The sequence below is a fragment of the Periplaneta americana genome, chromosome 11 (assembly GCF_040183065.1).
Source record: "Periplaneta americana isolate PAMFEO1 chromosome 11, P.americana_PAMFEO1_priV1, whole genome shotgun sequence".
NCBI lineage: Eukaryota > Metazoa > Arthropoda > Insecta > Blattodea > Blattidae > Periplaneta > Periplaneta americana.
The window spans coordinates 177,332,437-177,393,384 of NC_091127.1; the positions used below are offsets into that span (position 1 = coordinate 177,332,437).

General features: G+C 34.6%; 2 protein-coding genes across 7 annotated transcripts in view; both read left to right on the top strand.

The window, feature by feature from the left end:
* The window catches only part of LOC138709638 (facilitated trehalose transporter Tret1-2 homolog), a 614,214-nt gene extending 601,527 nt beyond the window's left edge, over nt 1-12,687 (top strand). For all 5 annotated transcript variants that reach the window (XM_069840549.1, XM_069840550.1, XM_069840551.1 and 2 more), the window contains one exon: nt 3,158-12,687. In XM_069840549.1, the coding sequence (XP_069696650.1) occupies nt 3,158-4,264 (1,107 nt within the window). In that variant the 3' untranslated portion in view covers nt 4,265-12,687. The remainder of the gene's footprint in view (nt 1-3,157) is intronic.
* An 18,235-nt stretch (nt 12,688-30,922) lies between these two features.
* LOC138709640 (facilitated trehalose transporter Tret1-like) lies at nt 30,923-60,748 on the top strand. Of its 2 annotated transcripts, none has more exons than XM_069840557.1 (4): nt 30,923-31,089; nt 43,810-43,928; nt 48,574-48,851; nt 57,076-60,746. In XM_069840557.1, the coding sequence occupies exons 2-4, from the start codon at nt 43,832-43,834 to the stop codon at nt 58,168-58,170; spliced, it is 1,470 nt and encodes a 489-aa protein (XP_069696658.1). In that variant the 5' UTR covers nt 30,923-31,089; nt 43,810-43,831; the 3' UTR covers nt 58,171-60,746. The 2 variants fall into 2 exon arrangements, with proteins under 2 accessions (XP_069696658.1, XP_069696656.1); XM_069840555.1 differs by lacking the exon at nt 30,923-31,089 and adding an exon at nt 38,403-38,483 and having other exon boundaries at nt 57,076-60,748.
* The last annotated feature ends 200 nt before the right edge of the window (nt 60,749-60,948 follow it).

The following is a 60,948-nucleotide window of genomic DNA, read 5'->3' on the forward strand; positions in this document are numbered from 1 at the left end:
ACAAATGGATAACTAAGCCCGATGGAATGACTAGCGGTGAATGGAAGGAGGCTATCAAGATGACTGCCAACGTAAGCGCTGTAAGAGCCATACCCGGTAGGTCTCAGGACAACCACGGCGATGCCTCAGTGAGATAGAAACCCTTGGACATGTCCTGGGAGCCTGCCCTTATGGCGAAACATTGCGTATACATAGGCACCATGCAATTAGAACTAAATTGGCCGATGCCCTTAGAAAACTAAAATACACCGTCTATGAAGAAGTCCACGGAACCGCCGACAATGGCAGTAACAGACGAATTGACATAATCGGCATTAGCGAATCCCTGTCTCAGGGTATGATAATCGACCCCACCATCAGGTTTGAAACGTATAAAGGACATCCCGAAGACGTACATGAGGAGAAACGAGCAATCTACGTTCCAACCATCCCGTATTATAAAGATAAATACCAACTTCACGATATCAGTGTTACGGGATTGATGTTTGGTGCAAGAGGAACGATACCCAACTTCTCTTCTCAATTCTGTAAGACCCTAGGACTGCACAAATCTTTTCTGAATGAACTGGCCCTCCTAATAGTTAGAGAGTCAGTCAAACTTTTACGGAACCACCTATATGGACTCTAATTCAGTGTATGGAAAAAATTGACGCACCATTATCATTTTTCTTTTCCCTTCTTAGCTTTCATTGATTCTTTACTTGAATTTTTTTTTTCTTCTGTAAACTGCCATTGTTTGTTTGTGTATTTGTTTGCCTTTTTTCTTACTCTTTTAGCTCTCATCTTCTATTTGTTCTTGTATTGTTTTATATGCTTTGTCTAATGGCAGCCTCTAATTTGAGGAAGCTTTGATAAATAAAACATTAGAAATTGTACGTATCTGATGATATTGCAAAAGCGACGAAAACGTTTATACAGATCATAACTGGTAATGGGAATTATGGGAAAACTGCTGAACGGATTTTAATGAATGACTCGTCATTTTGAAACTTGGCATCCAAGGATTTTCAGAAAAATAGTAACTTTCAGTGAAGCATTAGTTTTCCTACATAATTTTCCTATTTTCGAAAATCCATCTGTCGTCAGTTTTGAGAAATCAGAATAAAACAAAACACACACTACAATAAAGAATATTACACGAAGGCCATGACCTGCAGGATTGCATTTTTCATTAATAATTATATTACATATTATTAATGCTACATATATGATATGAAATTGAAACGTTTTCGGGTGTTATAAGTGGATGTAGAGAATATCTTAGGTTAGATCTTCATTTCTATAATTTACTGAGTGGCGGCTATAAGTATAGTATATATAATATATGTTACTCAGAACTATAAAGCATACGTAAGATAATAATGTTATTAAATATAAAATATTTTTATAGATATCAATCATGTGGTGTGGGTCTTTTTCATGTACTTAATGACGGTGTGGTTTAGATATTTATATGCTGATTCTCTTCAGTATTGGCTCGAGAGAGCGCAAAAAATAACAGTTCATAAGGAAAGACCAAAAGATATTAGTTACTGGTAAAATAAGAGGCCTACAAGATTTTGTAGTCTCCCGATCATTTCAGCAAGATCTCTTAGCAGGATAAAATGATTTTACCCTCTACATTTTAAAGTAGTTCACGAAACATGCAACAGCTATACCAAGATGCTATGTCTATTGTTCGAAAGCATGGCAAACCTGACATTTTTTTAAATTTCAACAACAATCCACAGTGACCTAAATTAGCTATTGCTTTACTCCCACATAATTAACTCACTGATCGTCCTGACATTGTTACTTGCGTTTTCGCGTTCAAACTGAAAAACTGAACATGTATAGGTTCAAGAAAATGTATTTGGGATAAAAAAAAAAAAAGCATTCAGAGGAACTATGTTTCATTATTATGGAAGCAAGTAACTTTCACAATATCTGGTATTCTTCATTGAAAATAAATCTGAAAAATGTTTATTTGAATGTCTAATGAACTTAGTTTGCAGCAGTTTCTGCACAAGCCACAAGTCTGTATTATATATATAATTTGAACTGGTAATGGAAATTACGGGAAAACGGCTGAACGGATTTTAATAAATGGCCCCTCATTTTGAAGCTTGGAACCCAAAGTTTTTCGGAAAGATAGTAGTTTTCAATGAAATGTCAATTTTCCTACATAATTTTCCTATTTTCCAAAATCCATCTGTCGTCAGTTTTGAGAACTAGCTAATTGCATTCAGGAGAAGCGAAGCGAGCATCAAGTCGGCCGCGTTGCATTTCAGAATAAAACAAAACACACACTACGGTAAACAATATTACACGAAGGCCATGATCTGCAAGAATGCTAATATATTTAGAGCTCAAATTAAATTGGTTATTAAAAACTTAACTTACTAAAAATAATTTACAGGTTCGATTCTGTGGTGTGTAATTTTCTGGGTACAGCTGTGTATTGGATATTAAAAACTACAAAACTTGAGGTGGTTTGATGACATTATTACTATTAGAAATGAAATACCGGTATTATTGTAGTTAATGCCGTGATGTGACTATTTTTCATTAATCATACATATTAATGCTATATTGATGATATGAAAGTGAAACGTTTTGGGGTTATATAAGTAGATGTAGAGAATATCTTAAATTAGGTCTTCATTTCTATATTTTACTGAGTGGCGGCGATATAGTATATATAGTATATGTTACTGAAAGCTATAAAACTTACGTAAGATAATAATATTATTAAAAGTCAAATATTTTTATAGTTATTAATCAAGTGGGGTTGGGTCTTTTTCATATATTTAATGGCGGTGTGGTGTAGATATTTATGTGCGTGGTTCTCTTCAGTATTGGCTCGAGAGAGAGTATCTTTCATCATTATGGAAGGAAATAACTTTCAGAATGTGTGATATTCTTCATTGAAAATAAATCTGAAAAATGTTTATTTGAACGTCTAATGAACTTAGTTTGCAGCATTTGCTGCACAAGCCCCTAGTATGTAATATAAAGGGATTTATTTCTTGAATATTGTATGATAAATCAGCGACTGAAATCAGAAATATTATCCAGAGACTTATCTGAAACACTTTCAAAATGAATTGTAAAATTTTGAAACTTGGTCTAGGAAAATATTAAAAGTTGTGACGTGTGCAATCTTGTTTGTGCACAGGTGCCTTGGCTGTACTGCGCTCGCTTCATCATGGGCATTGCTTGCGGAGCCGCCACTGTGGCCACGCCGCTCTACAACGAGGAAATAGCCGAGGTGCGAGTGAGGGGCACGCTGGGCGTCAACATGGACATGATGTTCAACGTCGGCATCCTGTACATCTACGTCGTGGGCGCCCTGGACTCCTACGTCTGGCTCTCCGTGTCCGCCTGCGTGGTCCCCGCCATCTTCGCCGTCACGTTCTTCTGGATGCCGGAATCTCCCGTCTTTCTGCTCTCCAAAGGTCAAACCGAGAAAGCCGAACAATCTCTTCGATGGCTCCGCGGTATCGGTAAAACGAAAAGCCCCGACATCGAACGCGAGTTAGGTCAGATGCAGAAATTCTTAAACGAATCTCTTTCGAAGAAGACGAAACCGGTCACAGAAAAGACAAAATGTCGAGTTTTCAAAGAATGCTTCGCGGACATTTCCATGAGCTCCCCGACAGCGAAGGCCGTCAGGATAATATTCGGTTTGATGACTTTCCAGCAGCTGACGGGGATCGACGCTGTGATCTACTACACCGTGGACATCTTCCGCGACGCGGGGAGCAGTCTGTCGCCGTTCGTCTGCACCGTGGTAGTGGGCATCCTGCAGCTGATATCCACCTACATACCCTCGCTGATAGTGGACAGAGCTGGTAGACGAATCCTGCTCATCCTCTCAGAACTAGGAATGGCTGTGAGCCTCCTCGTGCTGTCCCTTCACTTCGCGATGCAGAACAACCGCGCGGACGTCTCCTGGACGGGGTGGATTCCCTTAGCAGCTGTGAACATGTTCATAGTCGCCTTCTCCATCGGCTTCGGCCCGTTGCCCTGGCTAATAATGGCGGAACTGCTGTCCGCGGAGGCGAAAGTATGGGTCAGCTCCATGGCCGTGTGCCTCAACTGGAGTTTAACGTTCGCAGTCACCAAGCTGTTTCCAATTATCAACCGTGATCTCGGCCCCGCTATGACGTACGGCGGGTTCTGCTTCATCTGCATCCTGGGGACCGCATTTGTGATACTGTTCGTTCCGGAAACTCAGGGAAAGTCAAGGGAAGACATACAGCTCGAGCTGATAGCGAAATAAGTGTTTAATAGCGGACTACTTTATTTTGATAAATAATGTTATTGTTGATTACCTCTAGATGCTGTCGCCTAGAGGGTGTTATTATTTTTGTGCCTTCACTCCGTACTGAGTTGTAGCAATACTAAAATACCGAATAAGTATTCGTTAAGTGATATGTACGTGCTGTAGTCAATAATTTCGTGGACTACGATAACTGAAACACTGATTGCATAGTTGTAGCACTTATGCACTTCCACTTTCTGCCCCAGATGCGACGCACTTCTTCAATTTCTACAGGGACATCATTTTATTTTTACTTCAATTTTTATTGTACCTGAGTTTTTTAATGTATTTCACTCCCACCCAGTGACGTCGCCAGGATCAGGGCAAGGGGGATGCAGATGGGGTGCGAGATTTAAAAATGTGGTGCGAGTTGTAAAAATGTGGTACATAAAAAATCCAAAATGTTCTCTCGTGCACTTGCGCGCATACTATACATCTGTTAATTAATATTACTATGTATTATTATTATTATTATTATTATTATTATTATTGGTCAGCATATCCATAACGATATATTAAGGGATGTAGTTTTTTCACATCCAAGAAATTGTTTGTTTTTGTTCTTCAAAATAACTTATGCCTAGTATATTTTAATAAATTGCCCTTTGGGGTGCGGAAAGGGGTGCTCCGATTTTTTATGAGGTGCTTGCGCATCCTTTCGCACCCCCCCCCTATCGACGTCCCTGCTCCCACCCCCTCTACTAGTGAACTTCCAACTGTTCTCCTCACAGAACCAAGCGTATACAGTCAAAGTCGCCCTAAGATCGTAGTAAACACAAACAGTATTGAGTTAGTGAGTATAGTACGTTCCAGAAATATGTTCGCGTTTTTCAGTGACGAAAGAGCTTTCAGTACTGAATCATATTTTCGCACAGATACTGTCGTCCGTTTGCCTACGTCGCATCCCGATTTCCCTCACCCGCAACTATTTAAAATAACTTGAATAAAAGTAATTAATTATCACGTGATTTCCCTCCTTTGTACGATCCTGCGACATAACCACTTGTACGGACAGTAGATAGCATGTCTGAGTAATTTTATCTTTTCGGATCGGGCAGAAGTGAAGATTGAATTTACAGTACGTAAGGCACTCTTTTATGTAATAGATATAGAATTATTTCAACATGAGTTACTAGTACGAAGGACGAAACTGGTAATTGGAATTAGATGCAATAGTCTATAGTGCGATAATGTGCACAAAAGAACTGAAGCCTGTATCGAAATGAACGGCCACCATTTTCAAAAATGTGTTTCAATATCCATATTATGATTATTTTTAAATTTAACTTCATTCTCTATATTGTACGCTAATGTGCTGTAGATAGTACAATATACACTGCATAATGAATACGTTCGCATGGATGACTCAGTTCGTAAGTAAAAACACTTATTGTTAATACTGTACTGTATTTTGATTAAACAGAAACCTAATGAAAATTATCAAATTCAAAATTACGATATTTCCTAGTTTACGTAAATGGATGAACTACTTTTCTTCCCTCCTATACCTAGTAAAGTGATTTGTTTGTATTTTAGTGTATTTTACGCCAGAATCATCGAACTCCAATCGTGGAAGGGGGTAGCAAACGGTGTTTCCGGCTCTGAACCATTAATCCAAAGGTATAGCCAGGTTAATATTAAAAATGTTAGTAAAATTAAAATGATGTCCCTGTACAAACAGTGTATAGATTCGATCGAAGAGATTACATTGCTGCTTTTACAACTTTCTGGACAGAAGAGAATCAGTACCCACAAAACAGTTTTTCCACACGGCAAACAGGAAAATTAAGTCGAAGCACGTATGGATCATTGGAGCATTTTCAAAGCTTTCTAGCTTAATTTCAAACTCCGCAAGACATTTTGTATAAGCTAATGTTATGTTCACAGACTAATCGCTTGTCGACGATGAACAGCAAATAGGTGACACTGTTTGTGTATACCAATGGTGAGCATTCCTGCGGCATTGCCGCAGTGACGTCAGACCTCAGCGAAGCATCAAACTTACCCCCAACCTTCCCCTTCCCCCACTCCATGAAAATACTGCGCGTGTACGTGGCGGATTATACTGGATTGCTGTACTTCGGAGCTTCATTAGTGATACAATGTCTTTCGCAGAATCATATGAATCCAGAGGATATCACACTTACGAGAAAGGCGGTTCTTTAATTTCTTATGTTTAGGATTAGTTACAAATATTCAGGACGCGAACTTAAATATGTACATTCTTAAAATAGATCACCTGTTATAGGCCTACGAGTTAAAAGGAACACAGATTCAGTGATTTTCAAAGGATGGAGAAAGATTTCAATATTTTTGCCACTCCTTTTCATGTTTACATTGAAAATTTTATCCCAGAATTGCAGTTAGAGGTACTGGATTTGCAGAATAATGGCTTCTTGAAAGCAGAATGTGAAGGTCTACTGGGGACTAAAATTTTTTAAAAGATGTCCAGTACTACATATCCACTGCTTAGACAGTTTGCTTCAAAAATAATGAGTACCGTCATTTCCCATAACTATGGTCCTGGAACATAACTATTGTCCACGATACAATTGTTCAAATTTTGTACTCCATAACGTAGTACCTCGTTTATCTATATTCTTTCTGTACTGTAGGTTGAATTCAAATCACTGCAGCTATCTACGAACGGTCTATGTTACTTCTACAATGATCTTTGAATGGTTGTATCGTGGACCATAGTTATGGGAAATGACGGTATGTGTTCATCAACCTACCAATGCGAACAGCTGTTTTCTAAAATGAAATTTATAAAGTTCAGCCACAGATCCCGCTTAAGCGATGCTCATCTCCTTGCGCAACTGAAAATAGCATGCTCAGATAAATCCCAATTTCCAAGAAATTGCTTTGAAAAATGATTAATTAAATATCACGTGAATGGACTATTCTAATTACATACGGTAGGTAGGAGTGTAGTGGCGCAACTGTCTGTAAATCCGTCACTGCACTGTAGAGTGCAACCCCTCCCACAGTATGTAGTTGCCATTTAAATCCTGTTTTGTGGGTTGCGTTCATTTTGCCCACCACTGGTGTATACAATGCATTCTGGGATTCAATGCACGATAGCACTAGCCCTGAAGTCCACGAAATTGTTGACTGTACTACGTATATTACATAGTCTTCGCAGTTAATGTTACCAATAAAATTAGAATACTATTCTTCATCACAGTCGAGCGTATTCTGTTAAAGAGTTTGACTAGCGAGAACAATCTTCTTCCTAATCGTTTGTATATTGATATCGAAGTTGTCTTCATTTCTTAATGGATTAATAAAGTATTTGTAATCTTCGATATCTGAGACCGGCTAGTTGAGAGTAACCCATTCATTTCATGGCGTTAAATTATTTTTATTTTTATTTTCTTCTCTAGAAGTCGGCTAAAATACTTATCGAGAGAATTTTGGCAGACTGAGTTATTAATGCTCCGTTATATTTTTAATTTATGAATTCAGAATATTTGTATTTATACTGGTATTTTAAAAATTCAGTCATTTTTCTGATCAAAATTCGAAGAAAACTCGGTGTGGTAAGGTAAGAATCAAATAGGTAATTACTTTGATTCGTTTTGTAAATAAATAAAACAAACTTTTTTCTTAACTTTTATTTCATTTAAGCACAATAACGAAATGAAAACCAGTAATTACTTCTCTTCATGTTCCAGAACAGTACATTGTAATACCTGTAATAACTATTCTTACACAAATAATCGAAATAGTTTCAGAATCTACCGGTACACATTAATACCGAAAATTAGATCATGTTCAAGTGTTCACACTACTTGTCCGACTGAACTGAGCTCTTTAGATAATAGACAAGTCATAGTGTTGTCATTTAAACTGATCCAATTTGATATGTACGGAGTAGCCCAAAATGTATACACTGTTTGTTCAATAACTTTGAAAAAAAAATTGAGATAAAATTCTCATTTTTGGGGAAATTGTAGCTTAATGTATACTGTTTTCGCTGTAACAAATGTCCTAATGTAAACATAAGCACGTTGCTGTCATACCCGTGATTGGCTCCCAGTCGAAACACTCACACGACGCAGGAAAATATAGTTCCGCACTTGAAATCATAATGTTGTATTATTTGAAAATAAAAAATTGAATTCTAGTTGCTAAATACGATGAAACATATAACTTGACTCATATGTAAAACGCTATGTAAAAGAAAAGCTCTTTTATATTTTGTTACGTACTATGAACGCGGATGAATACCAACAGTAATACCGAGGTAGTCTGTTCTTGTAACCAGCTGGCGTCACTTGAGCTCGTAGTTATTCACGTAAGCACGTGGTACTGAAGTATGGCTTCTGCATTCTCAGTGTCTTTGGTTATTAAACATAAGAGTGGAAACCCTCTCAAAAGCGGAGAAAATCAAATAGTCTTAAATGTATATAATAACTTACGTGAGTTTTAATTCCAGTAATTATAGAGTAAATGTTTCCTAAGCAAATGAATGCATAGTAGTGAGGTTAGGCCTACTTGACGAGTAACGGGAAATGTTTAACATGAAACAGAATGTACAACAGTGGGCGGGAACACGTTCTGAGAATCTATGGCGCCAAACAGCGGCCAATGAAGCCTCACTTCAGTCACATGCTATTGTTTATATTAGGATTTTTTTTACAGCGAAAAGATTATAGGTGTTCGAAGTGGCCACCATCAGCATTCAAACACTGTCAATGCCGCCGAACTGCTCCACGAACTAAGTTATGTAACATGTCCAGTGTGATAGCTGCACGTGACGCTAAATTTCGATTTGTTCTCGTAAGGCATCTGGCGTTTCCCGATAAACAACACCCTCCCATAGATAGAAATTGGTGTTAGGTCTGGAGACCGTGCTGGCTACTCGGCAGCACCTCTTCGACCTATCCATTGTCCAGGTAGAGTTTCATCCAGATATGCCCTGACATCTCGATGGTAGTGGGCTGGGCTCCATCTTGTTGCAGATAAAATGTCTCTTCTCCATACAGCTCTCGGATGGCAGGTACAATTGTTGTCGAAGCATCTCGAAATACACTGCACCGGTGACTGTACCTTCAAAGAAGGAAGGCCCAATCACACCCGGAGGACAAACCACATCATACATTAAGAGTATATGTATACGTGAATGACCACAAATATTATCAGAAGATACAGTCTCTAAATTTCTAAAATTTTATAAGGAAATGAACTCACAATTGGACAAAAATTACAAGGTACCACAACAAGACTCATTAAAACTTAGATATTTGATAAAAGTATAAAAAAATATTACTAATAATATTTTTTATAATTCACTTTTTACTTTAAATTAAATTTTCCAAAATTTAAAAATTTTCACACATATTATTTTTTCATAACTCCACAACCATTAGAGATAGAATTCTCAAATTTTGTACAATAATTTTACATGCATTTATGCAAAAGATAGACTACAATAATGCCCATTTCTTTGAAAATAGAAAAATTAGGTCACAAAACATTATGTAAATTTTAACATACTTTATACAGTACAAATAAAAAATTAATTGTATTAAAATAAACAACTCTACATATCTGATAGTAGTCTGCTTTTCAGAAATAAGTGTTTATTACATGCAGGAAAAATATTAAAGATGTCAGAGAGACCATAACAGTGTTATGGTTACCAAATGATGTAACTGCAGATATTTTTGTTTTTGTTTTTTCATACTTTGTTAAAACGGGTTTGAAAAATATTATTAGTAAACTTTATAATATTTTTATCAGGTATTTAAATTCCAATAAGTCTTGTTGTGGTACCTTGTAATTTATTTTCTTATAAAATTTAAAAAATTTGGAGTATGCATTTTCTGATAATATTTGTGATTGTTCACGTACATATAGCCTTAAGTCCTGGTAAATTGAAGGCTTTGTCGTGATGGATGGCAGATGTTCCGGAATCCAGTACACGCAGTTTACAGTTGTTTTCAAACAACTCACAGTACTCAATTCGTCGATCTGGGTCGCCCTCATTCATTGCATGCAGCGCTCTTGGAATGTATGCCTTCCACTTTGCAGTCTTCAAAATTCGCTATACACTTGATCGACTGAGTCCGTTTTCACAGACTTTTGTGTATACATTTTTGGGCTACTCTGTATTTTATAAGTTACAAGAAATTCCACGGCAGGCTTGTTTGACTGTCAGATAGTGGCAGTTACACGTTTACTCGCTTATTAATAGGGACCGGATTTTTATGTAATCACATAATATGTTCCTTTCAACCTAACCGTATATAAATAACAAATATTTGTGAATCTTGTAATTATCATTAATATATTAAAATTTGATACTATTTATTTTGTACATCTTGATTACACAACTTTTAACACTGTATCACTTCGGAATATTTATTTTATTTAATTTCTTCCTGTAACCACTACAGGTTGCCATCGACAAAGAGTACCATGATACAATAGAGTAAATGCCTTGAGGCTTAGTGATTCATTGTCGTTAGAGTGAAAAATAACAATTTGAATTATATTAAAACACATGATATTAAACGAAGTAACGTCAAGGAGATGCGAATTAGTCATGGTCCATATGTATGATGCCTGAAAATAGCTATTGAGCCTTTGAGTGCTGCAATTGTTAGATCTCTTAAAAAATTTTTATGCCAAAATATTTACATAAGTCGACTAGGAACTGGGGTATGGTCCCTCGGGCTCCTACTAGTCCCGTGATGACGATGGATTCCAGATGGTATTTGTTCTTATAAAAGCTGATGGAAGGTTCATATATATTCCTTTTTTCTTCGTGTACTTCTTCTGGCTGGTGTTCGTGCGATTCGAATCTCACAGTAGGGTCTATGATGTAACCTTCAAGAGAGGGAGGTTTAAATGCAATTATGTCGATTCTTCGATTACTGCCCTCACTGGATATGCCGTGTACTTCTTCATATACTGAATAACCTTTGTTCCTTAAGGCAGTTGATATTATAGATCTTACTCTATGATGCCGCGTATTTCGTAGAAGTTCACCGTGTGGACAGGCCCCCAGGAAATGGGCAAGGGTTTCAACCTCCCTGTCGCAACGTCGACAGAGGTTACTGCCCGAAGACCTCCCAGGTACACTACATATTTACCCCACATTACATATTATGGTTTGGTATTACATAAATCTACATATTTTGGGGTTTTATTCATTTTTACGTCTTTAAAATAAAAAATAAAACTTCTGCTGGGGAAGTATACAATTTGAAATACACAGATTTAAAAAGCCTTTATAACTACCCGAGAAAGGATATATTTCGAGACGAAACATAACATCTTAGTTCCAGGAAGTAAAAGAGGCACTCACCCCTTACCGCCCACTGTAAATATGAGTGAACAAAAGAAGGGAATAATCTCATTTGCATAAGAGGACGACATAGTAGTAGGGTCTAAAGATCTTACAAAGTTAAAAGAAACAATAAACATCATGGTGAAATGGTGCAATAGAAACAAATTTGATATAAATGTGAACAAAACAGAAATGATGATAATCAGAAACGGCGGAAGAGCACCAGAAACAGTAGAAATCGGCATGAAGAACAGAAAATTAAAAATTGTACCAGACTACAAATATCTAGGCTTAACAATACAAACCAGCGCAGATATTGATATTAAATATTTTCATGATTTTACATATTTTGGTACATTCACCTTATTTTTCTTACATAAATATGTACATATTTCACACCTTGATATTACATAAAAAATCCGGTCCCTACTTATTACTTTCTCTTAAAAATATTAATTTCCAGCCATATTTTATATGCTTTTAGCTTCTTATTAGAATGGCCTTTTCCTTCATTATTTATCATCTTAAGCTTTTCTGTTACTGACCTACGTAATTGGTAAAGAAATGTCTTATTTTACAAAGAAATTGCGGAGCACTGATGTTCTGTCCTATATTATTGTTCCAAAAGTAAATGCCATTAACCATTCCATAAGGAAAAAACCGTTTCAATAGGCAAAGTATCATTTTTCATGCAGTATCTCTACTGAGTGTATTAATAACTTGCTATCATTTTGTGTTCCGCTTTGCAAATTCTAAATAACTCTGAAAAAGTTGTTACCGAAGTGCCGAAGGAAGTCACTGTCACTCCGGTACACTAGTCTCTAGCCTTGTTAGGAAGTCTGTAGCAATTTTAAGTTAGACTTTAATAATTCTTAAACTTACAGAATGGTATGAATGTTCCTTGAATCCATTTATCCTCATTTGTTTTTTCAGTGGTTAAATTGCAGATGCTGTCATGAACTTGTGTCTGTGAATATATGTGTGTGTGCATTTTGTTTGGTTAGCCTTACAAAATGTTTTCGAATTATGGAAGTCAGTATTGTTTATAACGGAAATAACGATTGAAATAAATGGCTCAAATGAGATGGTTTTGTAGTGTATTAGGAAATGAAATACGTCATTCTTATCAGATCCACTGGCGGATCGACAATTTAAGGTACAAACTCACTTATACAGTGAAACTTCCCAATAGCGGACACCACCGGGGAAAAATTTAATGTCCGTTATTGAGAACTGTCCGCTATTTAGAAAATCGTTACTATGTATAGAGTACATCTAAATTTTTCATACATATTCAACACTGTATTTTACAGTACAGTACAGTAGACAATGAGATTGTTTACAGTATCCATCCTGAGAGAAATCGTACCAGTAAATGTTTTGTAAATGAAATAAACATCAGTCACTGTACCACTTAACCTTACACAAAGAAATCTAGAATTGCATTCTCAGTGTATGATTTTAAAATAATATGCTTGTTTTTCAAAATTTCACTAACCTGAGTTTTTCCCACATTAAACTTTGTGGCCAGCTCACGAACACTTAATTTCTCCTTCTCAATATGTTCTACAATATCCACTTTCTCTTTTAGTGACAAACGTTTACGTTTTTGTGACATTTTTAATGTAACTGTACTTCCGAACACTCAACTTGACAAACCAAGAAAGTACGGACTGCTCACGTACAGTATCACAACTAACAACTGTGCTGCTTACCTTCAATGAAGTACAAGAACGTTCAAATGCACGATAATGATTGTTGCAAAGAATTCCATTAGAATTCCGTTTAATTTACAATTGTCGTTTTCTTTTTTTCTTTCACGCTGTCCGTTATTTGGAAGTTTTAATTGTTGTTGGAGATACATTTCAGTGTCCGCGTCCGTTATTGAGAATGTCCGCTATTTGGAAGAATTTTATCATAAGGGCCAATGTTATTTTGCAGGGGAATTTAAAAATGTCCGCTATTGGGAAGTGTCCGTTAAGGGAAGTTTCACTGTATATGATTTTAGTATTAGATATAACAAAGACATCTTCACTTTTTAGTTGCATTAAATTCAGAAGAAAGTTTAAAAAGTTCCCGATGGATAACTGTGTATGTTTGTGAATAAATTTGCGCTGATGTTAATTTACAAGACAAATCAAATCAGGGAATTGAATTTTATGCCGCATTTTAATGATTTTATATTTAATATTTAACGCTGTATGTTAAAGAAAGACTACATAAAACAAGGCTCCTTAAAGTAATTATGTTTGATATTTTCTGTGTTCTCTCTTACATGATCTTCAATTTCTGATTTTTCTTGTTAAATAATAGGACGTATTTTCACAGTTTTTTGTTCAATATTTTTTCATTCTTTCCCTTTTATGTTGCATATGGTAAATTTACATTCCTCTTTCGTCATTCTTTTATATTCCTACATTCTGTATGAATCATACTCTGTTAGCCACTATTGCTTTCATTGTAACGCGAAAGTGTGGTAGTTTGTATCGTAATGAATTTCAAATTGTTAATCTATGAAATAAAAACAATTGTGACGAATAAAAACAGGAAGAGATGCACATTCATAAGTTCAGATATAACCCAATGTATGTTTGACTCAAATTTTATTTTTTTTTTAATAACTTTCAGATATAATTAATATGCAGAATATTTTCTTAGCGTCACAGTTACAACCACGAATCAGCAGAACCCGGACATTGAACCGTGTCATCTCGTGTTTGATATTATACTTACTGTGCCAACTTACTAATCGTGATCAGTGGCGGCTCGTGGGTATTGAATTCAGGGGGGCTGCATACAAAAATAAACCATGCAACTTATCTTATTTAAAGATTAGTTCCATGCGCCTTGTCTTGTAGGTTGCAAACTTTTGAATCATCTTATTATTAAAATCAGATATGTCGTTTAATATAGTCTTTACAATGGAAAACATAGCTAATGCGGCCAGTCTCTCTTCTCTCATCGTATTTCTAAGATAGGATTTCACTCTTTTCAAACACGAAAAGCAACGTTCTGGTTCGGAAATTGTCATTTTTTTTATGGTGATAGCTATGCGTAGTAGTTTCACAACTTCTGAAAATGAGACCTGGAAGTTCTCAGATAGAAGAAACTGCAAGAGCTTGACTGCGTCATTGATATTTCTGAATTCTTGTCTCTGATACAACATAGTGAGTTACGTTTTTAGTTTGTCTTTATTGAACATTAGAAAAAGCTTCACACATACATTTAGGTCATTTTCAGGAAATGAGCTTTTGTAGTATTCAAATTTTTCTTGACACAGAAGAGAAGATAATATCAGATGATCTATGAACTGGAATCGGGTGTTAGCTTGTGTGAAAATGAGGTCACACACTTCCTTGGCTGCCGCAACCCTTGTCTGAAACCCTTCGACCTTATGACGCTTTTTATGGTTTTCATTTTCACAGATCTCGCTGCTCAACTGTGCACTGTTTCGTATTGTCTTTATGACATTAACAAAGCTTGATATGCAGAGTCGGCCTCGGTAACATAGTCGTTCGATCCCGGCCCAGGTCGATGGCATTTAAATGTGTTTAAATGAGAAAGGCTCATGTCAATAGATTACTGGCATTTAAAAGAATCCTGCGAGACAAAATTCCGGCACACCGGCGACGCTGATATAACCCCTGCGAGTGTAGTTAAATAAACCATAATTTAATTCTTTTATATGCAGATTTGGATCTCAGAAATATCTAACTGGCGATGTTGCAGTTGGTTGTATAATATATCTACATGATACATCAATAAATGAAAAACAAAAAAACTGAGCCAGAAATTGAATTCAGGATCTTCAAGAGCACGCACAAGGGCGCTTGTCTTATTTTTTGTGGTGTTGTTAGATGTTTCAGATTCCATTATGGTTTGAAAACATTCTAGCAATGGCTCCTTCTTCTCATGAGCAACATTTACTTTCTTATTTTAAAACTTCATCTTGCATCTTGTTGTCCCAGCTGATGGAATTGTCTTTGAAACACATTAATCTAATACAGACTGAGTGGAAATTAAGAGAAGAAAGCAGGGATACTTGATAAATCAGCAAAAAATATGCGAGCCTTTGTATTTTGTTCAACTGATGGGCACTTAATTTCATATTTCTCCTGAACTGTTTAGGTTCTGAACTGAATAGATTGTAAATATTGTACAGAATTAAACATTGTTGCACTTGTTTTACTCACAACATTAAAGAAAATGTATTTAAAACTGCGCGCTAATGACAAGCTGCTGCAAATTTTGCAGCGCCTGGTGACTCGTGATTCATGGCCAGGGGCAGCAGGGGGAGGGGTAAAACTAACGCGCAAAGCAACCGAGACGAGACTGGCAGCTCCAGGGGAGGAAGTGGCTTCACCCATAGTCCTTGTCTCTGGCTTCGCTCTGGCAGCACCAGAGGAGGAAGTGACTTCATTAATGATTGCGTGCATGTCAATGAGCGCGAAATTTTAAAAAACTCGAGCCGCTAAATAGAGACTGTATAATAAATGTATTTCACAACATAAAACGAGACAAGAGTCACAAATGTCTGGGGGTGCTGCAGCTCCGCAGCCCCTCTTCGAAAGCCGCCCCTGATCGTGATATTCTGCTTGTAGAAATGTGTAATATATTTTATATTTATCACATTTCTAGCTTTTAGCTTTTTTGTGTTTTGTATTTGTTTTAATTTTCTATAACTGTTGTCATATTTTATATGTTGCTTTTTATTTTCAATTAATTTCTTTAATTGAACTCATAATAAGTTTGCTCATACTTATAAGAGATGCGTTCTTCCCCAATCCCTCTCAAATTATCTCACATCTCGTTTAATAAATGCAAAACAGAGTTATTATTTTAAACCATAGTCACATGACCGTAAATATCATTGGCCACATTTATTATGTTTAAAATTGATGTACTGTACCTTGTTTATGTTAACTGATCCAAATCTGCGTTTTTTTTTTTTTCGATTTATTTTGTGTACTTTGTAGAGCAATTTGGAAGAGTAGGCTGTCCAGTGATAGAGCGAAAGTGTTACAGACTGAGAAGTGCCATCAAGGCGAAATGAAGACTGAGTGACATGAATATAAGTTGACTGTTGTCTTATGTTCTCTGATGAATGTATGAATGAATGATAAAATTTTTGTTAACATTTTTTTATGATTTTTCTTTAATTACACTCAATTTTTTCCAACTATTTATAAATGTAATATAACATAATATTGTTTTATTTGAGGTTCAGTCTAATTGACATATCACAAGTTTAAAATCAATGACATTTACATATGTAAATGATCATTGTGTATTATGAAAGTTGAAGCAAACGTTTTCGCCCTTCGGGCTTCATCAGCCAATTTGCATACAATATCTTGTACATTTTTTAAGTCTTTGTTGTGGAATGTGTACAAACTGATTAAGCACAACCTTTATTTAATAATAAAATGAAACAGCTATTTATGATTGACTTACGATGAATAACAATCTAAAATATAAAATAGAAGTATAAAATTTAATCTATAATAATAATAAATCTGTAGCCGAAATTTTTCTGGTAATTTTCGATTTTCCAAAAATAATTGGTCCTAACATATATAATTAACCACCCTGAAACCGAAAATCGCTTTTTTGAAATTTTTGTTTGTCTGTCTGTCTGTCTGTCTGTCTGCCTGTATGTTTGTTACCTTTTCACGTGATAATGGCTGAACGGATTTCGAAGAAAATTGGAATATAAATTAAGTTCGCTGTAACTTAGATTTTAGGCTATATGGCATTCAAAATACATTATTTAAAAAGAGGGTTATAAGGGGGCCTGATTAAATAAATCGAAATATCTCGCTTATTATTGATTTTTGTTAAAAATATTACTTAACAAAAGTTTCTTTAAAAATAATTTGCGATAAGTTTTATTCCGTGAGAAATTTTGATAGGACTGATATTTAATGAGATAAATGAGTTTTAAAATTTAAATAACTGCCGTCTAAGGCCGTGTAATGAATTAAAAAACAAATGACTTCGTCTATAAGGGGTCTTGGACAGCAACAATCGAAAGGTATGAAAGATAGCCTACAGAGAATGTTTCTGTGTTTGTATGAAGTAATATCGGAAGCTAAATTAACCGATTTGTATAATTAATTATTTCACCATTGGAAAGTGTAGTTTCTCTAGATGGACATAATGCTAAAATGTTATTACAGTAACTTTTGATATAATATAATATAATATAATATAATATAATATAATATAATATAATGTAAGTTATTTAAGTTATTTGAAGAGTTCAGAACCATAGTCGACCAAGCGCCATTTACTGAATACGTAGAAAACAAGGGTTCAAATTAAGTTATTACCATAATTCAATGGAAACTTATAACAAGTAAAATAAAATATATACATTAAATCTAAATGATGTCAATGTTCATTAAACTATGGTTGCATGTAATAACAATTAAGAAACATGTTAAAGGAATTGTCATTGCACCAAATGAGTATCTCTGGACCAAAATGATCGCATTTTAATTATTTGGATGCAATTTAAATTAAGTAACATATTAAACGATTTATCCTTCTATCAAACACGAATGTTCCCTGGATCAAACGTCCTATTTTAATTATGTAATTATTTTATATTTATTTCCAACGAGTGCAGCAGAGCGCACGGGTACGGCTAGTATTTGTAATAAAATTGCAAACATGATAAAAACCATTTTATTCCTCTTTAAACTTCATAATAGCTTCCATTAGTCGGATGTTTTACTGTGAGCCTTGGTCTCAATGATTATCACTCGATTTTATGGTGAAATAATACACAATGATCATTTACATATGTAAATGTCATTGATTTTAAACTTGTGATATGTCAATTAGACTGAACCTCAAATAAAAAATATTATATTATATTATATTATATTATATTATATTATATTATATTATATTATATTATATTATATTATATTATATTATATTATATTATATTATATTATATTATATTATATTATATTATTTTATATATGTGCTCATTGCCACGGCCAGGCGATGGTGTTGACGGAGAATTGGTGGAATAATGGAAGTACTACAATAAAACCGGGGTTGTAATCTGGCCCCTCGACATGGAGTCATTTAATTCATTCACTACTTTGACGTTTGTTAGCACGTGCTCTGACTTCCCGCTTTTTATCTTTAGAGTTCAGAATAGCTCATGTATATCACTAACATAAAATTAATATGAACAACAACAATGACAGCTCTTTCACTCAAACCCAGCATTCTCCTATTTTCTGCCCTTCTCTTAGTCTCCCCATATGATCCATATATCTTTCTTAATGTCGTCTATCATCTCGTATCTTCTTCTGCCCCGAACTCTTCTCCCGTTTACCATTCCTTCCAGTGCATCCTTCATCAGGCAGTTTCTTCTCTGACAGTGATCCAGCCAATTCCTTTTCACTCCCTGATCAGTTTCGTATTCTGTGTGCCCTTTTCACAGGCCCCATTCTTCTCCATATCCACATTTCAAATGCTTCTAATCGTTTCCCTTCTCTTCATCGTAATGTCCATGTTTCTGCTCCACACAATGTCAGCATCCACACAAAGCACTTCACTAGTGTCTTCCTTAGTTCTTTTTCCAGAGGTCCGCAGAAGATGCTCCTTTTTCTATTAAAAGCTTCCTTGGCCATTACTATCCTCCTTTTGACTTCCTGGCAGCAGCTCATGTTACTGCTTATAGTACAACCCAAGTATTTGAAGCTGCCCACTTGCTCTACTGCCTCATTTAGAATTCGTAAGTTTACCTTCTTTATTTTTTTTCCGATAACTATTGTCTTCGATTTGTTTACATTTATCTTCATGCTTACTGCTCACAGCTGTCATTTAGCTCCAGTAGCACATTAATTAATTAATTAACTAATTTATTTATGTATTTGTTTATTTATTTATTTACTTATTTATTTATTTACTTATTTATTTATTTGCTTGTTTATTTATTTACTTGTTTATTTATTTATTTATTTACTTATTTATTTATTTACTTATTTATTTATTTACTTATTTATTTAATTGTTTATTTATTTACTTGTTTATTCATTTACTTGTTTATTTATTTACTTATTTATTTATTTACTTGTTTACTTATTTACTTGTTTATTTATTTACTTGTTTATTTATTTACTTATTTGTTTATTTATTTGTTTATTTATTTACTTGTTTATTTATTTACTTATTTATTTATTTACTTATTTATTTATTTACTCGTTTATTTATTTACTTATTTATTTATTTACTTGTTTATTTATTTACTTGTTTATTTATTTACTTACTTATTTATTTACTTATTTATTTGTTTACTTGTTTATTTATTTTCTTGTTTATTTATTTTCTTGTTTATTTATTTATTTATTTATTTACATGTTTATTTATTTACTTGTTTATTTATTTACTTGTTTATTTATTTACTTGTTTATTTATTTACTTGTTTATTTATTTACTTATTTATTTAATTACTTGATTATTTATTTACTTGTTTATTTATTTACTTATTTGTTTATTTACTTGTTTGTTTATTTACTTGTTTATTTATTTTCTTATTTATTTATTTACTCTTTTATTTATTTACTTGTTTATTTATTTACTTGTTTATTTATTTACTTGTTTATTCATTTATTTACTTATTTATTTATTTACTTGTTTATTTATTTTCTTGTTTATTTATTTTCTTGTTTATTTATTTACTTGTTTATTTATTTACTTGTTTATTTATTTACTTATTTATTTGTTTATTTATTTACTTGTTTATTTATTTACTTATTTATTTATTTACTTGTTTATTTATTTACTTGTTTATTTATTTACTTGTTTATTTATTTTCTTGTTTATTTATTTATTTGTTTATTTATTTACTTGTTTATTTATTTACTTGTTTATTTATTTACTTATTTATTTATTTATTTATTTATTTATTTATTTATTTGTTTGTTTATTTACTTATTTGTTTACTTATTTGTTTATTTACTTATTTGTTTATTTATTTGTTTGTTCATTTATTTATCTATCTGTCTGTCTGTCTGTCTATCTATCTATTTATGTCTATCTACGTATTTGTTTGTTCATTTATTTATTTTTGCTGGCAGGGTTAAACCCTTATCTTTCACACTACCAGTATAAAATACGTAGGAAATACTCGTACAAATAACAATGATACAAAAACAATGGACAGTGTGTAGGCCTGCAGTATTAAGAATGGATAATATCAATCACGAAGGAAAACATTTGGCTATTTAGACAAAATAGTAAAAGACGTTTAAGCCTCGAGCCTGAGAGCGGGTTACAAAGCCCATTCCTTGAATTTACATACGATATTGTTGTCCGAGATGGTTATGAGGACTAGGGGCATTGATAAATCAACTGATCCTTGTGGCGGACCAGGTCACAGTTGGGGTATTTTGAGGTTCTTTAATTTCCAGAATATTACGAGTCCGTCTGATCTCCATTCGTCGACTTCAGCTTGTGTGGAGGGAAGGAGAGTTGTCTACAGGCAACCTGGATACTCAGCGAACCTTGGCGTGGTCAGCTGGTGTGTCAGTGCAGGATACACCATGCCCTGGAAAGAAGAGGCGTAGAGTAAATTTTGATTTTAGTGATTAAAGGTAACTTTGAATCGAAGTATTCTGTATTTTGTGTGTGAAGTTGTACATTTGCTCCCATCTCTCACTTTACATATCCACAATTCACTTTGCGAGGACAAGAATGGCGAAATTATTGTAGAACGTCACATGTATATTTTCGCACAAATTGATTGAAATGTATTTTTTTTTCTTTTGTAGTCTTATCTATCCCGTAATGCATTGCAGTCAGAATTCTCAAAGTGATAAACTTATTCTAAAAATTTGTTTCCAGCGATTATTTTTCAATTCACGGTAGATTTTTCAAGCAAAGGTTTTATTTCTTCATTTGAGGTAAGAAATGAAGCCTTTGCTTATTATGAACAACTTACCGTCCATTGAAAAATATGAGGTTACACTGTTGCTTACATAATACCTGGGAGTCCTTTATTACGGAGTATAATAATTGCTTTCTTATATTACACCATCAGTAGATATACTGAGACTTTTTATACTGATTTGTATACAGCACATTCGACACGCAACTCATTCCAGCACAGGTGCACAAGTACTGTAGTTTAGACACCCAGATTATCACTTATTCTATTTTTGTGACTTCTTGGTTTCATTATTTTTTTGTATCCTGATTATTTCAAATTAGATGTGAAAAATAATTTTTATTAAGCGCTGTTCGCAGTAGTTTAATTATTTGAAAACAGTCAGTAGTTGTCCCAAAATAGTACGCTAAATACAACATGGGGTTATTTTTAAAAGTTAATAGAAATATCACAACTAGCGATCCTCTCGAAATCGCTTCACTTTATGTTGTGTTGCCATGGTATTAATTAGTCGCTCACAGACCGCGTATATAGCTTCTCATGTTACTAGACGGAGTTCCTCAAGCACTCTGACGCCTTGACGGAACTCCTGAGAAGTGTCGCTGATAAGGCAATGTTCCTCCGCGTAGAAAACACATGGCATTAACAAAACTGGAAACATCATGCTTTAGGCGGGATTAGAATTCCTAGTCTTAACGCAGTGTTTAGAAGCAGTAATATTACGAGGGGGATCCAGGAAATAACGACCGTTCGCGCATACCCGCCGCGCAGCTGACTCCCCTTCCTTGTTTGAAGGTCAACTGGCTTCCTTAACATGTGTTCTCATAATGTTGTGAGTACTGGTTGCAACAAGTCGCCATTGTGCATTTTGTGTTACTTCAAAATGAACGACGTGATTGATAATCCCGCCGACTGTGAGGTGAGGAGTCTGATTCGATTTTTGAATGCCCGACATTTGAAACCTGCAGAAATTTACCGGCAATTGAAATAAGTGTATGGTGATACTGTAATGAATGAAAGAAATGTGAGAAAATGGTGCGAAATGTTCAACAATGGGCGAACAAATGTCCACGATGAAACTCGACCTGGACGCCCATCACTCATCACAGAAGTGAACGACAGAATCTTGCAACACATCACTCGACGAATTGCATATTGCCTTTCCTGACATTTCTCGTTCTTTACTTGGTGAAATTGTGTCGCAACATCTTGGCTACCACAAAATCTGTGCACGATGGGTTCCACGGCAACTGAGTGACCAACACAAAACTCAGAGAATGGCCTCAGCAGACATTCTTGATGCGATATCACACAGATGGAGACGGCTTTCTTGATCAAATTGTGACTGGTGATGAGACCTGCGTGTCTCACAACACCCCAGAGACCAAGCGCCAATCACGTCAGTGGCATCATCCCTCATCACCCAAGAAACCGAGAAAATTCAAACAGACTCTCTCAACACAAAAAGTCATGGCTACTGTCTTTTGGGATCGCAAAGGTGTTCTTTTGCTGGATTTCATGCCAAAAGGCACTACGATCAATGCAAATCGTTATTGTGAGACTTTACGAAAACTACGGCGAGCCATCCAAAACAAGAGGCGAGGAATGCTTTCGAGAGGAGTTATGCTTCTTCACGACAATGCCCGCCCGCACACTGCTGCTTCAACTCGAGAATTGCTGGATCAGTTCGGTTGGGAAATCTTTGATCATCCGCCCTATAGTCCAGACCTTGCTCCTAGCGATTTTCACCTTTTCACTAAGGTGAAAGACTTTCTGGGTGGTACGCGTTTTGGAAGTGATGAAGAGTTGAAGAAGACAGTGAACACCTGGCTTAATGAACTGGCGGCAGAGGAGTATAACACGGGAATTCTAAAGCTAGTGAAAAGATACGACAAATGTTTAAATGTAGGTGGTGATTATGTAGAGAAGTAAAGAAAGCTTCAGTTATGTAACAGACTTTGTTTTTTCAAATAAATATTTTTTTATTGTTACAACAAAACGGTCGTTATTTCCTGGATCCCCCTCGTATGTATGTATGTATGTATGTATGTATGTATGTATACATGCATGTATGTATTCACACTGCAAATGGGTATATACCCGGTGGCAGTAGCAACTAATTATACTCAATAATGACAATTAATTATAATAATAATAATAATAATAATAATAATAATAATTAATAATAATAATAATACCGTATTTACTCGAATATTTCACGCACTTTTTTTCCCGCAATTTCGATATATAAATTAAGGGTGCGTGAATTAAGCGAGGAATTTCACAAGCTGGTATTTTTAAGGGTAAAAATGACAAAACTACGCAGTTCCCTTACATATCCTAGTAACTTGTCTTCAAGATCAGGGAATTTTCCACTTTTTGGCCCACGAAATGCTTTCCTTGATGCATTTGTTTCTTGAAGAGCTTGTTTTTGTTTCCTCCAGTAGCGAATATTAAATTCTGGAACTGTGAATTCACGTCCAGCTGCTCTGTTGCCATGTGTTTCTGCATACGCAATAACTTTTAATTTGAAGGACGCAGTATGACTCGAATATCGGGATTTACCATTCATTGTTAAAACTTTTAACAGACGGCTTTTGACAGGTTTCCCTTTTCGAGTCTCAAACTCAACTGATGCGATCCAACACAAAGCTTTCAAACCACCCCCATTCAAATGGTAGGGGGAGGTCAATACCCTATACCGGTATTTTTAAAGGACTTTCATAGACGAGAAGGGTGCGCCTGTAACAGGTAGCTGTCCGGTCCCAAATACCGCTATGCACTCTCTCGTTACGGCATTTGAGATACCGTACATTCAGGGCTCCTCAACATAACACACCTCATTACTTCAAGTTTCAGCATGTACTTGTTACAGTATTTCACGAATATTAAATGCGTGAAATATACGAGGAAATTAATTTATTAAATTATATAGTAAATAATTTGGGTGCGTGAAATATGCGATGGCGTGAATTACGCGAGTAAATACGGTAATAATAATAATAATTATAATAATAATAATAATAATAAAATAATAATAATAACAAGGAGCATCCTAAATTAAATGAAGCATGGTCACTTAAAATAACATTTAAAGTAAATCTAATTTGTATCTTAACCCTAAGTTTGAACTAATACCCACGAGTGTGACAGGTTCATACCTGCACAAGTACCTTTCGGCACTACACTTATTTCGCTGTCAACTCACTCACTGCACTAATTCTACCTGATTTCACTAACACTTCTAGCCATTTCACTGTTCAAATACATTGCCACTTCACTGACACCAACACACTTCACTTACACAATAGACTTCACTGACACAACACACTTCCTCACTGATAGAACACTTCAAATAACAAGATATCAATTACATCCTTTAAGTAGTGTGTATAATATACTACCGTCTATTAGCAAAGTCCTTAAGCCTATTTTTAAATACATTTTTGGTTATTGGTAAAGCCTTTAGTAAGTCTGCAGGTAAAGCATGATAATACGATTGAGAAAAAAAAAAACTTTCCAGTGTCCGTCGTTTGTCTTTTTTCCCTCTATTTAACAACGCTTTCTAATGCAGAGGTTATTCAACGGAGCCAGATACACGTCTTTTTCTGGAGTCCCTATCAGTTCAGGGCTCTTTTGTGTGTGTTAAACCTACTACACGGGCTTTACAGCTTCATTTCTCTCCCGGAGGAAGACATACTAAAGATTTTATCGCCCTTTAAAATCCCTCAATCGCTTTCGGCGAATCTTGGATAAACTGCAGATCGCGTGTAGGCACAGTCTTCATTGCAGTTTATTTGAACCTTTGTTCAACTGTTCTCCAAGATTTTATTTTTAAATTGAAGTGCACCTTTATTCGTACAGCGATAGTACAACAAGGTTCGCGAATGCCAGGTCATTTGGCATCTCACCAAATATTCATTACGTAATAGTGTTTTGTTTACTAACATCAGTTCCAATTATACACCCTGTCTGTAAAGTAAGTCCCACTTTCAGCTTTTTTATAGTGCATAGCCTGGCAGATAATCTAGACGTGTCAAGAAGAGCCCTTCCCGTTTTGTTTTGTTTTCATTGCAGTTTTCCGAGTTGACCGCAACAGTACAAGAGCGGCGTTCAATGGAACAGAAAAATCTTTCTGCGTCCTGCAGTTCAATTGGAATGGACGAAATAGTTGTGCAGCGTAAGTGCAACTCTGTTTTCGAACTAAATGTGGAAAGGAGGCACCCACCGGGAAGTCAGTAACGAAGTGGCATTACCAGTTTGTTATCTATGCACACATAAAAAGAACGAACGTCCTACAGACTCCAATGAACGTATTCAGCGTGTATGGCAATTTTTGTAATGTAGTCCTCAGACGTCATTGTGGAAAGCCTCTGGTGAGCAGGGAATACAGCACCAGACAGTGTGGAGGGGATGCAGAAACGTTTACAGATGAAATGGCCTTCGTGATCTCCTGATTTAACCCCTTCCGATTTTTTCTTGTGGGGTTATATAAAGATTAGAGTCTTTATGGCGTCACTACCACGAGACCTGCAGGAATTTCGAATGAGGATTGAAGATGCCACAGCCATGTGTTATCCAGTCTGGCAGGAGTTGGAATATCGCTCACAGAGTACCTTGTGCATTATAATATGAATCGTCAAACACTGTGTAACATAAGGTAATTATTAAAGTGGGATTTACTTTATAGACACGGTATACTACAGCACACAGGTCTTCGAATGACTTCTTCGTTGATACAACACATGAAAATTAGACATGTTAAAATTTGTTTCGCCTTTATTCTTTATCCATTCAAAATAACATCGTTTATTCAATACAAAATTCCAGGAATCAAACTTTTCTGATATGTATTTTTGTACAATGTAAATTGATACAAAATTTGTAAATACAAATAACGATAGAGCGTAAGTTAAAAAAAAAAACTGTGTTAGCAAATTGGATAGTATGGAGTAGAGTACAGTCCTGTACACAACAAATTGTGCATTGATGTAGCACTGAATATCTTTATTATTGTCTAATGATATTGCATTTAAGTTTCCATTTAAACCTACAGTAAAAATTAAACCACTCATAAATTCTTCATAGGACGAAAAGTAAATAAGATAAACTTGCGAATTGTAAATGAGGCAGTAAAGCAAGTCGATAGCTTCACATGTTTGGGGTGTACTATAAGCAGTAACATAGCTACTGCCAAGAAGTTAAAAAGAGAATAACAATGGCAAAGGAAGCTTTTAATAGAAAAAGGAGCATCTTCTGCAGATCTCTGTAGAAAGAACTAAGGAAGAGACTAGTGAAGTGCTTTGGGTGGAGTGTAGCATTATATAGGGCAGAAACACGGACATTATGACGAAGTGAAGAGAAGCGACCAGAAGCATTTCAAATGTGGATGTGGAGAAGAATGGTGCGTGTGAAATGGACAGAAAAATAAGAAACGAAACTGTGTTGGAAAGAGTGGATGAAGAAAGAATGATGCTGAAACTGATCAGAAAGAGAAAAAGGAAATGACTGGGTCACTGACTGAGAAGAAACTGCCTACTGAAGATGCATTGGAAGGAATGGTGAACGGGAGAAGAAGATATCATATGATAGACGACATTAAGATGTGAGCCGTTCAGAGCAGAAGTGGTGTAAGTCAAAATTGAGTAATGAGGGTTAAAGTAAACGTTCTGTAAAATACAGCGCAAAGTAGTAATTAATATTCAGTTTATTTAAACTGTTAGTAATCAGTGGATAGCACGAAGGACATATTAATTGCTACTTTGCGCTGTATTTTACAGAATTTTTACTTTAAACCTCATTACTCAATTTTGACTTACACCACTTTTGCTCTGATCGGCTCGTATATGGATAATATGCAGATACTAAAGCCTCATTCACAATGAAAATTAAACATAACGTAAGCGTTAACTTAAGAATGTAAACGTTGCGGTAAAATCAAGAAGTCATACCATCATTAACGATGGGAACATAAACATAACAGCAAACATACTTGGTAACCATGGAAACATAACAACGACGCTATTTCCTCATATTCTGTCGTATACTTCAGCGCTCCACGATTGTGTTCTGTTTGCAAATCACGTAAGCATAAGCATGAAAGTTTGGAGTTTGCAAATAGAGAAGATTGGAGAATGTTGGGTTTGCAGTGAAAGATCTGCCTTTGGGCAGAACACTTTGAATGAATGAAATCCTTCATATTTTAAAATGACTATAACCTAGATTTCTCTAAGTCACCAATATTGTACAGTACGTTTATTAAACAGAACCATTTGAATTGCTTAATTTTCCTACAGGAGACTTTTAACAACTATCAGTTAAACTCCATCGTAAGCCGGAGTTCTTTACGTTTACCAGTGACGGTCATGGTGCACGGACTTAGAAAAGACGTCACGCAGGTCAAGCGTCAAATTTATTGCAAGTTTCTCATATCGTAATACAAGTCGTCATAATTTATATTAATAAACATCACCGTTTTGGCTATTACACCTGGCCCGTCTCCATATCAAGTAAATTAAAATCCTTAACACACCACCTCATTTTAAAGCATCCGAACATCTTCTTTTCGTATGCAGTCGTACAATTTATAGAGAATACGAATTGATTTCACCCTAAATATGGGATCAGAGTTATGGTTGAAATGAGTTACTTGCGAGTAGTGGTGTTAATAATACTTTAGGCTAATTAGCAACTGTTCTAAATCAGTCTAATAGGACATACCGAGTGTGAAAAAATTTACGGCCAATTTTAAATGCAAGAAGTATTATTTATTCATTTATTTAACACCATTGTTAACTGAAACGAATCATAACCATAACCATAATATAAAAATTCTACTCACTCCCAACAACAGCTTCACAAAAGAATAACAATAATACTAATAATAAGCTACTGTGCTTATATGAAGAGAAATTGTGTGTAACTCTGCAAACACCCGGTATTTTACGTTGAAGTTATTTTTAAATTCTTACACATAATTTTTATTTTTATTTCAGTAGGTTATTTTACGACGCTTTATCAACATCTTAGGTTATTTAGCGTCTGAATGAGATGAAGGTGATAATGCCGGTGAAATGATTCCAGGGTCCAACACCGAAAGTTACCCAGCATTTGCTCATATTGGTTTGAGGGAAAACCCCGGAAAAAACCGAGAATCGAACCCGGGCCACCTGGTTTCGCGGCCAGACGCGCTGACCGTTACTCCACAAGTGTGGACTACACATAATTTACTGCTGGAGAACCTACAGTATATATTTAACCATCATTATAAACAACGTGGATTAAGCCATCTCTATATTACTCTGTAATCGCGACCTCCAACACTCTGAGCGAGCCAAACTTAGGTAGGCTACTGTATACTCAGTCATGGCCTGTTAGTTGTTATGAATAAAAGCAATTAACAGTATATATCGCAGTCATGACTAATTCATAAAATACCAGACGGAACTATGAAGTAATTGAATAACTAAAATACGATCATTTGGTCCAGGGAGCATCCGTATTTTGATGTAACAATAATTATTCGTTTAACATGTTTCTTAATTATTGTAATTGTATTAAAAATACGATCGTTTTGGCCCAGGAGCATACAATTTAATGCAAAGATAATTCCTTGAACGTATTTCTTAATTTCTATTGTATCAATTAATTAATTAAAATACTGTCGTTTAGTCCAGAGAACATCCGTTTTTGGTACAAGGAAAATTCGTTTAACATATTCATAAATTAGTTTCGAATACATCACTTCAAATCAATGTAAATAGTTTTTTTTTTTTTCGTTGTTGGTAACTCTATAGCATCTATTAGATGTTTTATGGTTGTGCTAAGAGATGGAGTTACTTGTCAACAATGTGACGCTGAAACGTGTGTTCAGGTTACTGCTCAGCGACAGTCCTGATGAATTTTTATATTTGTGATGATTGGATAATTAATATTAACCCGGCACACTCACAATCACACTCACATTCATATTTAAAAGGTATTTAATGTTCTTACAATTGAGTGAATATAGAGTGGATTTTTTTTTTTTTTTTTTTTTTTTTTTTTTTCCAGAAATGTATATTTATTTAAATACCAGGTCGCAAAATGGTTCCATGCCTTTTACAAGATGTATGTAACATAGTACATGATTCAGTATAAAATACAATTTACATTCAAACACTTTCACCAAGAGTGAAGTGTTTTACAAGAAATCACTCATTCATTAAACACGAGAAATTACTAAACTATTGAGCAGTGGATTTGGATGTGTTCTTACAGAGTTTAAAAATTTGGTTCTGGCATTTTGAATATAATCACTAAATAACATTATATTTAGTGACTCATATAGTTGAGAGTTACTGCTCATAGTCTGCTCCCGTGATTGTCCTGCATACTGAGCTTTGTATTCCATCCAGTCTTTTAATATGACATATATGAATATTTGACCAATAGAGTGGATTATGTACGAAGATAATTTTTGTGTTGGCCCTATTGTATCATTGTTTACGTAAATAAGAACAAATGAAAATTAACATGACAGATGACACATAAACATTATTTTAAGAAATGTAGGAAATAAATATGTAATAAAAATGTGTACCTTACGGAATAATTAATACTTCATATGTGCAGCGTCTATATTTGTAAAGTTATTCCATCCCTCACTTGCATTTGGTCATGAAATAACGCAAATCAAATCGGACATCAGTCCCGTGTGTGGTGAGGTAGGATATTGAGGTTTCAATCAGATCCATGAAAGAGGAGAGCAACAACCATATCTTAAAAAAAACTTTAAAATATTTAATTTCCTTTAATTATTTAGTTTAAAAAGTGTTTTTTCGATTGTGCCGATAATGTGAAAATATTTCCGTATCATGTCAATGTGAGTAAGAAATTATGGTGTAATAGTAAATATAATTAAAATAATTATTTGTTAAAAAATGTTATTATTAATAGGTTATTTTCACTCCCAGGCGATTTCTTCTCTTAAAAGGAGATACTTTTGTTTCCCGTATATTTTTAATATTTTAATTTTCTAGCTACTATTGCTACCTATTAACTTATATGATATTACTTTATGTTATTAAGTTTATTTCTCTTATTCCAGTATTTTAGAATATTGATCGCTTTTATACGTAAGCTGTATTTTCAATTTAATTTTCCCTCTGTCTTTCAAGAAATGGCAGGTTCCATTAATTACATTTTCATTAACTTTCTCCACTGTTGCAAATTTTAGGGTTATGATATCTTTAAACAAATCAGAATATACTTCTCTGGTCTCGATTAACACAATAGCTTTCTTCAGTCACTTTCGGTAGTGTATTTCTTATGACCAATTAAAAGGTGTAGCCTTCTGAAGGTGAAGTACCTACTAAGATTAGCAGAGCTAAAATTAGCGAAGTCGACATTGGCAAGGCATCTTTATCTGGGGGATATGTCACTTGCTGCGTGTGTACATAGAAAAGTTATTGAGAACCTAGCCGAAGAATGTTCTTCCAACACAAAGTCATCGTTCATTTATTAATAGTTTCATTTTCACCCTGAGGACGTACAAGATTTGTGTGTAAAGATCGCCATTGCTCGGGCCAGGTAAGTCTTTCAACATTTAATATATTTTAGTGTATCGTTTGGTGAAGTGCTGTGTTCTGTGAAGTCCGCCAATTTTGCCAAGTGCTATTTGATGTTTGCCATGGAGGGGGAAAGAGTTATTCGAAAGAACAACCATTGTGGCGCCCAGATGCTCTTACAACGTCACACACGTATAAGATAATTCTGACACTCTTTCTTCCTACCCTAAAAATACCTAACGTTTGCATCGATCGTCATAAGGCACAGACTACGCATTTGCGTTTCTTTTATTGACGTTCCAACGCTGCTGTAATGATTTGTTTTGTACTGTACATGTCTGTTTACGTGGAATGTGTGTTGATATTTTGAAACGGAAATTTATATTAAATAGAAACCTTATTTAAATACTAGCCGTACCCGTGTGCTCCGCTGCACCTGTTAGAAATAAATATAAAGTAATTACATAATTAAAATAGGACGTTTGATCCAGGGAACATTCGTGTTTGATAGAAGGATAAATTGTTTAATATGTTACTTAATTTACATTGTATTTAAGTAATTAAAATGCTATCATTTTGGTCGAGAGATCAATCATTTGATGCAATGACAATTCCTTTAACATGTTTTTTTTAATTGTTATTACATGCAACCATAGTTTAATGAAGATTGACATATCATTTAGTTTTAATGTGTATACTTTATATTACTTGCTATATGTTTCAGAAGTTACTGTAATAACATTGTAGAATTATGTCCATCTAGAGAAACTACACTTTCCAATGGTGAAATAATAATTAAACAGTTTATTAGCTTCCGATATTACTTCATACAAACACAGAAACATTCTCTTTAGCTATGTTTAATAGCTTTCGATTGTTGTTGCCCAAGGCCCCTTATAGACGAAGTCGTTTTTTTTTATTTCAGTACAGCACATTAGATGGCGTTGCTATTGTAATTTTAAAACTCATTTATATCATTAAATATCTGTCCTATCAAAATTTTGTATAGAATAAAATTTATCGGAAATCATTTTTAAAGAAACTTTTGTTATGTAATATTTTTCATGAGAATCAATAATAAACTAGATATTTCGATTTATTTAATTCAGGCCCCCTTATAACCCCCCTTTTAAATAAAGTATTTTGAATACCATATAGCCTAAAATCTAAGTTACAACGAACTTAATTTATATTCCAATTTTCATATAAATCGGTTCAGCCATTATCGCGTGAAAAGGTAACAAACATCTAGACAGACAGACATACAAACAAAAATTTCAAAAAAGCGATTTTCGGTTTCAGGATTGTTACTTATACATGTTAACACCAATTATTTTTGGAAAATGGAAAATTACCAGAAAAATTTTGGCTACAGATTTGTTATTAGTATATTAACTAAAATGTTATAGCCTGCAGAATCGTGCCAGTCTTGGAATAGTATTCTGTTAATATCTCCCATCACTACTAATCATATCAAGATTATAAATTATTTCCAAACATCAGAATTGCATTTTTATAAGTCATTATTCTATCCGTTCATGATTAACGCGGTAGAGACATAAACTTTGACAAAATAATAAACAAAGACAAAAATTAAGAGTATTATAAATGAAAATGTTGAAAAAAATATTTAGATGTATAAAGGATTTCATAACTAAAATTGGAGACCTATAAAATAATATTGAAATATATAATAGTATATTATGCAACGAGCCTATAATGATAGTAATTAAGACGCGAGTATGTCTGTTTATGAAACGAGCGCAAGCGAGTTTCATAATTTTCATACAAGCGTCTTAATTACCATTAGAGGCAAGTTTCATACGACTTTTTATGCTCGACCATATTTCTAACTTGAAATTATTCATAAGTATTCATTTTATTCGTATCTGACTGAAGATCGGAAGTGACCTTGTGCAGAGCTCGTAAATTGTGAGATGTGCGCAGACGCGAAAGTATTGATTTTTTCCGAGGAACAATAATGTCATTGACCTTGATGTAATCTAGAGAATAACATGAACTAATTTTGATATAACCTGGAAATTGATTTAGAATTGAAAAACGAGATGACAAATTGAATTTATTTGAATATCATTTACAATTAACGCTAATTATTATAGTAACAGAATATAACCTTCTGCGACAGTATTGGATTTCCAGCCTGCGTGACGTTTTTCTAGTTGTCTTTCGATTGCATATCCAAGAATAATCGAAAACCTGAACTTTAATGAATAGGTGTACTTTAATGACATGCATTAAAGGACTGCTACCAGGTGGATAATTACTACATTTCGGCATGGTCGAGCATAAATTATAATATAATCAGTAATATGTGACACGAAAAATTAAATCGAGAGGGATTAAAAAATGTCTTAGAAACATGACCTATGAATAAGAAAGATAACGTTCAGCTTTTAAACTAGTAGACCTAGGCTTACATGATTCTATACAGTAACACAACTACAGGGCATAACATTGTTCAGTAATGTAAAAACCTTAATTAGAAGGATAATGAATAATGCGATGATTGTAATTTTTTTAATCGCTATTTGTTACTTAATTACAAAGATTCAAATGAGATTACGTCATCTTATTTTAATTAAGGATATTCAAACTTGAAATTTGTGTTGAACTCGTTAACCTGACAGTTTTGTTATTCTGAGTTGCTTTGTTATGCGAAGTAGGCCTGTCTGCGGTTCGATCCCCTGTCTTAACTATTCTACTTAACGTCTATTTGTTTCAATGTATGTTCTCTCCGGAAGTTTTCGGGATAATATTTTAAAATAAGTGTGGCCAGACCTAAACTATGTTTTGGTAGTGAAGGTTGGACGATTCGTAATATTGATTCAGAAAGATTAATGGCGGCAGAAGTGAGATTTATGCGTCGTATAACGGGATACAAGAGAATGGATCACATTAAAAATTTTGACATTATGAAAGAACTGCAGATTGAACCGATTACGGAATACCTACAGAAATACAGACAAAACTGGAGATCACATGTCATCAGAATTCCACGCCAAATTTTAAATTACCATCCTGTGGGCAAGAGATCCTTGGGCAGACCGTTCAAGCGTTGGCCAGTAGCAATACATGCAAGGATGATGATGATGATGATGATGATGATGATGAAGTGTGTTCCTATCACTAATCAGAGTGGTACATTCGCATATTTACATTGATGTTAGATTCCTATTTCAGTTAATAGCTACCGTTCTTTAACTGTAGATATTCTGTATTTTATTTCTTCCAAGCTATAGTAAGTAAATGCTATCAAATTATTCACAGATGCATTTTTTGCGAATCCCTTTCTCTTAAAAAGTTAAACAATATTCCCAGCCGGATCTAGATGCTAGAACTCTTAGTCCAGAAATCTACATGATAACAAACGAGCGCTTTCAGTTTCCACTTCAGCCTATTTCTCAGGTACAAGCTTGCTGATATGACGTAAAGTCTCTTGCACTTTAACAGTTCTTAAGGCTCGTTCACAATGAAAATTAAACATAACGTAAGCGTTTACTTAATAGTACATTATGCAACGAGCCTATAATGATAGTAATTAAGAAGCGAGTATGGATGTTTATGAAACGAGCGCAAGCGAGTTTCATAATTTTCATACGAGCTTCTTAATTATCATTATAGGCGAGTTTCATACGACTTTTTATGCTCGACCATATTTCTAACTTGAAATTACAGTATTCAGATGTATACATTTTATTTGTATCTGACAAGATCGGAAGTGACCTTGTTCTAGGCCGTGAATTGTGAGATGTGCGCAGACGCGAAAGTATTGATTTTTTCCGAGGAACAATAATGTCATTGACCTTGTGTAATCCGTTAAACTTGGTATAACTTTGATTATTGAATTCGACATAGAAAAACGAGATGACAAATTGAATTTATTTGAATATTATTTACAATTAACGCTAATTATTATAGTAACAGAACATAACCTTCTGCGACAGCATTGGATTTCCAGCCTCCGTGACTTTTCGCTAATTCTCTTTCGATTGCATATCCGAGAATAATCGATACTTGCGGTTTATAACGGTACAAAGCTGACTCGTTATTGCTGAACACCTGTAAGCTGAGTTATCATTGGCTGAAAACACCTGAACTTTAATGAGTAGGTGTACTTTAATTACATGCATTAAAGGACTGCTACCAGGTGTATAATTACTACATTTCGGCATGGTCGTGCATAAAAGAATATAAACGTTACGGTAAAATCAAGAAGTCATACCATCATTCACGATGGGAACATAAACATAACAGCAAACATACTTGGTAACCATGGAAACATAACAACGATGCCATTTCCGCATATTCTGTCGTATACTTCAGCGCTCCACGATTGTGTTCTGTTTGCAAATCACGTAAGCATAAGCATGAAAGTTTGGAGTTTGCAAACTTTCATGTTAACGTCTAACGGCAATGTTTATGTGAATTATTGTGAATGATCCCATTTGGTAGCCTGGCCGCAAACTTCTGTGTTTATGTTACGGTTATGTTTAATTTTCATTGTGAATGGGCCTTTACTGACCGCAATGAAATGACCAGAACATCCCGGCTGTGCGGATGAAAAGTATCCAGAATAAAAATACATATATGCCTAAAAGTATTTATTATACATACTTTTGGTTCACGGCATCGCAAAGGGATTCCCTCCAAGTTTTATCCATAACCCGTTCAAGCGTATGCACCACGAAAGTACAAATTACAAATCTACAAATTTAGAGGAAGTAGATCCAATAGCTACAAATTACAGTAAAATGTGTTTCATTAAACATTCGAAAATATTCTTTAACAGTGATTTAGCCTATAAATATAGGACATCAGCGATTTATATAAAAGGCTTTGGTTCACATAAGACCGATTTTTCAAAAGTGATAGTTAAAGTTATATCAGTAACATCCATTTGCCAAAAACATAATAGAATGTTAACCAAATATGATCATGATGTATGGTACTTAATGTTAACTATGGACTTCTTGTAAGTCACTTAAACATCTCCCTTTATTGTCTTCAGATCTATCAGTATATTAACATCATGTAATTGGTTTTTATATGCCTATATGACGTATTTTTATACTTTGACATATCCTCCATCAGTATATTAATTGCTGTATAGGATAAATAATAAATGCAATACGGGATTGTCTGGCTCGATTCGAGAAAAATACCCCCGACTTTTTAGGCGTTTTATGACCACTGATGAAACTAGGATCCATTACTACATACCAGAGACAAAACATCAGTAGAAACAATGGAAGCACAGTGATTCTACGCCTCCAAGCCCTAGTATGATCTGTCTGTCCTGGAATTGGAAAAGATCTTGATAAAAATGTTTTGGGAGCTATTTTATTTGGAAAAGTCAGTTTTGGGAAGAACGGATCAGAAAAAAAATATCTCGAAACGAAAAATGAGATCTCTGAAGGCTTGATAGTCTGCATTCATTTGGTTTGGGGTCAGTTTCATAAAACGAGCAATCTTGCTGGTTACAAGTTGAAAAATAAAACAGAGGCATAGACAATGTTTCTTTACTAAGATTGTTTGACAACCTTTTCAAGTAACTATCATTTTGTTGACAAGTCTGACAAGCAGGATGGCAAATCATGAGAGAGTTTTATTGCAGAACATTAAACGCGCTCGAATAACAGTGGTCGATTTTTCGGCATTTTCCGGCGCAAAGGATTGCGGTACCGGTACTCTGGATATCCATGACCCTTGCGGCTAGTATTGTATGTACACAGAGTAGCCTCATTTTAAAGAAAAAGACTTACACACTAGGGCAGCCGTGGCGAAAATGCGATCGTGCGCCGAGCCACTGTATAACCTGCAACTTGCATAACACCTATGGAGGGAGGCGGACACCAGAAGGGGAAGTGAAGCAACTGTCTGACTTATTAACGGATTTTCATTTTCCTTACGTCAAGCACTTAAATATAATTTTATACAGTACAAGGCTACAAACTAATGTTCAGTACGTGTAACGAAGAAAGAAATGAACAAGAAAACATAGGACACATTATCACAACCTAAAATTAACTGACTGCAGAATGTCTCTGCAACAAAGTTTCAAATCAGGAATTATGTTACTTACTGCCAGTCATAGTTGATCACAAAGGTATTTGTCTATCAGTCGTGATCTAAATTTAGTTTTTAATATCTTCATTGTTGAAAATAATTTTTCACAAACGTAAGTTGTAGCGAACATGGCTTCAAAAGAGCTAGCGAACGAACGAAGCCTCGAATATTTATTTTTTGACAAAGATTTGGAAAGTTCAACATTTGTCAAGTCCTTATATCTACAGAGTGTAACGAAAGTTTCTGTAACAGTATGTTAAAATTATTGTCTTTTATAGTTTCCATTTTCTCAGGAATCATGACCAAATTTTATGGTGTAGGAGTTGGTACTAGTTGATTGTGGTGTGATGCAATCCTTTATTAATATTTTGGGTGAAAATGTGATATTTACCATCGAATATTTGAAAAAAAAAAACTGAAATTTTCACTGTACCAGAAACTTTTGTTACACTCTGTAGATTTCATTTAACATCATATTATAAATCTGTGAATTTAAATTGAAGATCTAACCGCATTATTCGTACATTTGCTGAAAAAGGATCGACGTACAGAGATGATTATGATGAAGTGATGATGATGATAATAATAGCAATAACAACACTTAACCTTTTAATGTTTCATCAGCAAAATGTAGTAACTTATAATGACGTTTTATGTTACACAACCGTTTTCCTCGTAATACTTGTGAACAAATCATACATTTAATATTCTCATCATATTGGCAGCAAAAAATGCGTCCTCCCATCCTACTTGAAACTTTCGTTTTTGTAGAGGTACATGGTTTCGAGAGAGACATTGCGACGATATGCCACTCGCAGGTCAGAGACAAATACAAATGGAACGGAGTTTGACTCCAGTGAGTGAGAGGGTGGGGGTTGGGGAAGGTAGGAAGCAAAGGAAATGCACAGCTATCATTGCGAGCCACAATGTGCTCGTGAGTCGCATTTTCGCCACGGCTGCACTAGGGAGAGCTATCCACGTGGACTGGCTAATCAGATTAATAACATAACTCTTCGTACAACACAGAGCTCAGTAACATGTCCCCTCGGACAGAAATATCTGGAGAATCGTTAATATTTATTACAGTATTTGTTTACGTTGTCATTTGATAGCTAAAGTTTTAATAACCGATTTCTTAATATTCAGCTGCATACGAACATCTGCACGTTACGAGCGAATGACGTCACTGCATTTTACGAAATCAAAGCAGAAATGGAGTTTCACGTTACTCTGCAGTGATTTGTCAGGAGTCGCGGTTACAGTATCCGCCGTTTTGGGAAGCACTTCAAATATGAAGCAGAAGAAATGTTTTACGTATTACAAGTGCAGGTAAAGTTTGTGAAAAAATTACATGTAGACTACAACGAACGGTAATAATTTTACTTAAGTAGATGAATCAAAACCATGTTCAGTTGTAGTGTGTATCGTTATTTTTCTACCACTGTTTGATGACAAACAACTCTAACATTGGATAAAATGGGGAGTTTCGTTCATAGCATAGGACTATATTAGGTCTAACATTCTTTAGTCACTGTTACTAAATTAATTAATTAATATCTTATAATTTATTGTGTATCGAATCAGACTTTCCTTAATTCTCTTCTTTTCTTTTGCTGAAGCAACCTTACGTCGTATATACCGATATCACAGGAGAGTATGTTTCATAAGCGTATTCAGTATTCACTTTAGATCAGCGGTGACCACAACTCGAGCTGCAGTGATTACATGCGACAGACAGCCTATGAAGTAAGGAGACGGAGGAAAGGTGCTTGGCATGAAAACTACAGCCAGTGGTGGTTCCTGTACTAACATCTTGATCAATCCCGCGGATAAAAATCTCAAGCTTTGCTGTATCAGTAATGTCACTGCTGTCATCAAGAGCCAGTGAATAATATACGATTTTTCTTGCTTGTTTTTTTAGCCTTCCTCTTGAATATAATCAGGAATTTTCTAAATTCTTCTCTCGATACTTGGTCGAAAAATTCGTAGTTTTTCAAAATTAAAAACTTCTTATGGACAAGTTATTTAAACTATTTTAATCATTACTCTTTTTAGAAATTCTGATCTATTAAAAGACTTTAGAGCACGAGATATTTCAAACCCCATTAGGTAGCTGACTTCCTTACATTTATTTATCTCATCTTTCTCTTCCTGGCTATGATTTAAGACATGTCAATTCCTGGCGTTTAACAGTTCGTTGGCACATAATATTGAATCAGGTTTTCTACAATATTATTATTAAATAAATAACTAATAAATAGTTATCCTCATCTAAAGATTAAGAAGATTAAAATTAAGATAAAACCTAATAATTTTATCCTTCTAGGGAGAAGATCTAAAAATATCAATATTCATGCACGTACAGAAGCATTATAGAAACACATACTTAATGGTCAATAATAATAATAATAATAATAATAATAATAATAATAATAATAATAATAATAATAATAATAGGGCTACATTATTCAGCGTGGCAATTAATGTTTCTATATACTCCTAATTGAACTATTGAGCAAAGTAAACATATTACATTTTCTCCGACAGAACAACAAAAAAGTTCTCCTTCTCATGCTTTACGAAACCACCTCTTACTGCTTGTAGAGACAGAGTTTGTAGAGCGACCGCCATTGCTTGCCTTCAGTACGTAATCACGACACCCGGTTTGGTCACCGCTGCTTTAGATTAATATTCTAAAAGTCAAAATAAGATTAAATTTCTTAGAACACTCTTTTTGAAAAATAATTTTTTACCATGGTTTCGGCTCAATAGTAAATACGAGTAATATAAAGCTCGTAATGAAGGTTCAAAGTGATGTTCTGAACTTACTCATTGTCACAATGAACTATAATGCCCATACACAAATAACATAGGAAGAGCTCCAACTCAATGTATACTTTCGAGAGGCCATTAAAGCGATATTAAACCCAAGCCAATGACAGCAAAAATCGGAGCAACGTGTCTTCTTACACAGCCCGAGTGGTATTACAGATATTTATTATACAGTATAAACAATATTATTGTTATTATACCTGTTTTTCTAAAAATGGGACATGACATTAGCGCTGCGATCGGAAAGCACATCATATATCATAGGAGGGCTGTTGCTATGGTAACAACGGCTGAGTTAATGTTACAGTTCCCACATGATGAGTGCTCGATAGCTCTGTTGGCGCCACTTTTTGTGTCAGCTATTGATACGTTTCAGGTTTCGCATGATAGCTCGCATCAGCTGATCGCGTGGTCGCCCAAATTGGCAACGTAGCGCTGTAGTTCCAAGCGTGGCTGCTTAACTGTCATGTCCCATCTTTTGAAAATACAGTTATAGTATTTTTCATATTATTCCGTAAGGTAAACTAACTAAGGAACTTCTATGATTATAATGTACTGCAACAGTTACATTCAAGTGGACCGTTTAAAAAATCATTGCGCTGCTCATGATGCCGATATTGAGAAATAACAAATAAAACATTTATAAAATATACGATATGAGAAAGGCGAATGGCTTGAAGATTTTACGGAGACATGTTGCTGCCAATCACGAATAAAAATAATAGCAAGAAATGTAAGGAGTTCAGAACTATCAGCTTAATATCGCACTCGGCGAAGATTATCCTGCGAATACTGAATCAACGACGTTTATATTCTAAGATGGAAGGACAGTTGGAAGAAGAACAGTTTAGCTTCAGAAGGGAAAAGCTGCGAGAGATTCAATTTATTGGACTGCTACGAACAATCGGCGGAAGATACCTAGAGAAAAATAAAAAAGTGTATATAGTATTTGTAGATTTAGAAAAGACATTTGACAGAGTGGATTGGAATAAACTGAAGGGGATCCTGAAGAAAATTGGTGTGGATTGGAAAGAGAGGAGGCTGTTCAGTAGCCTTTATATGAAACAACGAGTCAAAGTCAGGATATGAGGAGAAATGTGAGATGGAAGTCGAATAGGAAGAGGAGTACGACAAGGATGATATTGCTATTAATTGATGTCGATATTTATTTATTGTCTGTTAGAAAATAAATTGCAATGACATAGTCTCTTATCTCTAAATTAAAACTAAAAACGTGTAAAAGAATTCTTAGGCCCAATTGTATAAAACTCCCTGACTAAAGATCAACTTTGATCGAAGATCGAAAAGTGAACCGAGTTCAGACACTTCTTCTATTGTATAAAACTTTTCTGCGATCAAATTACCTTGGTTCAAATGCAATCTAAGTTCACGTGAAAAGGATTTGGCAACATCGCATAAACAGGTGAAATACGTGATGCGCGGACAGGTTTGTTCAGTGTTGCCACTCTAGCGACTTTAACTCTTTTTCAACAACAATTTCTTTTAACTTTTATATTGCTTAAATAGGGATTTAGTGACCTTTTTAGCACCCCATAGTGACAAAATTTAATCTTTCTTTGTTGATAATGAGAAATCTAGCGACTTTACAATTACTTTTTGGCGACTTTCCGTACACTCTGTTGGAGACAATGGTTTTTTGTGCAATGTAAATAATGGCGGACAATAAGAAGAAGGTTGACTGTTCTCCGAGTTGTTATCATGTTATGGTGTTTGATACTGCTAAACATAATAAAGCTTTATAAAACGACAATTTTCGTTTAGTAATACAGTTAATTGAACATTTATGAATGTACCTATCATATCCATTAATAATTAATGGTTGTTATAAACATAATATAATTATAGGTTATGTTATTTGATACGGCTGAACACGATAGAGCCTTATAAAATATAAGATTGTTTGTGTATTAAGGCAAGAAATTGAAAGAAATATATATAAATGTACCTATCATATCTATTAATATTAATAATAATGGATATTTTATTTGCACAATCTGTCACTCGTATATTTCAAACAGAAAAGAAATAACTGAACTTGGATCATCTAACTTAATCGGAGAAATTTCTTCAGTTAAAGTAGACTTTAGTTTGAGACAAATTAATCTCAGATTAGACTTTATACAACAGAAAATTCCAAGTTCAGCTGAAACAAGGATCAATTTAACTTCTGATCTAAGATTAAATGGTTTATACAATCGGGCCTTAAAATATTCATCAGTATTGTTAAATGCTTTATTATCAATCACTTATATATAATTTTCTTAAAATTCTGTCTATTCAAACTTGTTACATGAACTGGAAGATGATTATATAACTTAAAAGCCATAATATGATGGTTGTTAGCTGTTATGAATGTCTACATTTAGGTATGTACAATTTTCCATTATTCCTAGTGATATAGTCATGAATTTCATTATTATGTTTCATTACATTTTCATATTAATAGCACCATAATTAAAAGACAGGTTACGGTCATAATTTCTTTAATAAATAAAGACCTACAGTGGGCAATCAGCTTAGAATTTGTTAGCAACTTGGTGGTTCTCTTTTGAATAACAAACACTTTGCCAATGTGAGCACCATTTCCCCAAAGTAATAACCCATATGTAATAATTCTTTGGAAACAAGCAAAATATGCTGCTTTAACATAAAACTGTGGCATAAATGTTTTTAAATTCCTTGGTACAATACTCTAGAGCACCAGGTGCACACATAGTCAATGTGACATCCACTTGGAGGATTTAGTGAAGAACTATTTTCATAAAATAGGACGGGGGTAATAGGGAAATACGAATAAAATGCGTAAGATTTGCTGGTGATATGGCGTTGTTATGAAGAGGAGATGATACTAAAGGATATACTACTGGAGCTGAATGGCAGCTGTGAGCATTATGGAATAAAAATAAATGCAAACAAGACGAAGATCATGGTTATGGAAGAAAAATAAAGAAGGTAAACGTGCGAATTCGAAATGAGACAGTGGAATAAGAAGACAGCTTTAAATACTTGGGGTGTACTATAAGCAGTAACATGAGCTGTTGCCAGGAACTCAAAAGGAGGATAGCAATGGCAAAGGAAGCTATTAATAGAAAAAGGAGCATCTACTGCGGACTAGTGAAGTGCTTTGTGAGGAGTGTGGCATTCAATGATGCAGAACTAGGACAGTACGACGAAGTGAAGAGGAACGACTAGAAGCATTTGGAATGTGGATATGGAGAAGAATGGAGCGTGTGAAATGGACAGACAAAATAAGAAATGAAGCTATGCTAGAAAGAAATTATAAAAACATAATGCTGAAAATGATCAGAAGAAGGAAAAGGAATTGGTTGGTCACTGGCTGAGAAGAAACTGCCTCCTGAAAGATGCACTGGAAGGAATGGTGAACGGAGGAACGACTAGAAGCATTTGGAATGTGGATATGGAGAAGAATGGAGCGTGTGAAATGGACAGACAAAATAAGAAATGAAGCTATGCTAGAAAGAAATTATAAAAACATAATGCTGAAAATGATCAGAAGAAGGAAAAGGAATTGGTTGGTCACTGGCTGAGAAGAAACTGCCTCCTGAAAGATGCACTGGAAGGAATGGTGAACGGAGGAAAAGTTGGAGGCAGAAGAAGATATCTGATGATAGACCACATTAAGATATAACATTTATAAGTTAATTAAATATCAAAGTTATAATTTCTTTCATGCACTTTTGTAAGGTATCGTAGAAAAATCCATCATACTTCCAAAAAATTGAATTTCTTTAACAAATGAATGTGCAGCATGTTTAACGAAGACCTTTCTTATCTTTTAAAGGAAGTGCCTGGAGAAGTCGGCGATGCCTGTGGAAGATCTAGAAGTGTTTGAAGTAGAGCCCATAACAGATCCGCAGAGAAGAAGAAGTAAATGGCCTCAGCATTTGGCAGCCTGTCTCGGTAAGATATCAGTTCATTCCATTTGACTGCATGTCTGTCTGTTTATATATATTTATATCGATTTGTACCTATTTGTGTACATCAGCCGTGGAGAAAATGCGACTCATGAGCACATTGTGGCTCGCAATGATAGCTGTGCATTTCCTTTGCTTCCACCTTCCCCAACCCCCACCCTCTCACTCACTGGAGTCAAACTCCGTTCCATTTGTATTTGTCTCTGACCTGCGAGTGGCGTATCGTCGCAATGTCTCTCTCGAAACCATGTACCTCTACAAAAACGAAAGTTGCAAGTAGGATGGGAGGACGCATTTCTTTGCTGCCGATATGAGGAGAATATTAAATGTATGATTTGTTCACAAGTATTACGAGGAAAACGGTTGTATAACATAAAACACGTTATACTACCTGTTACTCATGAAACATTAAAAGGTTAAATGTTGTTATTGTTATTATTATTATTATCATCATCATCATCATCACCTCTGTACGTCGATACTTTTTCAGCAGATGTACGTATAATGCGGTTAGATCTTCAATTTAAACTCACAGATTTACAATATGATGTTAAATGAAAGCTAGATGTAAGGACTTGACAAATGTTGAACTTTCCAAATCTTTGTCAAAAAATAAATATCCGAAGCTTCGTTCTTTCGCTTGCGCTTTTGAAGCCACGTTCGCTACAACTTATGTTTGTGAAAAATTATTTTCAACAATGAAAATAGTAAAAACCAAATTTAGATCATGACTGACAGACAAATACCTTCGTGATCAACTACGACTGACAGTAAGTGACATAATTCCTGATTTTGAATTTTGTCGCAGAGACATTCTGAAGACAGTTAATTTTAGGTTGTGATAATGTGCCCTATGTTTTCTTGTTCATTTCTTTCTTCGTTACACGTACTAAACATTAGTTTGTAGCCTTGTACTGTATAAAATTATATTTAAGTGCTTGACGTAAGGAAAATGAAAATCCGTTAATAAGTCAGACAGTTGCTTCACTTCCCCTTCGGGTGTCCGCCTCCCTCCATAGGTGCTATGCACGTTGCAGGTTACACAGTGGCTCGGCGCACGATCGCATTTTCGCCACGGCTGGTGTACATTTACCTACAGTTATTTACCAATTTAGTCGATCCGTAGCTACCTATAGCTACTGGATGTGCTTAAATTAGCGCATAAGCTCTCCTTGGCGTAGGCCTATTACTTCGTTGTGAAATGAAAGGAAAATAATGTCATAAGACTCATGCCGCAGCTATGGCTCAAACGCTAGCGCGGTGGACTTCCATCCAGGCGGCGCAGAATTTGTGATGGACAAAGCAGATATTGCCTCTGATTGAGGTTCTGCTTGACATTTATTTATTTATTTATTTATTTATTTATTTATTTATTTATTTATTTATTTATTTATTTATTTATTTATTTATTTATTTATTTATTTATTTGTTTACTTATTTACTCATTTATTTACTTATTTATTTGGTTATTTATTTATTTATTTACTTGTTTACTTATTTATTTATTTATTTATTTGTTTGTTTGCTTGTTTACTTATTTATTTACTTATTTATTTGTTTATTTGTTTACTTGTTGACTTATTTATTTATTTATTTATTTATTTATTTATTTATTTATTTATTTATTTATTTATTTACTTGTTTACCTATTTATTTACTTATTTATTTATTTGTTTATTTGTTTACTTTACTTATTTACTTATTTATTTACTTATTTACTTCGTTATTTATTTATTTATTTACTTGTTTGCTTATTTATTTATTTATTTACTTGTTTACTTATTTATTTATTTATTTGTTTACTTGTTCACTTATTTATTTATTTATTTATTTATTTATTTATTTATTTATTTATTTACTTGTTTATTTATTTATTTATTTACTTGTTTACTTATTTATTTATTTATTTGTTTGTTTACTTGTTCACTTATTTATTTATTTATTCATTTATTTATTCATTTATTTACTTATTTATTTATTCATTTATTTATTCATTCATTCATTTATTCATTTATTAATTCATTTATTCATTTATTCATTTATTTATTCATTCATTCATTCATGCATTTATTTATTTATTTATTTATTTATTTATTTATTTATTTATTTATTTATTTATTTATTTATTTATTTATTTATTTATTTATTTTGCTAATAATTGTAACATAAAATGTAATATATACAGAAAAACTTTAGCTCGCCTCTGAAAGAGTAGAACTCGTGCTGAGGTGCAGATTCCTTAATAATTATACAATACAATTTGTCTTATGTCTACTATGCAATATACTGTAAGATAATAGATGTACATCTCACTTGACGATATGTGTCAGAGGAAGAACATTTAATTGTATGTATGCATCTGAAGTCTGATTACTGTAATACAGTATGTTACTAATCAACTATGTATGCAATGGAGAGGGGAAAAAAACTGGCCACCCTACCCCATTATCACTTGGCCTAGTTGTCTCATAAGTGGAGTCTTGTTGGTATCACTTGTGGGGTTGAGACCTGTCTTGAGACAGTTGACTAAACGAACAAAGAAGATATATATAGCACAGGATAGTCCCGGTTACAATATCATTCCACCAACACACTCCGCCTTCCATGTAATAGACTGGGGTGATGTGTTGCTCCGGACCCTGGGGGTTATCAGATCCACCACGAATATCATAAGTAGGGCTAGGATTTTGATGAAATTGCATCTTTTTTCTAATAAGCCAGAAACATAGCTGCTTTAGTATTTATGTTTTACGTCATAAATTGAGTGTTTTAAGACATATTTGTTAGGGCATTTTTTTTTTTTGCCTGTTTCAACTCATAAGACCATCTTTTGTTTTATTCGGTCATTTTTTAGGCATTTTCATTTAATTTTGGCCAAAAATTTCCGTTATTAATGTAAAATAATGTCTATTTCCTTTGATATTTTCTTTACATATCTTGTCCATTAATACTCATTATTTTGTATGATATTTTAATCGTTTTTCCACACAAATATTGCCATTTTAACGTAATACACCCCATGTAATGGATCAGTCCAACCACCCCTTCAATAAAGACTCCTCTATCTGTACTCTATACCTGCTAATTCCGGATAAGAGTGGCCTTGTGGTAGACTACACGGAAACTAAAAGTAAAGTAAATCCATGGTGCTACAGCCCATGAAGGGCCAAGACCGACCAGCCGACTGCTGACCTCACGTCCACATGCCGACGCAGAGGTGAACGATCATACATGGAAACTACATCAGATAAAATAATTAATTAAAGTGTACTACTTAGAAAAAAATATGTCAAATTTAATTTAATTACTAGTCTAAGGGTGGAATTCATAGTCGTCACTTATAAAATGAGTGAACCCTTAAGTAATAAGTGTTTGCTTATAATATGGGAACCCTTAAATCAATTCCGAATTCATAGACAACACTTATTTTCACGTAATGAGTATTCACTTACAGCTGCCGGACATGACGTCATAACAAAAGCTGACTCTCATTGAACTAATCGAAAGCAGCCCTACACGTGGAGTTGCTATAACAACCAGTTATCAATATTATTGTACCCATACTGAATAAGTTATATACAGCAATAGTTTCATGATATGTTAAATTCTAGTTGCATGTTAGTTGTAATTATAATCAGATATCCTACTAATTGGAACACATGTTGTGTAGTAGTGAATTTCTTAAATAAATAAATTAAGCCTATTAGGCCTACATAATACTGTATATTGAATTTATTAACATAGAGTTATATTTACTCTGTTATATCTATACTTAACTCTTTTTAATTTATTCTTATTTGGTATTTTTCGTTTATATCTAGATCTGTGTCTTTTATTTAGGTATTATCTATTTTTTTTTAATTTTTAATTTGTAATTACACTTGTATCTGTTTTATCTCTTTTTTCATGTTATATGCAATTCTATGTTTTTTTAAACAAGTATCTGTACTGTCTATTGTAATTGGGGATTTTCCCTGTTATAGATATAAATAAATAAATAAATAAATAAATAAATAAATAAATAAATAAGTACTGGTAAGTAAGTAAATAAATAAATAACGATCAATTTGACTAGAGCAACAACTTCGAATTGATCTGAAAACTATATCGCTTCTTAAATTCCAGTTCACTATACATTTCCAGAGGATTCTCCATGTCTCTAATATACCTTTTATGGGACACGTATATTTTCCTCAATTCGTTCAACAAACTCCTCAAAATGCTCAAAATCATTCTCAGTATCCATTTTGAAAATGAGTGGTCACTTAAGGGTACAGATCAGCTCACTTAAGTAATCACTCATTATGCGAATGAGGGACAACTATGAATTAGAAATGAGTATAAGTAACCACTTAAGGGTTCACTCATTTATAAGTGACTACTATGAATTCCGCCCTAAATATTAAGTAGTACAAAACCTCTTTTCCTACTAAGGCAATTATGTAAGATCAATTTTTAGGGCATTTTTGTCATATTTTTAGGACATAAATGCATTGTTTTAGGACATTTTTTCATGATTTATAGGTCATCAAAATCCTAGCCCTAATATAAGATTCTCGGGAGGCCAAATTCTATCCCACTTGCTGACATAACGTGGCTTGACTAAAGTTGTCTTTAATCTGCTTGTTCAGCTACCCTGTCCGCGGTGTGCGCTGGGGCAGTGGACGGGTGGACAGCGGCGGGCATCCCGTATCTGGAGCAGCCGCGCAACATATCTGTGAACGTCACTATCGAGGGCATCTCCTACGACGAAGGCTCTTGGATCGGGTCCCTGTCTCCCCTGGGCTCTCTCGTTGGCGCCATCCCTGCAGGCTACCTGGCAAATCGGATAGGACGGCGTGCAGTATTACTCATTATGGGGATCCCGATGGTACTCGGGTGGATTATAATCATTTTTGCCGACCATTCCGTGAGTACTTTTTTGCATTAGACTAATTAGGGCAATTGTACGCAAGTCTTTTTTTTTAACTGAAGATGGCCCACAAAATGGATTAGTTCTGCAGTGCTTGGAAAAAGTGACATAAGTCAGTTTCCACAAACCTTTTTTGATAATTTATTGACAACTTACACTGGTTTATGTCGATTTGATTTTTTTTCTGTATGAATTATTGTAATGGGAGAAATACTTATGTATTTTTTCCCAAGCGAGCAGATGTTCCGTAAGTTGTCAATAAATTATCAAAAAAGTTTGTGGAAACTGACTTGTGTCACTTTTCCCGAACCATGCACAATTAGGCTATAACCACAGTCTACTATATACAGTCGCGAAGCTCTATATGTAGTAAAAATGCAAACATGGGTAGTTGCCCACCACTAGGATCGCTACTATCGCCTCATCATCGCAGATCTCTCTCCTAGCAGCCGACAAAATATGTTACACTTTCGTTGTCGTGTTCTTTTGGAAAAATTCCTTCCATTATTGAAATATTAAATGCATAAAGTTAATTTATTATTTTAATGAAGTATATTAAATTCCACCATAAACTCGAAGATACCTGCAAGAAATAAGTTAATATAATTTTTGTTTGTGCAAAACGAACTGAAATTTACTATAATCGCTTCACTCATTCAAGATTATAGCGATAATTAACTATGAAACCAATAAATATTAATTTGCATTTCTCTTTACAACAATAATAATGGAAATATGAATTAATGGAGTAACTTACGTGTACCGGTACTTGTAGTGTAGGCTTACGTAGTTAACAAAGTGGGATGAGGTTAAGCAATAATAATCACACCAGAATTGGAAATAAAACGTGATCAATAAATTTTATTGTAACAGACTTTTTCTACGTCTCTAGTAAAGCAACAAATAAAAATAACAACAAAATTAACAGCTATAATTAAAAGCATATCCTTTGAAGAAAAATGTAGGCCTAAGCAATAATAATCCCACCAGAAGTGAAAATAAAACGTGATCAATAAATTTCATTAAAACAAACTTAATTTTTCTACGTATTTAGTAAAATAACACATAAAAATAATAACAAAATTAATAGCTGCAATTAAAAATATATCCTCTGAAAAAAAAAGTAGACCTAACCTTTATTTCTCTGGAAATTTAGCAGCCTAAGTGACAGAACTTTAACCGGTATCTAATGTCCTTTCGGTTAGACTGAAACATTTCATTGTGAAATTTAAGGATATAATGTATTCTAACAGTCACAAAGAACTTCAAATTAACAGTTTTGTTTCTGCACGGCATTCTTGTGGAAACCCAGGAACCTTTCTGAATCTTTCGGAAATCGGAAAAAGGATAACTCTGGCCTCTTTCGCTTACTGTTGCTACAGTTTATAGCACTACAAACGTCTTCTCCTTGTCCCATATTATTATTCCAATTATTATATTTTAGCCATTAACATTTTCATTATAACCAATAACGAACATTTCACAAGCATCAATGTGAAACACGCAACGAGCTAGCACTCGATAGAAATACGACACAGTCCAAAGTCGACCATGGACAGTCTATTGTTTCTAGTTGCTAACCGCTTGGAGCGCTTTATCACGAGATTTGCAAAAAAAACACCTCAAGCTTCGCGACTGTATATAGTAGACTGTGATATAACTATGCATGTTACAAGGAACTGTAAACCATTCGCCGTTTGGACCTTGTATCTTACAGTGGTGTTTTATTTTGCTCAGAAATTTTAACTCTACATTCTGGTTTTTTTTTTTGTTTTTTTTTTTTTTGTTTTTTTTTTTTTGTTTTTTGTTTTTTTTTTTTTTTTTTTTTTTTTTTTTTTTTTTTTAATATTCCTTTTTAATGGCCATGTTTTCCTTTTTGTGTTGCAATAGACTGAGAGTTGTTTTCGCCTTGAAAATCTTATTGGTAATCAAAAGTGTCTGACAATAATTCGCCAGTAAATTAGTTCTAAATTTTATAAACCGTTACTCTGTAATTTAAATTTGTAGAATCATAAGCCTTTAGGGTAATATTCGAAAATGTTTATTATTAAGCAAGAAATTAAGGAAATGACTGGAATCCGATTAATTAACTTTCAAATATTGAATTCAATATATTGAAACTCTTAGGAAATCTTTACCGGAACACATGGCACGCCATAATAAAATTATTTCATCGAGAACTTGAATTACGGATAAAGTTTCTAGTCGATATTTTAGCTTCTTTGTACTTTGTTTAATAAGAAAGTAGAATGTTCAATGTACTAGTTCCTCTTACTTAGCAACCTAGGGCCGTTTTCATAGACATTTTTAGCGCGGGCTTCCGGTGGATGTTCAGCGTTTTTCGTATTCATAAACCAGTGTTAGCGATAGGATATGATTTGAATTCTGTACTAGTAACCAGTGGATAGCCGGGGCTAGCTTAGTACGCTCGTGGCGCGTGCTGCGAAATGTCTATGAATAGCACTCCTAGAGACTTTTAACTTGCCGCATTACATTTGAATGGCTTTTTCCTTGTTAGGTTTTAATGAAATTATTCATATTCAATCGGGTATATAGCCTTCTTGAAATATAAAATTCACTGGAAAATATGGCAGTATGTAGTATAATATCTTAAAGGCAAGGTAGCAGGAAATAGTGACTCAACAGAAATCAGTTCTGACAGACAAGGATTTTCATTGAGTTAGTAGTTTCAGTAATTAAATTTAGGAAGAAATGCTTTTAAAATGTGTTCTGAATGCCACTGAACCATATAGAGTCGTACAGGGACATCATTTTATTTTTACTTCAATTTTTATTGTACCTGAGTTTTTGAATGTACTTCACTCCCACCCCCTTCTACTAGTAAACTTCTAACCGTTCACGACACAGAGCCGAGGGCGCGTAAGCAGTACTGAGTTAGTGAGTATAGTACGTTTCAGAAATATGTTCGCGTTTTCCAGTGACGAAAGAGCTTTCAATATTGAATCATATTTTCGCACAGGTACTGTCGTCCATTTGCCTACGTCGCATCCCGGTTTCCCCCACCTGCTTCTGTTCCCCCTCTGTAAAGTGTAGTAGCTGGGCTGTCTTAGCTCTTTTCTGAAAACATTAATTTCTGTTAGGAATTGGACGTCTACGTAATATTATAAAAGTGTTTAAAATAACTTAAATAAAAGGGCCTCGTTAAGTAATTAACTGTCACGTGATTCACCCCCCCCTTTCTACGACCCTGCGACAAAACAACTTGAACGGACAGTAGATAGCATTTCTGAGTAATTTTATCTTTTCGGATCTGGCAGAAGTGAAGATTGAATTTACAGTACGTAAGGTGCTCTTTTATAGAGTAGGTACAGAATTATTTCAACATGAGTTACGCGTACGAAGGACGAAACTGGTAATTGGAATTAGGTACAATAGTCTATAGTGCGACAATATGCACAAAAGAACTGAAGCCTGTATCGAAATGAACGGCCACCATTTTCAAAAATGTGTTTAAATATCCATATTATGATTATTTTTCAATTTAACTTCATTCTCTATATTGTACGCTAATGTGCTGTAACAGTACAATATACACTGCATAATTAATACGTCCGAATGGATAGCTCAGTTCGTGAGTAAAACACTAAGTGGTAATACTGTACTGTATTTTGATTAAACAAAAACCTAATGAAAATTATCAAATTCAAAATTGTGATATTTCCTAGTTTACATAATTGAACTACTTTTCTTCCCTCCTATACCTAGTAAAGTGGTTTGTATTTTACGCCAGTATCATCGAACTCCAGTCGTGGAAGGGGTAGCAAACTGTGTTTCCTCTTTCAATCGTTAATAGAAAGGTTAGCCAGTTTAATATTAAAAATGTTAGTAAAAATAAAATGATGTCCCTGTATAAAGAAGGCACTACTCCAGTAATTCAGTGATAGGACACTTGTTCTCAAAGTAGAAACTGAAACGAGATTTCTCTTATCCAGAAGACTACAAAACATAAAAAGACCATTAACCTCCATATAGGTCTTCATAAAGTATTGACGCCAGGGTTATAAAATTTGATCAGTTTTGCAATGTTTTCATTGAGAAGTGACGTTTTCCACGAGATAGCGACGAGTGTGATGTGTCGTAACAACCGACGAACTCGTATTCTGGACACACAGAGATATGGCTGGCACTGACGAGTGTGACGTAATCTGGGAATTCGAAAGCATGGTTATGAATAAGTCCAACACGTGACACAAACATAATACGCGTTGGGAATATAAACACATTGCGAATTGATGCAATTAAATATTCTCTATTTTGATATACTTTGCATAACGATGTTGTATGAACTGCGAGCTTATTTAGCGTCAATGGAAACGATAATAGAGAGATGAGAGCGAGAATTCTTATGAGATTACTTGACATTCCCCTTAAAGTTGGGGAACACCTCGGATAAAGCCTAACCAAGTAGTAAACTGTAGCACTGGTCCTGCTCGCTAACCACTAGGCACATTCTGTGACTCTCCTTTATTTGATCCGAAAATTAATAAATTGTAACGAATGTCACATTTAATATATAGCAGTATATAAAATCCTATATATTACATAGATTTTATGGTCAATGTAGAGTATCCACCGCCCACTGAACGAATATTTCACACTCTTATCACTGCTAATGTTGCACTATAAACCAATTTTATGTAACATGTTTCTAAATATTTAATCTTTTAAATACCGGTACATTCTTTAATAAATCACTGAAAAACAAATGTGAATACTTATATGTGGAGTGAGTACGAAATTATTATTATTTTTTATTTTTGGCGCATCATTTTTACGTAAATAACGACAAATAAAAACTAACATGCCACGTAACAATATTTTAAGAAATACAGGAAACAAGCATGAATAATATTCACCATTCTTAATGATCGTGGGATAGAAAAAAAAACGTATGGAATAGAAATTACATATAAATGTGCGTGTAATAAACAATAAGCAAACCATCTTCGATTAATCATTTCAAAACAACGTGAATATAGCGTGGATTGTGTAGGAAAATAATTTCTTTTATGTTGCTCCCAATGTGCATCATTGTTAACTTATGAAAACAAATGAAAATTAACATGGCATATAAACACTATTTGAAGAAAGATAGGAGATATTAAGTAATATTCATCGTTCTTAATTATCTTTGGATGGAAAATAACAATGAAATATGTATAAAATAGAAATTGCACGCAGGTGAGCATATAAAAAACAGTAAGTAGAAGCATTTATTTGATTAATAAGCTTAAATTACTCCAGGTTTAGTGTAAGAGTGGCCTATATTTAACGATGTCTCCCAGCAAATTACTTAATTTAAAAACAAAAAAATCGTGTTAGAAGATTGAATTTATGTATTTTCTCTGAAACTTTCCAAATATTTGTAGGCAGTCTTTTACATTAGATTGCCTATCAATTGATAGGATATTTTATGAGGTCATGACTGAGATATCTATTGTCGATTGCTTTTATTTGTCAGTAGGCCTTGACTGACGGGTATATAAGGACTGGCGCTCTTAGGAATGGAGGTCGGGGTTTGGGATGGCTCACAAGCAACAAGTTATACTAAATATGTTTAGGATTAGCGTAGAACTGGCCTATGTCTCCTGTAGTGGGCGGGACATAAGTAACATTCACCGTTTTTGAGTAATCAATATTAAAATGTGTTTCTTATTTGCTACGAGGTAGGCTTTTAAATGTCTAAACTCATTTTGATTCTCTCGTTGCATCTCTGCTTCCGAAATTTAGACTATTTCTTCTTGTCTGTTGTTTTGTGACGTATTCGGTTTGATTTCTTGTCCAGTATTGATCCTCTAGTTTTGAATTTGCCCACTATTTTATGAACTGTTTGTTCTATTAGGCGGATAAGGCCTGATGGCCTTAACTACACCAGAATAAATAAATAAATAAAATAAAATAAAATAAATAAAATAAAATAAGATATACTGGGCAGTGAGTCGTTTCAAAAAGTTACAAGAAATGAAAACTCTTTGTTTGGTAGTAAATCTTAGAACCATATCGCAAACCGTAGACACGAACAGAGAACTGAAACCGCCATTCAGATGTTTGACTGATGCGTCATGCCGCCTTATCGCTACTACTCGTATGTAACAGCTGCCTGCGTATTGCGTATAGCAGCGAGCCCAAGGAAAATAAATTCCGCATCTCTTCATGTTATACCTACATTAAATATTCCGAAACATTAACTTCTTCTATCAAGGTCAACTTTAATACTATTAATGCCATTGAATAATTTCACTATGTCTCGTCGAATAAATCTTTATACCTCACTCATTTCTCAGTAAATAGCCCACCAATCATAAAATGGTTTATCCTGATGTAATGTTTTGAAGTATTTAGGCTACATTTCTGGCACCTGGTTCAAAGAGATGATGATTGACGAAGACTAGTTCTATGGCAATGTAACTGTAATGGTGATTTAATATATTCCTTGGGTCCACCTGTGAAGTAATGGTTAGCGCGTTTGACTCCGAAACCAGGTGACCCGGGTTCGAATCCTGGTCGGGACAAGTTACCTGGTTGAGGTTTAATGTCCGGAGTTTTATCTCAACCCAATACGAGTAAATACTGGGTAACTTTCGTTGCTGGACCCTGGACTCTTTACACCGACATTATCACCTTCATTTCATTCATTCAACCGTAGCTGTTGATACAGCGTCGTAAAATAAACTAATTAAAAATATATAGTGTATATTCCTTGGTAATTACTGTGTAAAAGTGTAGTAGATCTTTCTTAGCCCTGAGAGCCAGTTTATTAATTTCGTTACAACGATATCCATATATATATATATATATATATATATATATATATATATATATATATATATATATATATAATTTGAACTGGTAATGGAAATGATGGGAAACGGCTGAACGAATTTTAATAATAACCCTTCATTTTGAAGCTTGGAACCCAAAGTTTTTCAGAAAAATAGCAGTTTTGAGTGAAATATCAATTTTCCTACATCATTTTCCTAATTTCCAAAATCCATCTATCGTCAGTTTTGAGATATATGACTTTTCAGAATAAAACAAAACACAAACACACTACAATAAACAATAGGATATTACACGAAGGCAATGACCTGCAGGATTGCTGACATATTTAGAGCTCAAATTCAATTGGTTATTAAAAACTTCAAGACTTACTAAAAATAATTCACAGGTTTGATTCTGCGGTGTGTAATTTTCTGACTACAGTTGTGTATTGGATATTAAAATCTACCAAATTTGAGGTGGTTTGATGACATTATTACCATTAGAAATGAAGTATTATTATAGTTAATGCCATGATGTGACTATTTTTCATTAATTATACATATTAATGCTGTATTGATTATATGAAAGTGAAACGCTTTGGGGTTATGTAAGTAGATGTAGAGAATATCTTAAATTAGATCTTCATTTCTATAATTTACTGAGTGGCGGCTGGGTTATTTCCCAATGACCGATGTATTATTATGGCGAACGTGTATAGTATACAATTATAACTACAAAACTTACGTAAGATAATATTGTTATTAAAAATCAAATATTTTTATAGTTATTAATCAAGTGGGGTTGAGTCTTTTTCAAATACTTAATGGCAGTTTGGTGTAGATATTTATATGCGTCATTCTCTTCAGTATTGGCTCGAGAGAGCGCAAAAATTACAGTTCCTAAGGAAAGACCATACGTTATTACTTACTGATAAAATAAGAAGCCTACAAAATTATGTAGTCTCCCGATCGTTTCAGCAAGATCTCTTAGCAGGATAAAATGATTTTACCCTCTACATTTCAAGCTCTACATACAATAGCTATGTCTATTGTTCGCAAGCATAGCAAACCTGACATTTTTTTAACTTTCACCTACAATCCACAATGACCTGAAATAGCTATTATTGCTTTACTCCCACATGAAAAATCCACTGATCGTCCTGACATTGTTATTTGCGTTTTCGCACTGAAACTCAAAAACTGAAGGTGGATAGGTTCAAGAAAAAGTGTTTGGCATAAAAAAAACATTCAGAGGGAGTATGTTTCATTATTACGGAAGAAAATAACTTTCAAAATGCCTGGTATTCTTCGTTCAAAATACTGTAAGTCTGAAAAAATTTTATTTGGACGTCTAACGAACTGAGTTCGCAGCATTTGCTGCACAAGCCACTAATCATCGTATAATTTCCGATTCCAAGTTCTGTTACATTTCTTTACAGATTCCGATGCTGTATTCGGCCCGATTCATTCTCGGCTTCACTTGTGGCGTAATCACAGTGGCCTCACCGCTCTACAGCGAAGAAATAGCCGAAGTAAGCAATCGAGGAGCCCTTGGTGTTTATCTGGATCTCATGTTCAACGTGGGAATCTTCTACGTCTATGTCGTGGGCGCCGCTCTGCCCTACTTCTGGATGTCAGTAGCGTCCACCATCATCCCGGTCATCTTCGTGCTCACCTTCTTCTGGATGCCGGAGTCGCCCATCTACCTCCTCACAAAAGGCAGAATAGAAGATGCCAGGAAGTCCCTCTGCTGGCTACGAGGTGTCCATCTCCCAATTGCCGAGACCGAAAACGAGTTGAAGGAGATGCAGTCCTTCATAAAGGGATCCCAAGCCAATGCGTCCGTTCCGAACAACCAATCGTCTGCTTACATCGCGATCTGCACCTTCTTCAAGAACATCACATCGGCAACGTTTAAGGCAATTTATATAATATTCGGCTTGATGATATTTCGCCAGCTGTGCGGCATGAACGCTGTGTTGGCATACACTGTGGAGATTTTCAGCGTGTCAGGGAGCTCGCTGAACCCGTACACGTGCACAGTGATCGTCGGAGCGATTCAAGTGATCGCCACATACGTGCCTTATTGTGTTGTTGATCGGGCGGGACGCAGAATATTGCTGATCGTATCAGGCGCGGGAATGGGTGTATGTCTCCTGGCTATGGTAGTGCGGTTCTATCTGGTTAATGAAGGAATAGAGATCGCTGTCATGGGGTGGCTGCCCCTCGTAGCTGTTAACTTGTACATCATAGCCTGTTCTGTGGGATTCGGACCTCTTCCGTGGTTCATGATGCCGGAACTCCTTAACAACGACGCAAAAGGCTGGGTTAGTTCGTTGGCAGTTTGCCTCAATTGGGCGCTGGCCTTTGTTGTCACCAAGTTCTACCCCATCATGATGCATGTTCTGGGGCCCGAATTTACTTACGGGTCTTTCTTTGTGATATGTTTACTTGGTACAATATTCGCTATTATTTTTGTGCCCGAAACAGTGGGGAAAACCCGAGAAGAGATTCAGCTTGCGTTATCAGGCTGAAGAATGTCTGGGATTCGTTTTGAGATGAAGAATTAAACATCGATGTGTGCACAACAAAATGTGTCTAAAGAGTCAATTGGCGACAAATATAGGTAAGCGTTCACTACATCGTATCGCACGCATCGGACGAATCGCACGGATCGGAAAAAGACTATCTTTGCTGTAATTGTTATGTAACCGCGTTCACTACATCGTATCGGACGCATCGCCTCTCGACAAATCCGTCCACATTTCTCGGATGGGCAACTTTTCCGATGCGTGCGATCATGGCCTTCTTTAATAAATCAATTTTCATTGGTCAACTGTTACTATTATGTTGTGCCATGTTCAGTGTCGCGCCAAAATGGCAGACAGAAAAATTATTTCGCGTGTAGAAAATTGCGAAGAATTATATAATTTGAGGCGTTCCCATTACAGTAATCAAGTCGTTTCTTACAAATATATTATGTAACCAATATTTCTTTCGTTTCTTCCTCTTCAATTAAGACGCATGAAGCAATTACAAATTCTTATTCGCTAACAGATATAATTAATAGACCTAACCTCAACTCCTCTGCTTTCAGTAATGTCAATATCGTACGACGTCATGTTTTAAACAGCTGATAGGGGAATCCGATGAGGTGGAGCCGTTACAATGAACGCACTGCACTTAAAATATCCGTTGCGTGCGATTCGTACGAGGAGTGCGATACGATGTAGTGAACGCTTACCTTATGAAGTCATCAGCAACTGAGTCATGAAGGCTCTTTTTCGTCATTCTAACGAATTAAAATAGTCATCGAAAGGCCAGTTACACTGGCCAACATTGTATGATTCTTGGATAAAAGTAGGTGACACGAGAATCTTGCATAATTTTGATGTATTTCTACCATGTATAATTTAAAATATATTTTAATTTACACATTAAATGTGATACAAATACATTTTTCTGGCTCAAAACCAGAATGAATATTTCATCTTATTCCCTTATATAGTGAAGATAAATTTTTCTCAGTAATTTAAATATTGGTAACTCCAACACTACAAAAACCTTCTCATAACGGAAAAAGGTTCTAGATGGAAAACTCAAACGTCAAACGTGTATATTACCTTGGCTTCGGTATTAAAAAATAAATAAACTTTAATACAAGTCAATAAAAATTTATCGTTTACTGTGCATTATTATCAGAATTCTTAATACGAAGTCATTGAAACCTGCAACATTATTAAAAACTAATCATGGCATTGTTTAATTATTTTGACTTTTTTGCTTCTATTAACGACACGAAAATCAATACATCCTTTATTTTCCAGCTATTGTGTCTCACAAGTAGGCTTACAATCCGTTATATCATTTTATAAAATATAATTATTTTAGTTCAATAGCATAAGTTGGAGACTGTCTGTAACACAGTTTCTATTATTTAGTCTTAAGGTTCATCTGTAAACAACAGTCATTACCAGAAAGAACATTTTCGCATAAATGATTTCAATTCAAGGCGTCTTGAAGGAAAGATTCAGCAATGTGAAAACGGGACACTTTACTTGTACGGCACAACTGCGCCAGAGAGAAAATTGCTACTCTTTACAGGCATTTGTGCCACAACAAATTGCTTATGTATGATGTTAAGTACATTTTACTACAGCAACGTACTAAGTCCAAATATACTGTTATTTATTTTGAAAGTATCTTTGTGACCACTCTTATACAATTTATCACACTATATTTTCATTGCTCTTTGTTATGACTGTACTGGCAGTACGAGGTTTTCAAGGGATAGCGGTTGTGTTAAAAGATTTAAAAAATGCAATAATGCATCTTTCATGTGCAACAATATTTCAACTGAAGACAAGCATACAGTATTGTTCGTAAATAAGTTATAGGTATTATTAGTATTATTATTATTATTATTATTATTATTATCATCCTCATTATCATCATCATTGTCATGATCATCATCACCACCATACCTCAAATACGTGATAGCAAATAAGTTATTTATAATACGAACTGCACACATATGTAGGTAAGTAATAACCGATCTGTGGTTGTTTACTAGAAAGTATTTTTAGGCTTTCCCAAAAATTGCAATTTATATCACATGCATTCTTCAAGCACATTGCACCGTATACAGTGTATGTCTTAGATGTTTATATTTATTGTATATTTTTCTATCTTCTGTCAAAGATAAAAAATCTAAAATAAAATTTCATCTCAAACACATGCCTGTATAAACTATACGTGTTTTTTTGAAAGATGGGACATGACAGGGGCGTTGCGATCAGAAAAAACAACTGAATGTCACATAGCGTGGTATGCCTGTTGCTATGGTAACAACGGTTGAGTTGCCAAACTTACAGTTTCCATATGGCGAGTGCTTAATAGCTCTCTTTGCTACATTTATTGTGCACACAATGTTAACATTGGCACGTTTCGTCTTTGATTCTCTGTCGATTTTTGTATTGTTTCCTTACCTTCGCGTCAATTGTCAATGAATGTTTTAACGTCAGCCATGCTAGCAGCGTGGTAGTCCATATTGGCAACATGGCACTGTAGTTCCAAGCTCGGCCGCTTAACTGTCATGTCCCAGCTTTAAAAAAAAAAACAAGTATAATAATAATTTGGCTATATAAATTAGCTTAAGATTCGATTAAATGCATATTTGTCATGCAGCAATATTTACTGAAGTAAGAGAAATTGATGATTAAGCAAGAGTGATGAAATTGAGCATCGCAATATTCTTCAGTCCACACTATAACAACACCGGTCAGTACCTTTATTCAGCAATGGACACTCTC

Excerpts from the sequence above, each read along its gene's own strand:
- LOC138709640 (XM_069840555.1), top strand. The coding sequence starts at position 38,446 with ATGAAGCAGAAGAAATGTTTTACGTATTACAAGTGCAG. Across the intron at positions 43,929-48,573 it reads GCATTTGGCAGCCTGTCTCG|CTACCCTGTCCGCGGTGTGC; the intron begins GTAAGATATCAG and ends CTGCTTGTTCAG. Across the intron at positions 48,852-57,075 it reads TCATTTTTGCCGACCATTCC|ATTCCGATGCTGTATTCGGC; the intron begins GTGAGTACTTTT and ends ATTTCTTTACAG.